At 38.7% G+C, this 52,700-nt stretch overlaps 4 protein-coding genes across 4 annotated transcripts; 1 reads left to right on the forward strand and 3 right to left on the reverse strand.

Moving 5' to 3' along the window:
* The first annotated feature begins 2,630 nt into the window (after positions 1–2,630).
* On the forward strand, positions 2,631–4,795 carry LOC103954108 (protein DETOXIFICATION 49-like). The gene has a single exon (XM_018649122.2). It carries the CDS (start codon positions 3,073–3,075, stop codon positions 4,600–4,602), a length of 1,530 nt encoding a protein of 509 aa, XP_018504638.2. The 5' UTR covers positions 2,631–3,072; the 3' UTR covers positions 4,603–4,795.
* Positions 4,796–6,633: 1,838 nt separating this feature from the next.
* On the reverse strand, positions 6,634–7,251 carry LOC125479624 (probable amidase At4g34880). The gene has a single exon (XM_048589169.1). The coding sequence runs from the start codon at positions 7,249–7,251 to the stop codon at positions 6,634–6,636; it is 618 nt and encodes a 205-aa protein (XP_048445126.1).
* A 21,760-nt stretch (positions 7,252–29,011) lies between these two features.
* On the reverse strand, positions 29,012–31,151 carry LOC103931842 (BAG family molecular chaperone regulator 1). Its single transcript, XM_009341376.3, has 4 exons — positions 30,430–31,151; positions 30,071–30,327; positions 29,793–29,939; positions 29,012–29,708 (listed from the first exon to the last, which is right to left on the reverse strand). Exons 1-4 carry the CDS (start codon positions 30,635–30,637, stop codon positions 29,445–29,447), a joined length of 876 nt encoding a protein of 291 aa, XP_009339651.2. The 5' UTR covers positions 30,638–31,151; the 3' UTR covers positions 29,012–29,444.
* Positions 31,152–33,401: 2,250 nt separating this feature from the next.
* LOC103954094 (lysophospholipid acyltransferase 1-like) lies at positions 33,402–38,489 on the reverse strand. Its single transcript, XM_009365898.3, has 8 exons — positions 38,129–38,489; positions 37,402–37,457; positions 36,901–37,121; positions 36,392–36,800; positions 35,959–36,044; positions 34,205–34,268; positions 33,928–34,046; positions 33,402–33,722 (listed from the first exon to the last, which is right to left on the reverse strand). The coding sequence occupies exons 1-8, from the start codon at positions 38,428–38,430 to the stop codon at positions 33,582–33,584; spliced, it is 1,398 nt and encodes a 465-aa protein (XP_009364173.2). The 5' UTR covers positions 38,431–38,489; the 3' UTR covers positions 33,402–33,581.
* Between the last annotated feature and the right edge of the window lie 14,211 nt (positions 38,490–52,700).

Genomic DNA, 52,700 nt, shown 5'->3' on the forward strand with positions numbered 1-52,700 from the left:
GCCTCTATGTTGTCAAGGTGAACCTGGACTTCCCTCCACATCTTGTCTGCCATGGTGTTAAGGGCGCCAAGGAGCTCATCTCGTAGCCTTTCCACCAAGCCACGCAGTTCATCCTTACCATTGTCCACCATGGTTTGGATTTCCTCCTTGTCGACAACGTCCTCATCAAGTCGAGTATTGAACTCGAGTATGGTTCGTTCCACCTTCTCGAGTCGCTCCTCTATGGTCTCCATTGATGCTTGCAAGTCTTTTAACTTTGGCTTGCTCTTGGCAACGTCTTGGACCTCGGCAGTACGCTCCCTTAGATCGGAGACTCCGGACACCATCTCTCCACTTGCCATATCCTACTTTCCTTCAAGTGATTCACGAACTAGGCTCTGATACCAGTTGTCACGGGATGACTCTTTAAGCCTTCCGCCCGTGCGGCAGTTAGACTTGAATACCTCGATGAACAAGCTAAGTAAGCCTTCGAAGCCTCGCTTCCCCAGATTGAATCACAAAGAAAGCTAAGATAGCTTGGAGAATGCTAAAATCACTTAGAAGATGGGAGAAAAGAAGCTTTGTATTGAAACTTAGGAGAACTTTACAATTGCTTACAATTCTTGGATGCCTTGACCAAATGGCCTTGCCTCCTATTTATAGGCCTAAGTAACCTCCTCAATGGAGGGTTTTAGAATTCCCTACTTACATCCAAAAATATCTAGTATAGTTCTAGATACAACTTGCCTAGTCTAGATTGTTCTAGGTGAGGCTTGAATTTGTACACTTGTGTGGATTGTTCCGGAATGCCCTAGATTATCTTGAACACTCCGCCATGTTCTTGATTTTTCCAGGAGGTTCCAGAAGCTTCTATGAAGACAAGGCTTTATGGGCTTAGATATATGATGTCTTGGGCGTTTTCTTTTGTTTGTAACATATGGCCCGTGACACTGGGAAAAACAAGGAGTTGAGAGAGATGTTGAGCACACGATTTTTTATTTTTTCTGAAACAAAGGAAGAGTTTGTATTGATGTGGATTTAAGTGGACAATGTGAGGTGTTTGTAAAGAGTGTGAAGAGTGAGGGGTAGCATTTGAAAGCATGTGGTGTTTATTAAGATAAATTTTTATTCATTAATAGCAAATAAATAAGCACAAAGAGAAGATAGCATACATATATTTGGGCCTCAATGAAATATTGTCGGGGATTTCAACCCATTCGAAAGAAAATGAGTGTATCAAGCATGCGGGGTCTAGTCAACAAAATATAAAGTGTGAATAAAACAGTCCAAAAAATTAACTATACCTAGTAATTAATATCCCATTTCTAATTTTATTTAATCTAACAACTAACATCCTTATTAAGTTAGGCTACGATTTATAAAAACTAGTCTCTTGCCACTCACGCATGCGTACGCATGTGGCAATTGACTCTTTTTTATTTATTTATTTATTTTTTAAATTTATTTATTTTAGATATTATTTTTTATTAAAATATATTTTGAAAAATAATGAACGTAACGACCCACAGTCCCACTATGTAGTTTATATACTAACAACAACTCTTGATAGGCAACATTCACTACCAAAAAATAAAAAATCACCAAAAAATAAAAAATCACACTAGACGAACAACATCTATTGTCTAAACACTAATTTCCTCTAGGAAGCCTTTAGCCAACGGAGGTTCGTCAAGCAAGATTAGTCAGGCAAAATGTGTCACGCGAACCCTTGAACGATGAAAACACAATTCCTTAGGCAAAAAGTAGCTAACCCGATGAAAATGTTGAAGATAGTTCCTAGAAATAAGCTGAGGAATATTGTAATTGATTGACATTAGTTTCCTTTCTTTTCTGTATGTATAGCAAACGTAATTATAGGGGCACAGATCCTCTCCGGATTTGAGCCTAGGGATCAATAGATTCAGGTCATTGAAATTAGATCCAACGGCTACAAACAGGAGGCCTCCCTAAAAGTTATAATAATTGTAACCGTTGGATCAAATTTCAATGGCCCGGATCTATTGATCCCTAGGCTTAGATCCGGAGAGGATCTGCGTCCTAATTATAGGAGATAGTCTAGGATCCTAATTGATCCTATCCTGTATAAAGATGTAATAGATGATACAGAAATCAATTTCACCAAATATTTTTCCTGTATGGTACAAGAGCAACGATCTTGGTAACCTAGAGAAACCCTAGCCGTCACCATGAGAGACGACAATGACAACTCAAAGAAGCCAACTCAATTGAGCATGGCATCCAAATTTGACGATCCCAATCATCCACTGCATCTTCATCATTCAGATCAGCCTAGGTTGGTACTTGTATCACAACTCCTGAATGAGGATAATTATAACACATGGAGTCATTCTATGACTATGGCCTTGACAGTCAAAAAAAAATATGGTTTTGTTGATGGGTCAATCAAACCAAGTGAAGAAAACGTTGATGAATTGCAGCTGTGGATATTTTAGTAATTATGGTTTTGTGCATGGTGTGCATAGCTGGTTTGTCCTATTTCTATCCCAAAATTAAGATAAAAAGTTGCCTTTGTCTATATCCCAAAAAAAAACAATTTACTATTGGTAAATAATTACACACGTGTTATAATTTGTATCACAACACAACCTGAACTTTGTCTTGACCAAAAGTGACCTAAACTGGAAACGTTCTTCATGCCTCTTAATAAATTGAGCACGAAAAAACGTAAATAGTAAGTTTGACTCGTAGTAATAAGGTAGACAAAAATTGAGCCTTTAATTGAGGTCATCACATTCACTTCTTTTGGTCCATTTGGAATTTGCAACTGAATGGTATCCCTGTTGAGCCTGCAGACGCCCCAACATTGTCATCAAGCTTTGGTCATAAAAAGACGCTTGAAACTCCCAAGAATTTCAGTTGGAACTTGGTCTGTATAATAAGCTCCAAAGTCTTTCTCTATTTCTTTTTCATTTTTTTCTTTTCCAGGATGGCCGTCCAAAAGTCCTGAGTTTTTGTTTTCTTTTCATTCCTATAAACCTCTCTAAACCTCCCCTTTAAATCCCATACATCCTTCCGCACATACCCAATTCAGCAATCCCTCTCTCTCAAACAATGGACAAATTAGCTCCCTTGATCCCAGAAAGCCCAAAACTTGAGCAATACAACCAAAATCACCATAAAACCCACCTCTCTCTGGCTCTCATCGAAGCCAAATGCATAGCCAACATAGCTTTCCCAATGGTATTGACAGGTCTATTACTCTACTCTCGCTCAATGATCTCCATGCTCTTCCTAGGCCGCCTCGGCGAGCTTTCATTGGCGGGTGGCTCGCTTGCTATAGGCTTTGCCAACATCACAGGCTTTTCTGTTCTCTCTGGCCTTGCCATGGGGATGGAACCCATTTGCGGCCAAGCTTACGGGGCCAAAAGATTCAAACTTTTAGGCCAAACCCTGCAGAGAACAGTCATTCTTCTTTTCTTAACTTCAATCCCAATTGCGTTTCTGTGGTTAAACATGAAAAGAATTTTGCTTTCTTGTGGCCAACAAGATGAGATTGCAACTGAGGCTTATTCTTACATTCTGTACTCTCTTCCTGACCTCATTGCTCAAAGCCTTTTGCACCCCTTGCGAATTTATCTCCGAACTCAATCCATAACCGTGCCTCTCACATTCTGTGCAGCTTTGGCTATTCTTCTTCACATTCCCGTCAATTACCTTCTTGTTCATGTTCTCAATCTCGGGATCAAAGGCGTGGCGCTAAGCGGGGTTTGGACTAATGTCAACCTCGTAGGGTCATTGATTGCTTACATTGCAATCTCGGGTGTGTACAAGAAAACTTGGGGTGGTTTTTCCAAAGAGTGCTTCAAAGGGTGGAAGAATCTAATGAATTTGGCCATTCCAAGTTGTATCTCGGTTTGTTTAGAATGGTGGTGGTATGAGATCATGATTTTGCTATGTGGTTTGTTGCTTAACCCTCAAGCAACAGTTGCTTCAATGGGAATTCTGATCCAAACCACAGCTTTGATATACATTTTCCCATCTTCTTTAAGCTTTGGTGTGTCAACAAGGGTGGGAAATGAGCTTGGTGCTAACCGCCCAGAAAGAGCAAGACTTGCAACAATCGTAGGCCTATCTTATAGCTTCATATTGGGATTTTCAGCATTGTTGTTTGCCGTGACTGTGAGGAACATTTGGGCCAGCATGTTCACCCAAGAGTCGGAGATCATTGCATTGACATCAATGGTGTTGCCAATTATCGGCCTATGCGAGCTCGGAAACTGCCCACAAACAACAGGTTGTGGTGTTTTGAGGGGAACTGCTAGGCCTACATTGGGAGCAAACATAAACTTAGGTTGCTTTTATCTTGTGGGAATGCCTGTTGCTGTGTGGTTGAGTTTTTATGCAGGGTTTGATTTTAGAGGACTTTGGCTTGGTCTTCTGGCAGCCCAAGGCTCATGTGTTTTGACCATGTTAATTGTTTTGCTTAGAACCAATTGGGATCTTCAAGGCCAGAGAGCCAAGGAGCTCACAGGAACTTTCACCATTGATGGCGATGATGATTTTCAAGATATTGATGAAGCTAGTGAGTCTTTGAGTCCATCACCAAACACACAAGAATGCAACAAATTATCACTGGTATGACTGTAATCATTGACCGATTGTTGATGTGAGTTTTCTGTTGAGAAACATAGTAGTATCTGCTTTGGGAGTTTTGAGGCAATTTTGTTTCTTTCTTCAAAAAGAAAACCAATTCTATAGTAAATGACATTGAGAATTTTTTATGAAGGGATATTTTGTAGAACCAATGTTTCTTCTTTTGACAGATTCGGAAGTACCATGCTTTTGTTCATAATTGTTTAATTATGTGGTCACATGGGTTTAGTGGGATTAATTTGTTTTATTTAAGGTCTACTAATTAATGGGAAATATAAAAGGATCAATGTTGTTTTTAGTTTCTTATCTTGTGGCGATTTGTTTTGTCTTTTATGAACTTAAATGTTTCAGAAATTTTAAATTTTGGGTTCTAATTTCTAACATAAGTGGGTACGGATGCGTTGCCATATGACTGCCAACTTCATACCCCAACCTCTCATTTGTGCTATACCATTTTCACACTAGCTTTTTCTTTCATTATTTTTGTCTGCCAAATATGTCAAACAAATATGAAGTGATATGTATGCCATGCCACATATGAAGTTTTCTAGTACCTATTTGTTGGAAGTTTGAATGAAAAGTAGAAAGTCTTTTTGTCCCACTTGATGAAAGGTTCAACACCAGTTTATAAGCATATCCAAATATAACTTAGTAAATTCACCAATGTGAAAGCTTCTATCTGTTCATACTGGTATCCAATTCATTACATTACAGTTTAGAAGCATGAAGAAAATTGAGGCTTTGGCCCTACCAACATACACAAATACTAAGTTGCACAGACACGAGCACACAGATACTGTGACACACGACATGGCAAATCTCACAAAATAAGAACAAGGTCACGGCCAGCGATTAAAACAATAAGAAATATTACATATATTAAGATATTATAGGATTGAGTTTGAGAAGATAAACCCTTTGGCACTACTCATTATACGTGAACAAAACTAAACAACATCTAATTTAAATTATGCACACGCAATCAAATTAATCAACAACTATTATCTATGCAATAGACATAGTCAACCAAAAATTCAAAATACACAAAACCCAATCAAAATATGCAATGCCCAATCCAAATGTGCAATGCTTAGTTTTGGAGTCCAGGAGGAGTCATGTCCCGCGCATAGGAATTAGGATGCGTATTGCTAGATCATGTCCTGCGTTGCTGCTCCTTCATTGTTGTGCTACTGCAATGCCCAATCAAAATGTGCAATGTTTAATTTTGGAGTCCAGGAGGAGTCATGTCCCGTGCATAGGAATTAGGATGTGTATAGCTAGATCATGTCATGCGCTGCTACTCCTGCGTTGTTGTGCTGCCGCAATGCCCAATCAACTAGCTAGTTGCCTACTAGTTGCTAGATGATGTGCAAGTGCGCGTAGGATGCGGAACCAAGTGGCCAAAGGGAGTTAAGGAACTGAAGAGAGAGAGAAACCGGAGAGACGAGAGGAGGCGGGGTCGCTTCGAAAGAAAGGAAGAGAACTGAAAAGGGGGACGCCAAATTAGAGAGAGAGAGAGGACTGAAGTTAAGTTGAGGTCAGGGAGCTTTTCAGTCTTAGTTTCTATATTTCCAAAACTGCCCCAAAATGTTTTTGAAATTTACAAAAAAACCCATGTTTTGACCGTGTCCAAATCATGTCCGGGGCGTGTTGGCGTGTCCGAGTCCAACACTCTGACACTTCAAGGTTTCGAAGCCTCCGTGCAAACTTGCACAAATGTACTTAGGGCCTGTTTGGGAGTGAGGTGATTAAAAAAAAAGCTACTATGAAAAAAAGCTATGAAAATTTTTGGTGTTTGGTAAACTTTGAAAAACAGCTTTGTTTCAAAGTTGAGAGTGAAAAAAAGCCCAAAACCAGGAGATGACAAGAAGCTGCAATTTGCAGCTTCCAAAAGCAGCTTATTTTCACCCACACACGGGTGAACAGTGTACATGTTTAATGAAATATGAATAACCCAAAACTGCCCTCCCTTTCCCTTCACCTACGCTCTCACCTTTCCAGAGCTCTCTCGCACGCTCTTCACCTCAGAGCTCTCTTGCATAATCCAAACCAGAGCGATCTCTCTCCTTCTCTCGTTCTCACCACACCCTGGCCGCCTCTGGCACTCCATCTGTACGGCGCGGAAAACGACCGGATATACGACCACTCGCTCAAGCTACCCTTCCCCAGAATCACAGCCCCAGAGCTCCTCAGCTTCGCCACAACCCCGGCATCCCTCAGAACTTTGGAACCCAACAGCGCAAAGGAGCCGACGGTGGTGTTAAGTTTGTCCTTGGTGCCAATGTTGTCCTTGAGCAAAATGGGAATCCTGTGCAGCTTCGGCAGTGCTCTGGTTCTGGCTGATGGGTTCGATTCCCATTTCCAACGTTGTTCGTCGGCGGAATCGGCTTGGGAAAGCGCATCTGGGTTCACCTCCAGGACCCCTCTAAGGTGGCTGTTGAGGGTTTGGATTCTGTCCAGGTAGAACTGAACCAGTTGCCGTGAAGTCAGAGTCTTGAGCTTGAAAGCGATCTGGAGGTCGTCAATGGTGGATTCTTCAATTGGGGTTTCGGACCCAGATGAGATTTTGGATTGAAGAATTAGAATAAGAAACGAGAGGAGAGAGAAAAGTCTCTGCCTTGAATTGGTGGTAGCCATGGAATTGATGAAGGCTAGAAATTGATGGGTTTTTTTGCCATTTAAACAAAGGTTGTTTGAAAATCAATATTTTTGCGATTTCATTTGTTTATTGTTCCGGGATAAACAAAGTAGTTTGTCATACTAATTAATATTTAAGATAAAGTTTATAAATATTTTTCTTCTAAAAATAAAATATATTTAGTAATTCACTTTTATTTGTTAAGAAAATTAAATTAATAGCACATCTAGTAATATACCCTTTTTGGTCATTTCACACAGTCACAGCTGTTTTACAAAAAAGTTTACCAAACACTATGATACTGCTTTTTTTTTCCAAAAGCACTTTTACAAAAAAGTTTACCAGACACTTTGCTGGCTTTATTTCACAGCCGCTTATTCTCACAGCAGCTTTTTTTCAAAGCACAGCAATACCAAACCAAGCCTTAGTAAATTCATCAATATGCAAGCCTCTATCTCTTCATACTGCCAATATTCGATTCATTATACTTCTGTATACAGTTGGTTTCGTTTTTAATATGATTTTGTACATCCTTATATTCATGATCGTTGAATTTGAATTGGATTGATTAAAAATTGACAGACTTTCATATTACTCAATTCTATTTACATCAGTTTTTTATCCCGTTGTTATAGCAGACTGTTCTTGTTAATCATTAAGAAATAAAAGTTGTTATTTTGTTTAAACTGTGATATTGAGTTTGTTGTTGTTATAACACTTATGTTATTGTCTTGTCGATTCATGTTCTGATTGCATTCTTACACTACTAAATTGTCACATGAACCATTGGATAAATGTATTCCCAATTATTCATAAAGAAGAGGGAATAAAAAGTATATAATGTCAGGGGAATGAATGAATTCGGTTTGAAAGTTGAACTAAATGTTTGGATTGGGTGACAAACGCCTAAATGAATATGCAATAGAGCCTCGTCCTGAAATAATTCAAGACAGATGTAGGATACCTTATTCAAAAGTTTTTGAAACTCAGTCATGTATGATGCAATCATCAAACATTTGATTCTTTTGAACCATAACTCATTATAGGCTTGAGAAACAAAGAGAAGATATGTACGAACGAGATATCCAACAATAAGAAGAAGGAAATTGATTGAATTGAGGAACTCCCAAATATATGAAGATCTCATATGTGTCGATATCAATGGTGACTCATTATTTCGATGAATCGTATCTTCCCAAAAAAAGATTATGTAAACACTTACTAGAATTATCACCTATTAGATTCCACTGTGGAAGAAAATTTTTCCTGAAGAATTCTCAATGATATATATGATCTAAGGATTACGGGCTGAGATTAAAACATTAAAATTACGTTCATTATTCTTCACCCTTGATATCAAATGCAAGAATGAGTGATCATGTATCCTTGGTGAGGTGATGACAAGAGATGATATGCAATATTATCAAATATTGCATGTATATGCACGATAAATGAGTACTGCTAGTTTGCATACTATACATGATGTATTAGTTTTGACAAAAAAAAAAAAAAAAAATTGTTTGACACATTCTAACAATATAGGTGTAGGTGCATATTGATATCAATTACATTAAATTAATTTATTACAGTTTCTTATTATTTCTCAGTGGGAATTACTCAATTATTTGGCCTTCTGGCTTTATATATGGATGACGGAGATTCTCTCTCTTTCATTTCCTTGTAATTTTTGTAACTCATGAGAGACTTTGATTTTTTGTATTCACTACCATGTTATTTATATTTATTTTTATTTTTACAAATGACAAGGTTATTTGTAATAAAATCATTAAATTTTATGAAGAGTTTGAACTCAAAACATAATAAGTTAAAAAAGAAGACCCTATTGACTAGGAAAATACGCCACCTAAACTAAGTTAGGGTTGTTGCTAAGAGTACATACAGCACGAACTTCCATCATTTCTCTTATGATCATCCTCTCCATTCCTCTTAAATTCCAGTGTATTCTCATTGGCCAAAACGGGGTGTCCATCGGGGTGGAGTTCTAGTTGTTTTTTCTACGTCACTAAGTTGTTAGGTTGACTTTTTGGCCTAATCCTTTAGGATAGTGTTATTCACATTGCTCTAAAAATTCTCGCCTTACGCCACTAGATGCTAGGCTGTTAGTCACCACTCCAATAAATACTTAAGCGTTTGAAAATTAAGAAATGGCGCATAGACCTCTTAGACACCCACCTAGCCTGCCCAGACCCGCCTAAGTTGTGACTCACTTAGACAGAAAATAGATAACTCTCATTTTGTATTATATTTTTTTTCAATAAATTGTAAGAGACTTGTTGAATACTTAAATGAACACACATTATATGCTTGTTCCCCATATGTTTTCATTATATTCCAATACTTCATAAAAAAAAAAAAAATATATATATATATATATATATATATCGTTCTATTTTGTAGCTTATGATGAAATTATATATTTTTTAAGTATACACAATCACTTATTTACACAAAATATAATAGATTTACTTAAATCCGCCTAATCTGCCTAGTCGCCTGCCTAGGCACTAGGCCCTAGGCCACCGCCCGACTAGCACCTAGTATCTTTTAGAACCTTGGTTATTCACACCCTTTTTCCTACCTTTCACACACCCTTATTAATTTTTGTCAATTGATCTTCTTTAATTCATTTGATCCGAAGGTCGAAAATTGAGAGAACGTAAGAACTACAAATGGGTGTGTATATAGCAACACCTAATCTTTCATTATCCATGTTACTTGAGTTATACATATACAACTAATTCTACACAACAAAACTCTCCTTTTTCTTTTTTTTTTTTGTTAGTGTTGAATAGTAATCAACAATCAATGACAAATTTATATATATATATATATATATATATATATATTTGAATATACTAATAAATAATAAATTGTAAATCAATAAATTAATGGATTATGAACAAACGAAATTAATATCAAACAAGTAAGACAATGATCAAGACTTGAGTATCGCAATGTCCTTAAAACATAATTTTGTCTCTACTCAGTGCTTATAGTTCACTGGATGTCTGCATCACCAAGATTCAACACTCAAAATTAGGATTCTAGCACCAGAAAACTTGGTTTCTAGCAAATGCCTTTGTGGTTCTCTCAGAATGATAAGGTTGTATGAAGAATGATTTTCAGTGTTCTGAATAAGATGCATATGCATGTATTTACAATATGCATATACCTGTTCGCAATAGGTACGAAGATGGGAGGTGACTTTCGAAAAGAAGGGATGTGTGGCTTCATCGGTTTCTAAGAACTTCTCAGACTTGACCCAAAATGATGAGTTTGTTGAAATTAAAACGTTAAAAAAATTAATTCGAAATTGAAATATAATTAATGAATCCAAGGCCCATCTTTTGACAATTAAGTATATTACCCAAACCCCTAAACCCAAAGTTCAAGCCCAATTTTGCTCTCCAGTGTCCATCACTCCAATCACTTTGTAGAAAGACTTGATGTTATAAGGCCTGTGAAATTTTTCCACTTGACCAGTGTGAGACAAATGAGATAGAAGGGAATTTCTCCTCAAAAACTCCAACAATTAAGAGCGGGTTATACAATGTTTCAATTAGGTTGTTATGTACCGAGGGGGACAAGTTAAGAGATATATTGTTTCACCCATTCATCGGCTTTGTAAAACCATACTGGGTTTGAATCTTCTTAAAGAGAGCATGATATTCGTGCATCAACATAAATTTCTACATTCTTCTTGAGAAAGAAAATGTTATTTTTGTATTTTATAATTGTAATTACCCTAATAATAGGCAGTAACTAAATATATACTATGGAGCCCAAAATAATCCCAAAAATTCTAGAGGCGACACGTGGATTTTTGTTCAAGAAAGACAGGATTGCCCTTAATAAATGGGCAGGCTTCTCAAATACTCCCACGCGTAGCTCACATCCCTAAAGGTCCAAGCAGCAGAATATGACTACCCACAGCCAACCTACCCTTGGTAAGAAAAGGTCAAAGCATTCAAGAACTTTTCGAAAAAGCCCTAAACACTTTACTCTTTAAGAGAAACTAACTTAGGCATCGGAGATCCATTGGCCTAACCCCCCCCCACCCCAACCTCGTCGGCGTGTGAGGCTTAGGTCTTTGATCAAAGGTGTTGATTGTTTTGCAGGTGCATTTCCGTCAAGACTGAAGGTGGAAATTTGCATCAACAAATAGGTGCTTTCATTGAGAGCTGATTCAAATACTCGAAGAAGCCTCTTACATATGTTTCTTGAATTTTCTGTTATGTTGAATTTCTCACACGCTGTATCAATTAATTTTTCTTAGAAAAGTTTCTTGATCAATCCCTAGAGAAAGGATACAATGTTTGGAAATTCAGAAACTACGACGAACGGAACCCTGTACGTATAAGGATTTGACCGAAGAGTGGAGATGAGGACGTAGCCCCACGACGACGATCCTTAAGGCTCAACGTGACGGCAGGAGGAGCCCCACCGTCGCGGAGTTGCATCATCACCGCGGCTACCCAGCAACCGCGGTAAAGCAACCAGGCCACGACACCACTTCCATCACCGTTGCCCTTGCAGCATTGCACCCACCCAAACCCTAGGTAGGAGACCCAGGTCCACTTCCAAGCCCATGGGCAGGAGGCCCAAAACCTATCAGGTGCTACAGAAGGCCCGAGGTAGGGGGCCCAGCCCACCACAGCAACAGGCCTTGCTACAAAACAAGCTGAGACCCGAGCACAGAATGCGGTAACTACTGCTAGCCAGGCAGCTCAACAAGCCTAAGCCACCCAGCTAACAAGCAACGATATGGCAGCCCAACAACCAGGAAGGCCCATGGCCATACGGGCCCAAGTCGAGCAGACGCTAATCCAACGTGCCCCGCGACCCACTTTAGCAATATGTCCGGTAACCTAATCCAATCCAAGGCCACCTCTGGCGATCCAGATTTCGACCACCGGTCCTACGATCGACTCAGGGTTACTTTCACCCCACTTTTCTGCATGAATGCCTGCTTTGGGCTCAAGTTTTGTATTTGCAATCCACTATACTTCCACCACACATAGAGATGCCCATTTCTCAAACTCTTCCAATCCAAATGGCGAGCATTACCGGCCATAGCAGGTCGCCAATTTGACGAGCGCCCTCTCGCAGCAAACCACCTTTGTGAACTAGCTCCTCGAGCGCATCGAGATGTAGTGCGCCCCAAATGAGGTGTCTCAAAGCAGGACAAAGGTAGAAGAACATTACTCATTCCAGCGACGTCTCGGCAAAGAGTCGTTTAGCCTGCCACGAACTGTGAGTTCGATTAGTGTACACTATCATTTAGGCCCTTGGGAAATGTCTTCTCCCATCTAGATGCGCAAAGAAGCGTTTATTCCCAACTCGGCTCACAAGTCAATGTGTATTCGAGGTTGGTTCCACACTCCGATAAGCACTCAGGACATTACAGAAGAAACGTCTACATCAGGCTAGGCCTACAAGGAGATCCTCTTGCGAAGCATCGGAGTAAGCAGCTGCATGACGAGCAAAGAACAGCATGAAAATAGTCTAACTCAAGTTCCATTAGCAGCCCCCTCCAAGAGCAACAGCGAGCAACATAAAACGAACCACATATACCATGATCGTGGCATAGACGAGCAGGACATGTCGAAAAGCAACTTAGACCAGCAGGTTAGCACCAGGGGTGGTCGTAGGCTCCACTGCCCCACCAAGCACAAATCCAGAAGGAAGTACAAAGGCTCGTAGCAGAGCAGCTACGTGGATTTCAGCGTATTAACTACCGATGTTACCCTTCGTAGAGACGTGGCCAACCTAAGCAGGTCACCTTTTACAAACGAGATCGATTAAACGAAGCCACCGTGGAAATTCAGCCTTCCACATTTTACCTTGTTCAACGGAGATGAAGACCCAGACATGCACCTGATGCACTACCGAAGCGTCATGACCCTCTACACCAACGACGATGCTCTCATATGCAAAATCTTTGCAATGAAGCTCCAAGGTGAGGTGTAAAACTGGTTCCACACCCCGTCGCCGCACTCAATCCGAAACTTCAATGAATTTTCCTAGTTTTCACCAAGCAATATTTGTCATACCGCTCAATCAAGAAGAAGCTTAGCCACCTCTTCAACATAAATGAGTCACTTCACACATACGTCAAGAGGTTCAAGGCAGAGAATGAGAAGATCTTCGAATGCGATGGCAGCATCGCATACTCAACTTTCCAAAAATGACTCCTAACAGATCACCCACTTTTCGGAGAATTGATCATGGGCGAGAACTTGACCCTAGCAAACTCTTCTGCTTTGGTAGAAAAGCACTCCCTTTGGGATGAGAAGAAGTGCTTCCATAAGCTACCTGAGCAATTGCGCAAAGCTGCAGAACCGACTCAAAATAAGGCGAGTGATAAACCGCTCAATAGCAAAAGCAAGCCAAGAGATAGACACATAGACCAATCCCCAGCAAGGAGAGGCACAACACCCAAGACGTACGCCAAATTCTCAGTCCCAATTAACCAGATCTTTCTCAACCTCAAGGATAAACTGTGGTTCAAGCTGCAGCCACCCATGAAGGAAAACACCTCCAAGATAGACCAAACGAAGTACTGTGCATTCCATAGAGGCCCCGCGTATACAACCAACAACTGCACTATGTGGAAGAGGTGCCTTGAGTCGCTTGTGAAGGAAGGCAAGTGCGAACAGTATGTCGACAGACTAGCTACCCGGCCAAGGCGAGAAGTAGATGCCAATGCCGAACTACCAACCAAGACAATCCGAATCAACGGAATCTTTACCGAATCCGAGCATCTGGGGTCCACCAATAACTCCAAGAAGAGGAAGATCCAACAGGCGAGATTAGTCTATTAGGTTCAAACTATAGATGTTGTACCTGGACCAATCGTCGGCTTCACCGAGTAAGACGCCAAGGGAGTAGACTTTCCCCACGACGACACTTTGGTGATTTCTGTTCAAATGGCCCATGCCATCGTTGACAAAATTATGGTGGACAACGGTAGCTCAGTCAACATCTTACAACTGTCAGTCATCTAGAAGATAGGCCTAGAAAGCACAATCCAACGCAAGTAGAGGTGTCAACCAGATTCAACAAACTCACCTTAAATGCCATTAGCATTATCATACTCGACGTAACTAGCCCATCGATTGTCTTATCGTAAACTTTTATGATCGTCAGTGACCCATCTCCACATAATGGGATATTAGACCGACCCTGGCTAGTGAAGATTAGAGCTGTGACCTCGATTAAGTATTAGAAAATCCGATTTCGCATCCCAAGAGAAGCAGTCGAAGAAATTAAAGGCGACCAAGCCATATCTCATAAATGCACATACAAGTTCTTAAGGAGTCAAAGAAGAAGTTTTCTGCCCCAGCAGTAGCAACTGAAGTGCAGAATGATAACTCTACCTCTGCCAAATAACAATTGTAGCAGGCAGGTCAAGAATATGGCATTAAGGTCAATAGTGCTCTAGAAGATGAATTAGGATGGAAACCTGAGAAAGACGCCAAAGACATCATTCTTGACCCTCACCAGCCAGAAAAGATGGTTAGAATTGGCTCACGTCTGAGCCCAATAGAAAAGCGAGAACTCATGGCTTTTCTTAGGGAAAATCGTGAGGTTTTCGCATGGTCATCCTCTGACATGTCTGGTATTAATCCAACGATAACTTGCCACAAGCTGCACGTCAACCTCGCTACCAAACATGTGATCCAGAAAAGGCGACATTTCACACCCAAGTGAGTAGCAATTATTGAAGGAGAGATCGACATGTTATTGAAGGCCAGATTCATTAAGGAGTGGCTCAGCATGGCTGGCCAATGTCGTGCTAGTGATGAAAAAAAAGAAGGGTAAATGGAGAGTATGCGTGGATTACACCGACCTCAACAAGGCATACCCTAAAAACAACAACCCAGCTCCCCAGATCGACCTGCTCGTTGACTCAACATCTGGGAACCAGCTGCTCAACTTCTTGGACGCGCACTCAAGCTACAATCAGATTACCATACACAAGCTTGACAAGGAGAAAACCACATTCATGATCGAGTGAGGCACATACTATTACAAGGTCATGCCCTTTGGCCTCAAGAACGCAAGAGCAACTTACCAACAACTCGTAAACACGATGTTCAAGAAACAGATTGGAGTCACAATGGAAGTCTACGTCAACAACATCATTATGAAAGGCAAGCAGTGGTTAAACCACATTCACAACTTGGCAAAGACTTTTGACATTCTTCGAGAGTACAAAATAAAGATCAACCCAACCAAGTGCATTTTTGGTGTCTCCTTAGGTCGATTTTTAGGTTACCTTGTAACCCAACGAGGAATCGAGGCTCATCCAAGGTAGATCAGAGCAATCCTGGACATGAAATCGCCCACAACTCTAAAAGAAATCCAAAGTCTGACCGACAAGTAGCTGCACTCAATCGTTTTCTCTCGCGATCCACCGACTGATGCAATCCATTTTTCAAGGCGATCAAAATGGTGAAGAAGGACAAATGGAACAACGAGTGCGAGAAATCATTTCAGGACTTGAAACAGTACCTAACATCACCTCCATTACTATCCAAGCCGGAAGCAGCGAAAAACTTGTACATCTATCTAACGTTATCAGAAGTAGCAGTGAGTTCTACCCTTATACAATAAGAGCTAAGAGCCCAACTGCTTGTATTCTATACATCCAAAGGTCTCATTGATGTAGAAACCAGATACCCAAAGATTGAAAAGCTAATTTTGGCGCTAGTTGTTGCAGCTCATACCCTACTTTCAAGGGCATATGGTCATCATCATGACCTAGCACCCACTGTGATCAATTTTGCATAGTCTATACGCTTCTCAACGATTGATGAAATGGGCATTGGAACTCAGCCAATACGGCCTCGCATACCAACCCTGCACGGTAATAAAGGTCTAAGCATTAGCAGACTTTGTAACGGAATTCACCCCAAGCCTGAAAATGCTGTAACTCAACTCGAAGACGCCTTGGAGGCAACCAAGCACACCGTAGCCGCACCAGCCCCACTTGCAGGAGATTTCTAGTGTTTGCACGTCGATGGATCATCCAACTACCAAGGATTTGGGCAGGCCTAGTTCTTACTACCCCAGACAGTTTGATGCTCGAGCAGGCGATCACTCTGAGCTTTAAGGCATCGAACAATAAAGTAGAGTATGTGATAACTCATCTATTTCATGCATTTATACCATCCATTTGTAGCCTCTTTGTGATGTTTTTAAGTTAAATTGGTTGCATTTTACCTTATTTTGGGTTAGTGTGCAATTACATGTACTTTAGGATCAATTTGAAGGCAAAAGAAGTGAAAACATGCCATTTTTGGGGTTGACCCTTATTCAAACGTGGAAAGAAGTTTAGTGGCCTGTTTTGAAGCCCAAGTAAAGAATCGAAGATGAATCTGGCTTGTTGGAAGACCAGGAGCAGAATAGGAAAGGAATTGGAATATCTAGCCTAATTTGGATGAGCCAAATACGGAAAAACGTTCAAAAATTTGGCTTAATGGTTGGGATCACCTTGCAATCAGCTACAACCCCATTTAGCCTATAAATACTAGGGTTTCAGATCACTTTTTCACAAGCCCCCCTTGGGGGTTGCCCAGAGCTCTCTCTCTTCTCTTTCTTTGGTCGTTCTTCTAGAAACAAAACCCTATTTCCCTTCACCATTCGTTGCCACCGAAGAAATCACACAGCCACGCTGTTCTTTAAGGATTTCAACATCAGAATTACTTCAAAGGGGTTTCTTCTATGAACTTTAATTTCACTCATGTTGTTCTTGATATTTATATATTTTGTAATCATGTTGTGTAATTAAGCTCATAGCTGGGGAATTCGATGTAACCTTGCAAACCTACCCTATGTTATTAAGTTAAAGTATTCTAACTACCAATATGTGTTCTTGTTTCATTCAATGATTTTATAGTTTAATTTGTTTGATAATCTTAATGTTTGATCACCATTAGGGTTGCTCATGAATTATTTAATCAAGGTTATAGTACACATCATGCTTAATCTTGGTAGACAAGTGAATGAATGAAGAAACTGCTATGCATACATCTTGCCATGTGATTTCTTTGGTTCTTTGAAGTTTTCTTGTTCTTAATGGATTCTTACTTACTAATCTAAGTTAAACATCACAACTAGATTACAGATTAGGAGTGCTTGATCACAACCACACATCAAATGGATGATCATAAATGAGTAAAATTAACCCTAGTTGCAAATTGGAGAGTTGAATGCATTTTGACTTAATTTTCATGGAATTGGTTTGTAACAGTGAAATCGGTATCCTTAATTCCATTCCCATTGTTTTTGAATCATTATATTATTCATATTTACATTCTCTTGCATTTTAAGTTACTCTAATTCTCAAATCAAAATTAAAACTCAATTTGTGAGTTTCATTGTTTAGTTAAGATTCACATAAAGCTAGTAATTTGTAGAGGTCTAATCAGTCCCTGTGGTTCGACACCCTTACTTGTGCCACTATACTATCCTTATTTTTGCACTTAAAAGGAACACAATAGTATGAAGTCCTACTAACAAGTTCCACGAGAAGAAAATGCCCACACAAACGCACTAGCAAGCCTAGACTACACACTAGACCATCAACTCAGGCACTTCATCCCAGTCTAGTATTTGGAAATGCCAAGCATAGATGAGGAACCAGCAGTCGAGGTGGTGCAGATCAGCACAACCCCGAGTTGGCAAGATCCCATCATCGACTACATAGTCAATAGAACGTTGTCCGTAGACAAACTATAGTCCAAGAAGCTCTAGATGAAGGCAACAAGCTACTACATTTGGAACGGCATGCTCGTTTGAAGATCCTTTTTAGGACCACATCTCTGTTACCTATCACCTCACGATGACTTAAAGATTTTTAGCTCAATCCACGAAGCATCTATGGAAACCACTCAGGAGGCCGCTCCCTAGCGCAAAAAGCTCTTAACGTTGGCTATTATTGGTTAACCATGTATCAAGATGCCAAAGAGTATGTACAAAGATGTAACAGCTGCCAACACTTCAAACCCGTGCCCACACTACCTGTCAGCGAACTCCACCCGCAAATGAATCATTGGCCATTCATGCGGTGGGTGATTAACTTGGTAGGACCAATGCCACTTACTACTGGGGACAAAGGAATGATGATCGTGGCGACCGACTACTTCAAAAAATGGGTCAAACTCGAACCCATGACTACAACTACCTAGACAGACATAGAGCGCTTCATATGGAAGAATATCATCTGCCGCTTCAACATCCCACACTCTATCGTCACTAATAATGGTTCGCAATTCATAGGCAAAAACTTAGCAAAGTTCTTCAAAAAATATGGCATCAAGCAACACATGTCCACGCCCCAGTATCCGCAGGGCAATAGGCAGGCTAAGGCGTCTGACAAGACCATCCTCCACTACCTTAAGAATACCCTCTCAGAAAAGAAGCACAAGTGGCCAGACGAGCTCCCCGATGTTCTATGGGCATATCGCATCACCAAAAGACAAGCAATCGGTGAAACTCTATTCTCCTTGGCATATGGTTCTGAGGCGATCATTCCTCCCAATGTCGTGGTACTAAGCATTAGCACTGTACTACCGAATTTCAAGTAGAACGAAAAGGAGATGGCCACAAAGTTAGACCTGGCAAAGGAAAAACACGATAAGGTTATCACCCTTATTGCGGCCTATCAGCAGCAGCTCCTCTTCGGCTATAACAAAAGGGCGAAAATCCAGCAATTCCGACCAGGAGGCTTAATCCTTAAAATGGCTTTTATCACCACCCAACAGGAAGGCTTAAAAAAGATGGCTCTCATTTAGGAAGGTTTATACAAAATTAGCCGAGTAGAAAGAAATGGCAGCTACACCTTCACCACCATTAGCGACAAAGAAATCAACAAGCAGTGAAATGCCTACAACCTCACAAAGTACTATGCGTGACCTCCCACCAATCCTTGGACCCTATTTAAGACAAAAAAGGTTCGAAGACTCAAGCTGCTCGATGAACAATACCTCACATGCCGAGGATTATTAGTTGCTATACCATTACTCCCTACAATCAAAGTTAATAAATTTCTCTATTCTCAATGAAGATTGAAGGAATTATTCACAAGCCTGGGCCGAATGCATAAATAAACTGACCAACCTTGTGACAAGCAGAATACGTTATCTGCCCTACAGATCTGGTGTGTGGTCTTCAATAAGGAGAGGGTAAACTAATCCAGAATATCCAAACGTGGATGGGTGGCATGACTAGTCAGTTCCCCTTAAATGCAGGGACTACCTAAGTTGGATGACTCCCAAAATTGGCCAAGATAGTCATACCCTTGGAATAGACTTAGCTAACTGAAGGATTCAATTCTGCAGAATCCCAGGTCTCTAACCAGGAGAGACACTAAGTGCAGCACACCTGCCCATGAAAGAGTTCGTGTGACAAGATGGTTCGTCCTTGACGTGCAAGTCCTTATTAATGTAGCTTGGTTTTAACGTGTTGAAATACTAGTTAAGCGACCTACAGAATCAAGTTACAACTCGAAAGGATGAGGCCTCTAAGGCACGATTTCGCTTACACCTCACCCCAAAAATACCTCTGAGAGCCAGGGATGATGCCTGAAGTGGTCATGCAAGTTATCTGCTTCTGTAAGTAAGATGCCCAGCTGACGACCTAAGGGCTGGCAGCCCAAGGCAAACCATAAGCCAAGATTTACACCTAATATGACTACGCGAACTAGTCTGCTTACTTAAAGCAACGTTTATGGCCGACGATCTACAATTTAAGTTTTGCTGGAACAAGGACGAGGTATGACTATAACAACTATGCCGACCTCCTCTGCTTTCTACGAGAAGCATGAGTCTGGTCGATGACTTTATAAGTCAAAAACCTCGCAACACGCCCCAGGAGGGCCATAGCTCAAGAAGCCATTATAGCTTAAAAAGCCATCGTAGCTCAAGAAGCCACTCAAAGCCGAAATACAACCATAGTGGCTACGCGAACTCCTCTACTTTCTATGAGAAGCACGGGTCCGGTCGTTGACCTTATAGGTTAAAAATTTAGTAATACGCCCTGGGAAGGCTAAAGCTCGTAAAGCCATCCAAAGTTGAGATTCATAACTATAGTAATTACGCAAACTCGTTTGCTTCCTACGGAGGCAACGAGTTCAGCCGTCGGCTCTATAATTTAGAAATCGCACACTTTTTCCTCTTACAGCTAAAGCTCTAGAAGCCTCGAAGATAAAGCTAAAACCTAAGTGACGACATGGGATCGACTGCTTTATTGAGGCAACTCACCCAATCGACCGTTCTAGGATAAAGTTTTGCAAAAAACATGGTGAAACAGAAAGATGAATCAAAACAAGGAAAGATGTTTATTAAATTTCTAGCAAATTGGTAAACCGGCTCAAAGGCTAACAAAGTTCAAATAAAGTAGAACATAAAGGAAAATAAGAACATTCCTAAGTCTAAGCAAAAAGACTACTTATTGGCAGCCTGCGCAACCATTGGTTCCTCGACTCAGCAGCCGCACCACTCTTAGCAGCCAAAGCTTCCATCAGTTTATCCTCAACCGCCACTACCTAGACTGCCTGACCCTCAACTACTCCACCAAAGGCAGCCTTAAACGAGAAATCAAGCAGATGAACTGGGGAAATGGGGAAAGTCTCAAAGTCCTTCTCGGAAAACAAGGAAAACTCATAATCTGACGGCCTACCCTAAAGATGGTTTACATAGCCAACCTTGTAGAAATCAACCTAACAAGAAGCAAACACCATTTTGTGACCAACTTTCTCTTTCTTCAACTGCATATTCTCTTCAACAAGCCCAATATGAGCACCCTGCAGCTCATCCAGTTCATTTTTCAGGTTCTCGCTAGCAAAGAGCGCACCTTGCAAATCCATTTCCTTGGGCTTAAGCTTACTGGCAACCTTCTTGAGATGAGACGCTTCAACATACATAAAGTTAAACTCCTCGTCCTTAGGAAAACAAGTAGATCATAGCTCCGAATTGACACGCTTAAGGTCCTCGACCACCAGAGAAACACGACTGACTTCCTTCTCTGCAACTTCCAACATCGCATGAGTCACACTAAGCGTAGCATTCAAATGGGCGACCTCCTGATGAGCGATCTCCAACTACAAAGAAGTGGGGGTAGAGGCAGTAGACCCCTTCAAAATGGCAAGTTTAGATTTCGAGCTTCTTGATCTTTTCAGTAGCCGAGCGAAGCTGAGCCACCAATGCCATTTCGACTTCCTCAGCACACTTGACAGCATCCTGATCAACGCGTATAGACTTAGCTGCCAGGATCAAAGTCTTTTGCATTATAACAATCAGGGAGGACTTCCTCAAGTAGGCAGGATGCTTCCCAAATAAGTCTAAGTGGATGACAACTTTCCCAACACTGTCAACAAACTTGGTGTATGCATCGACGTCCTTAAGTAGGTCGGCCTTCAGCAGCGCACAAACCTCTGGAAACTTTCCAGCCTCAGACTCAGTGGATCTCTCACAATTGCCCGTGCGAGCAGATTTCCTTTTCTCAGCAAATAAGTCAGTCACAGAAGAATGAGGAATAGGCCCAAACACCACCTTAGCAGCAGAATCGCCCTTCCCATTCTTCGTAGCAGTAAACCTCTTAGAAGTCGAACCAAACGGACGCTTCGATACAAACCTGGACACCAGGGGCACCACCGACCCCTTCCACTGAGCAAGTCTCTCACCAATGGATGTGGTCATTTTCGGAGCAGCAGGTTTTACAAGCTAAGGCTCAACGGACTTTTTCGTCCCCTTTGGAGAAGTTAAGTCAATGACGAGCTTCTCAGCAGTAGACGAGCCCGCGCGAGCAGCAGAAGAAGTTATTAGCTTCTTCTTGGCCAAATGCTCGTAAACAGGTGAGGAAGATCTCTACTTTCCACCCTCATTGGCAGCAGGCTCTACAGCAAAAATTGGATGAGCAAGCGCCACATCCTTTATCCATTTTATCTCTTCCTTCAGAGGCTGCCCATTTTTCTCCCGACGAAGATGACTGAGTAGTCATCGTCACTCGTGGTACTCAGCAGGAATGTCCAAGGCAATGTACACTTTCTTCATATCTACCGAAGTCTTTGGAGTTTAGCCAAACTTCAAATCTACACAAAGTGAGAATGACGATCAATAAATTGAAGTCAGGGAACAACTCAACAAAAATTCAAGTAGGACAAGAATGAAGCAATTCACTTACCACTGATAAAGGTAGTTGGGACACTCAGCTCAGGAAAAGAGTTAGAATCCCACTCTCCGCTCACCTCCAAGGTGTCTCTCGCCCACTCATGATCACATTTGTAAGAAGCATCAAGCAGCCTATGGTGAGACCTCAGTTGCCCCACACCTTCCTTGTGGCCAATCTCAAAGAAGTACTAGAACTCATTTATGGTCAAGCCAAGATCAAAGAACCTGCTCAAGTTTGAGAATCCCACCAGCGCATGAACTACATTTGGGGAGCACTGAGCAGGCATGTATCTCATGGGAAAAGTAAATCCCAACATAAAGTAATACGGGTGGAATTTGATGGCCCTCTTCCTAGTATTAGCGCCCTCGCCGCATGGTTCATGGCCACTGTCATCTTTCACCTGCTTCATGCGAACCCCTGAAGGAATCGCATGCTTGTATGCCTCAAGAAAATCCCTAAACAGCTCTTCGGAATTGATTTGACATGCACAGCCTTGAAATAGCCTACCTTGCCGGAAGAACCATCTTGATGACACAAGGGTGGAGGATATTCGTCACTCTTGCGATCGGAGGAAGACAATGTCAAAATCTCTGCAAAAAAATGCGAGGAAAAATGTTTAGAAGGCATTTCATGAGAAGATAATCAAAAAAAAAAAAAATATATATATATATATATATATAAATGACCGCGAGCCCAACGTCCCTGTGCCAGGCCCCACGGCCTTCACCTCCTCTCTCGACCCAGGTCCCAACCGCAGGAGCCCAGCGACAACCTAAGCCCCATGGCCCAGGACCCGGCTTCCTCTGTCTCTTGCAAGTAGCTCGACCTAACTCAGGGGGAGGCCCACCCCTCCTCTCCCTTTTTCCTTCATGCCCAACGTGCATCACAGAAGGCCTGAAGCCTTTCAACCCCAGCATACTAGCCAGAGATACCATGCTTATGCTGGTCTCTCTCTCCCCCTCGCTATTCACCTGCACGGGCCCCTGCCCAGCAGCCCTAAAGGTCTGGCCTAAGCCTACCTCTCCGCGCCCTAGCGCCTAGCCACCTCGGCCCAAGACGAGGCATCCACCTGGCCCATGCCACACCACCAATAGCATTGTGGCATCTTGCTGCATGTTTCTCACCTCCTTGGCCTCGCTAAGCTAATTTTTCAAGTCCCAATACTCCAAAAAAATTCAAGAAGAGGAAAATTCAAATTTTTCTTACCTTGGTGCGGCACGGAGAAGAAGAACAACAATGAGAGACAACTCTTTGCAAGGGCAAGAGAAGAAGAAAGCTAAGGGAGGGGGAAGAAAATTTTCCTCTGGTTTCTCTTCCTTGTTGGAATCATGATTGCTCTCCAAATTTATTTAATCCCCTGCTAAAGGCAGAATTACATAGGTCTTGGGGGTAATTGGTTTCCTTTTCCGAGAAAAAACCTATCTCCAAAACTAGAAAGGAGATCAAGTTCAAATTGGGAAATAACTCTACAAGCCCAAGCAACTTGGGATTTCTACACCTACTATCCTTTCATGTGTGCAGCCCAGTATGTGTGGAGGCATTTGGAGCCCAAAATAATCCCAAATATTCTAGAGATGACACGTAGATTTTTATTCAAGAAAGACAAGATTGGCCTCAATAAATGGGCAGGATTCTCATATATGCACAAACGCAGCTCACATCCTTGAAGGTCCAAGCAACTGAATACGATTGGCCACAGCTCACCTGCCCTTGGAAAGGAAAAGTCAAAGCATTAAAGATAAGGATTAATTACCCAAATCCTATCTTTAATACATTCCCAATTGAAGATTCTAATCAAGTAAGTAATCCCAATTTAAATAAATTAGGGATAATTACACCATTATCTCAAGATATTATTTCCTATTTAATATCTCGAGAATATTTTGAGAATATTTCTCCATAAACACCTTGGCCAATAGGATGCCACCACGTGTACGGTAAAACCCTAACATTGTGGCCGGCTCTATCCCTCTAAATACCCCATATTCTACCAAATTTTCAAAACTTTTGCTACCCCTAAAAAGCTCTAAACACTTTACTCTCTAAGAGAAACTGACTTAGGCATCGAAGATCCATTGGCCTAGCCCCCCCACCTCGTGGGCCCATGAGGCTTAGGTCTTTGATCAAAGGTGTTGATTGTTTTGCAGGTGCATTTTCGTCAAGACTGAAGATGACGGAAATTTGCATTGACATATACCACATATGTTGGACCAAATTTGGGCGTATCGGAGTTGGTTAGAGTAGTGTGCTTCTGTCTATATACAAGTTTGAGTTCTTCTCTTTATAGTTTAGATTTTGTTCAAATGTACTGCATGTTGGATTATTCATGCATATCAGAGCATCTTCAATGGGGCCTATGAATAAGCTCCAAGCTAGAATTAGAGAAAAGTTGGAAGCATTCATCTCTAATCACACTCCTTAACTTGGTTTTTAGTCTTTTTAGCTAAAATTTAACTTAGCTAGATTTAGTAGACTTTTACTGACTATTATAAACTCAATAAAAATCCGTATATAGACTTTTAATGATATACTTTTGTATAAAATAAACGAGTTAAATGATAGACTTTCGCAGAATATTAGAGTTCAATAGAAAATTTTAGAATAAGTGGATTGTCGTGAATTTTTTAATGACAATTTATTAATAAGCATTATTTTTAGTATTCATTATTGAAATGGTAAAGATGTTGGGGGCGGTGGTGATGGGGTGGTAATAATAGTGGTAAAGGTGGCAATCATGGTGATGGTGGTAAATGTGGCAATCATCGTAGGGTTGGCAATGATGCTCATGGCAATATGGTGGCAGCGGCTACGATGACAATGTTGGCAATGGGAATGAAGGAGATGTTCATGGAAAGGTGGCGGTGACAACATGGTGTTGAAGTGGTGGGAATGATAATTGTTGTATTTTGATGGATGGTGGAGTATATCCTCAGAAAATTGAGAAAAATAAAAGCCATCAAAATCTTAAGGGGAGGTTGGATTTGTTAGGATAAAAGAACTTACCTTAAAAGCACACGAAGTCCATCAAAATCCATGACTTATTAAAATTCTTTAAAATAATTGAAATTATAAATACACCTTATTTTTGTAGATTCACAAAAAAATCATAAATTGAATACCACTAGATTTTCATAGACTTGTTAGAAGTCATAAAAAAGTCTTTTTACAAGACACGTAACTATTGTTGACTCCTTAAAAAGTTTATATTGAATACATTTGAATTTGAGAATCAACCAAAGCCTGTCAATTTTTATATGCAATACACCCTCTTTAGAGGGAGTGAAATTTGCTCTAAGAGCCTGTGTAATGAGCTCTATAAATGAGCTTACAAGTTAAAATATATTAAAGAATTCAGTTAATCACACTCCCTATCTACGTTTTAACCAAAAAAAGTACTGTTTATGATCAGTGCACCTATGGGTGAGAAGATATTCTTTCATGTTCTCAGTACTAGTCCTAGTGATGTCACCTTCAATAATAACTTGTGACGTGTTTAAAAAAGTGTTTTATTGATAAAATAACTGTGCAATTTGCTGAAATGGTCCAACTGATTTGGCATAAGCTTGGTTTTTATAAATCTATTCTCCATTTTAATACCCATGGAGTGGAGTGCATGGCTGCAGCATGCATGCATTTGTTACTCCTTTGAGGTCAGATTCAGACAAACAATGACGATGCATGCATCTTAATTCATGGCACTATATATCAACATCACAAAATATCTCCATAAACTCTACCCGGCCGTCTATTGTTTGGCAGCATATACAATATATTTATCTAGTAGTTAGGCTAATTGAACATCTTATTCTCATGGCAATACAAGTAGCATTTTATTTTTATTAGTACGACAAATCGATAAGTTGGAAAGTGTATCCTGTAGGACCAGTACAGTACAAATGTTATAAGAGAATCTGTATAGGATCCTAAATGGGTTAGGTTTTATAAATTCTTGTGGACTTAGGTTAACTTGTACTCCAAGTCAATTGACTTGTATATATATTTGTAATATTGTGAAAGTCAATTCAATCAAGACAATTACAATTCAATATGGTATCAATCGTTTAGGTTTCCCCTTCCTGTTACACTCCTAGTTTTTCTCTAAATTCCCTAACCCCAGACCGTTCCCCCTATTCCCTTCCTTGCCGTAACCCTTTTTCTCCCATGGCCATTCAACCTTCTTCCTCATCTACCATCACTGGACCTTCTCTCCAGTCCTAATGTTGCTCACTTTCTCAAACTCACTGACTTCAACTACATCCATTGGCTTAGTTAGACGAAGCCGTTTCTTCTGGGTAACAACTTATTTGGTTACGTGGATGGCTCCATTCCGATGTTCTCACCAAAGGTGTTTCCAAGCCTCTCTTTCAGCTCTTACGTTCCAAACTTGTCACTTCGAGACCACCAAGTTTGCAGGGGGCTGTTAATATAGGAGAATCTATATAAGATCCTAAATGAGTTAGGTTTTATAAATTCCTGTGGGCTTATGTTTACTTGTACTCGAAGTTAATTGACTTATATATATATATATATATATATATATATATATATATATATATTATTGTGAATCAATTCAATCAAGATAATTTCAATTCAATAACAAACACGAAACAGGAACTTGTATGGACAATGAGAAATCACGCGAGTAAAACTACACATCAAAGTTCGGTTATCGGCCAAAAAACGTAGAAGCATTTAGAAGATAAAAATTGAGAACCAAACATTTGGGCTTGTTCATCATATGTAGGCAAATAGTAGGGCCATGCATATTTTGGGCTCCAGCTGCGACATTCGTTTGGACTCTCTTTTCTTTTGTTCGTTTGTTTCTGATATAAGTGTTATCGTGAAATAGGATTTCGGATTTCATGTGTGCAAGTAAATACCCTTAGCTATTGTGATAGAAGCCAATTTCAGCATTTTTGCATCCACTGATAAAATCTCACCATGTGTCTCACTCTAATCGGAAAAATCTGAAAAAAAAATTACCTTTCTCATGTCCGCCATAGAAGCATACAATTTTTGGTTCAAAGGTAATCAATACAAATGTTCATCAAGTTCACTAATAATTGTGCCTATGCAGAATGAGAGAATTTTATGAAATAGATTTACTGTCATTGGGACGTCCCGCCACTTATACATGATATAGGAAAATAGTGTTATACATGATCTAGTACTCTTAGCCCTAGATATCATATTAATGATGAACTCATTCAATATAAGTTCTTTCGCAGCACATTTACCCTGCAGTGAAAAGTTTCATTAACCCTCTTGCTGTCTGATACTGCATACGCTTGATATTGAGTCCCACTCATTCATTCAATGTCCTCAAGATTTGGCCAATCGAGTAAATCATAGAGTGACCACTTAGAGTGACCACTTCTTTTTCTTTTTTCCCTTCGGCTTTCACTGCCACTTGGTCTCCAATTATAAAGCCATGGGCCCTGGCCAACATGCCTAGTTTAATTTTGAAATGTTGATGTATTAGGTGTCAATTTTAACCTATAACTTGCTGACGTTTAATTGTACCACAAAATTAACTGGTTATAAAAGACCGATGTGACTAGCAAAAACTGATTGTTCTTTTCGAGAAGAAATCCTCTTTGGTTTTCTTCCACCAAGGTCAACGGATCACGTGATCAGAACTTTTGAAATTTTATCCAACGGTTAAAAATTATCATGGTTTTTAAGAAGTCAAAATAGGTGGACCGTTAGATGAAATTTCAAAGGTCCGAATCATTTGATTTGATGACCTTGGTGGAAAAGATCCGGAGAGGATCTCTTCTCAACTTCGGCTTTCACTATTCCTTCTTCTCTATTTATAAAGCTATGGACCCTGGCTGACATGCCAAGTATAGTCATGAATTGTTGATGCATTTGGTGCCAATTTTAACTTATAATCCGATGATGTTTAGTTGTACCAAAAAACTATTAACATGTTATAAAAGATCGATGCAACGGGCAAATATCGACTTTTTTTTCTATTAAGTATGATACAAATTTTTCAATAATGATCCGATTGAGTTTGGTCAGTAAAGAAAAATCACATGAAATCTTAATTGTATTAACTCACTTTGCCTTGCACTTGTCAACATGTAATTAATTCAAATGAAATTAAGTACTTCAGTGTCTGAGATTTTTGACATTGCTAAATGTTTTACTGAATTTGATTGAGATAGTAAATCTGCAGATAATCTTGTTTAATTTTTTTTTTATCAGAACATGTTGGCAGGAAGCTCCATATCATATTACATCTTCTAAAGTCAAACCTGCTTTTCTATTATTTTTGTATGATTAATCAGAATGGTATCAATTCCACTATGATTTTCTGCAATTCTTTAATTTCCAGCAGCAGCAATGCAGCCATACAGAATACAGAAAAGAAGGATCTTTTCTGGTTCTGCATATTTTAATGCCATATACTTCTCCTTTAATCATAACCACTTGTGAAAAATAAATAGGTTATAAATAATTCAAAAATAAAGATGAGGTGAATGGTCCAATCCATTGGTCCCTATAGACAGACAGATTCCATTTAATTATTTTTGGATGATAGAAATGCTATGAACTGGAACTTGGATTTTTGGCATTATGCCAAATTAACAACAAAACAAACATTGCAGACATGAGCGTAATCACATTGGCTATAGACTAGATATAGATGCTACATGGTTCTCATCCTTCAAAAATTACATGTAATAGGAGCATCCGTCAACAAAAGGATCACCCTAAGATGATTAACTCATGGTTCTATTTCTCAATCGTTACATACTCAAAACATGAATCTCGCTCTTTGCAGAGTAGAATGTCGTTGGTATGAAAAAAATAAAAATAAAAACAATCATAACAACTTCAATGGAAGCAACCATATTACAACTTCCATTTTGAGTTTTGTACTTCTTTTATTCCTCTTCCCTTGTTTAACTCGTCCACCGTAAGTTGCTTACAGATTTACAAAGAGCCAACCCCAAAAGTATAACTGTAATTAGCCCTTTTGGTTTTAATCAAAAGTTTCCCATTTTGTTGTAACCGCAACAGACTCAGAATTCTTCTGTTGTTGCTGCTGCATCACTGGATTTTTTCGTACTGAATTTTCTAGCTTCCAATGCACGCGCTGTTTCTGCGTCGGTTTTGAGTCCTTTGGCATGTGGCCAGTTGGATTTTCTTGTTGCTGCAATTTGATTTTTGCCCCATTGCCGCTTGATTTGGAGCTCTGATGCTTCAACATGTCCAGAATTTCTATGTACTTCTGAACTCTTGTCACCTTCAAGTTCATAAACCAACAATTAGAATAGTACCAACAATGTGCAAGTAAAAGACATTTAAAACGTACATAAGTCTATAATACCTGCACTCTTCTCTGCAATTTTAGATGGCCGGCGGCAACAATTCCATCCAGTTTAATCAACTTCATCATCAGAAGCTCAGTCAAATTCTCCACATCCGTCTCGGAAACTTTCCCACCTGTAGAAGCTGTTGTTTCCAACGCTGTGACCTATTTACAACAGAAACAAAATTAATAAAAACAATTCAGTAGATATCGGTTAGGCCAGTTCGTCATTGCAGCCTTGCGTCCAAGTTCGAATTCCTTTCCCGGCATATTAAAATATGATTCATTTTAATTACCTGGCCTGCAAGCTTGTCCACTTCCAAGTTGATTTCGGCTAAGGATTTCGAAGATTTCTCTGCGTTTGAATTTCTGAGCAACTCTAGGCACCTTTTTTCTCTGCCTAAAATGTCCTCCACCAGCACGATCTTTGATCCTTGTTTAACTCTTGCCACATCAAGATACTCTTTGGAGTCCCTCTCTTTCTTTTTGTATATCAGCTTCTGATCCAGATGGTGCAACTTCGTTCGCTCTGCCAACATTTTCTTCAATTCCCCTGCAAATTCGAAAACCAAATTCAATTAACAAAACAATTTAATTGTTTCTTTCCAATCAAAAAACCAAAACAAAAGTTGGATTTGAAATTTTGGCGTAGTACCAAAGCTTGCTTGGGAGTTGATTTGAATTTCGTGGCACGAAGAGCCATGCTTGACTCTAACTTTGATTGTGGGGATTGAAACAGCACTAGGATTTGTCTCATCGGTTCGTTTTTGCACCAGCATTCCCCCTGGCCTGATTTCCAAGTCTGCGCTATCGGGACCTCCGCTGCCATCGTCAACAGAGCGATTACTTTCCGAAGAAAACATTTTGTTCTTCTTTGAATTCACGGCTCGATCTATAATCTATTTCTTGATCCTCTTAGGCTAAAAGACCAATAAAAAAGAAAACTACTTGAACAAGGAACCTCAAGAGAAGCTGAGAGTTTTCGTTCGATGTTCTTTGCCTGGATTCAAAGTAACCCAATAGAGAAGAAAGAACCTTTCGATCCCTACGGTCGTATCAAAGAAAACCCAATTGTGAGAGAATTAAGAAGAAATGATGCAAAACCAAAACAACAGTTTCAAGTAATACAAACAGCCTTTTTTCTATCAACGAGAATAGCAAAAGGGAATAGAGGATTAGGCGAGAAGAACTACAGACTAAGTGAGACGAGTGACGAAAACATGATCAAAACTTTATCTAAGTGAGAGAGAAGCGGAGTGGAAATTGAGATCTACTCAAAGCTATATAGAAAACAAAGGAAAACGGGAAAGAAAAAGGAGTGAGAACTAATGGCCAGCAGAGAAAGTGAAGCGAGTGAAGGGAATAAATCCATCTGATAAATATACAAAGAAAGAAAAAGAGGGGGGAAAAGGGAAATCCGCATCAGTTTACGTGACGAGAGGGACAAAAGAAAAAGAGGAAAATATTTCGATTTTAAGGTAAAACAAAACCAAAAATGGCAAATAACAATAAGCATTTTACATGCAGTATTCAGACCTTTTAACCCTTTTTTACTTCTTGTTCAAGATTGTCGTTATGTGTGTTGATGTAAACTCACAATCCAACACCAAAACAAAAGAAATTAATGTAAGAAAAGATTATACGATACGGCTATCTATTTCTTTTCTTAAAGCAACTTATATGATACTTGTACATACATTTTGATTTTTGTGCTAATAATAGGGTTATGTACTTTGATCAACTGTGTAAGCACTAGCACGCTAGCATGCGTATTCTTCCTCTATTTGTGGGCAAGACTTTATCCAAATCTATGGATCTCCCCAGCATCAAAGTGAGACCCATCAAAATCTACCACTTGTTGGGCGAGACCTTCTTTTCTATAACCACCCCACCATTGAATGATGAACTTTGTCAGTCTTCGCCTTCGATCCGACCAGGGGAGGACACACGACACACTGTTCAATGATTTCAACACATAATCCAACATACTTGTATCTTCAGTATGTAGCCGAGCACAAAGACATGTGCAAAGTTAGTGATTTCAACACATAATTCAACATGCTTGTATTTCCAATATGTAGCCGAGCACAAAGCTCTGTGCAAAAAAATACACATCTTTACATCATTAATACAGAACGGCACGATAACAATAAATCCATGACATAAAAATTCTTCTCGCCTGTCACATAATTGAAAGAGGAAAGCAACATAGAATTGAAAAGCAGAACACGTCAAGGAAAACTTAGCAGAAAGAAAATTTCAGCCAGTTGGCACCTGTCTGGTTGCCTAAACGTGGTTGGTTCTGAGGGACAATACTGTCATTGTTCAATAGAAAATAATTGGTTTTTATTGTATGAAGCAAAAAATTATTATATTTTATAGAAGGCGAGTTGCAGACGTGCATGGTTGAATTTGATATAATAACAATATTGTCATCTGTCATTTGCGCGGACCTGTCTTTTCTGCTCTCCCAGTTTCCATATACTTTTATCCTTTTTTATTTGTGTGGTTACGGTTAAGGCACGTCAACAGTTTATATTACTATTGTTTATCTTATTATCTCTATTAAAAAAATTAATATAAAATGATAACGTGACTTAACTATGACCGTGCAAAATAAAAAAGGATGGAAGTGTATGGGAACTAGGAGGACGAAGAAGCCGGATCCCATTTGCACACCAAAGCCGTCTCTGCAATCTCATTGGTTAACACATCTATTCTAATTTAAAACCTTCAGGGCCAAAAACAAAGAAAGTGTCTTTAACTAGATGTAAATTCTATTGTTATATCTTGATCATTGAATCTTTAAATAAGGATTTGCCGGCAAAATTCGTCTATAAAATACACGGGAGCATAATAAGAGTTTTAAAAGAAAATCATAGCAATGGTCTCTTAACTTTAACCCAATTAGAGCAATGGTCTCTCTACTTTAACATAATTAGAGCAATAGTCTCTCTACTTTAACCTAATTAGAGTAATGATTCATCAACTAAAAATTCATAACTATTAGTCCTTTAATTGGTCAAAACGTGCATCTATAGTCATTTTCGTCAACTGTTAAAACTTCCGTCAAAATGATTCACCACACACATGAGACTGAATCAAGAAGCAAATATGGGAAACTAAATGAGAAAATTATAGAAATGGTTCCCCAACTTTAACTCAATTGAAGAAGTGATCTCTTAACTTTAACCCAATTGTAGCAATAATTATTCCAACATAACTCGTTTTGACGGAAATTCTAACAAATTTGACAAAAAAAACCATAGTTGCACATTTTGAGAAGTTAAGATACCAATGGTCATAGTTATTTAGTTATAAGACGATTGCTCCAATTAAGTTAAAATTGAAGAATCTTTACTATTATTTAATTGAATGTGGAAAACAAATTTTTTGGTTGTCGATTCGAGTTCTACTCACCATTTTCCGACAAAAATACCCCTCAGGATCAACAAAAGTTCGACTCTAAAACCGACATCGGTGCGTTATGCAATTATACATCAAACCTATGTCCTCCAAATTGTCTCTCAAGTAACATCTGTTTGGACAGCTATTTTCTGAACGACTACAACAGCCTTCTAGTTCGTTATTAGCGTGATTTCGCTTACTGAGTTCGACGCTACAAAAGATGAAACAGATGCTCTACTCAAATAAACATTGATTCAGATGTTAACATAATCAACGTTGCCGGTAGAACAGATGTTACAATCGTTCAAAACAAGGCGAAGTAAACTTGGAAACGAAGCGCCTTCTTATCTCATTCCAAGCACTCCAACGCGTAGCGAATGCTATTGCAGCTGACAAACCTCACTCTTCCTTCCGAGCCTTTGATTTCGCAGGCCTTGGAGGTTTTATTACATAGCTCAGTAGGATCAATGCTATGGGAACAATGGTCCCGATGAAATTCACACTTCCATATGAGGCGAGTGTTTCGTGAAGGCTTAATACCTGTACCATGTGAGACCAACGCATGAGAAACTTTAAAGCATCGGAGGGTGGTATGTGTACATGTACATGTGTGTGTCATGTGTTCATGGTATGTTTGGATGACGTGCTCGTATTAATGTGTCTAAATCACATGTGTTCATGTTCATGTGTGTGTCTAAAAATGGCATGTCTGCATGTGCGAGAGAGAGCGAGAGAGAGCACTAACAATGAAACCAACACAGGAGTAGTTCAGAACCAAGATAGTGTAAGTAAAGTTGATGAACACCAATATCTTCTTAACAACGTCCATAGTTGGAGGTACAGCTTGCTGCCATCTGTAAATCACTGCTTGCGGAAAAGGTAGAAAATGATACAGATTAATTATCTTAAAGAACAAATAATTAGTACATGCTTGCTTATTAAAGCACCTACCCTTCACAGGTAGATAGCAATTTAATGAAACAAAGAAATAACTAGTGAATTAGAAGCAGAAAGACCAATACCTCTTGATCCAGCAATCATCAATGCTGACTGAACAAAGAATATGATGTACCCCGGATAGAGGCCCTGCAGTTTGGAAAATAACCAATACGATACAGATAATTCAAGTTTGAAACGTGCGAAAAATCAAAACATATTCTGGAGATAAGAGAACATAAGGGTTTGAAACAAAAAGTAAGCCGAGTAATTAGTCGAAGAGAAAATGGGCACAAGCATAAATTTTGGGAAATTGGCTTGACGACGCTGAGTGGTGGATGATAAGAAATTATTACGTTAATATTACAAGTACCCTTCCACCCAAAAAAATATCATTTCACTTTAGCAATTTGAACACAAATGAGCACCAAACCAAACATTGGCACAACTAAAAAACTATAGGAACACATGAAATAACACAAAAAGCGTAATTACATTTAAAATAACACAAGTCACAGAGTTCTTTTCGGAGCCAAAAGTGGTGACATGAAAATACAAAACTGGAGGGCATGTTGTTACCCCATCCCCACCCCACCAAATTCTACCCAGCCACCTATTTTTCGCCTTGTATTTGTTAAAGGCACAAAACTTAAACAAAAAATGTAAGCGTAAAATGCATTAAGCAATGTAAGTTACCTAAAGATTGAAATTTGCCACATAATGATTAGATTGAAACCTAAGAATTAAAAGTGACTAAATGCGAAAATATCATTTGTCCAATCTGATAGTATAAATAGTTAATACTTTTTTATGAGAAGAAAATAAAAAGTTAATACTAAGTAAAACTATAAAAATGTGTGGGACGGGGGGGGCTCAAAATCCATCACAATATCACATCCTTTCCCCATCTTGCATCGAGTTTTAATTTTAAATCCAATTGCTACTCAATACTCTACTACAGGCACTATTCTAAAAATTTCTACCTAGGCGCTAGGCGGCTGGCCACTGCCCCGATTAATGCCTAGGCGTTTGAAAATTAAGAAAGGGTGCCTAGACCTGCTGAGGCGCCCGCCTAGACTGCCTAGGCACCCGCGTAGCCCGCCCAGACCCGCCTAGGTTGCAACTCACTTAGATAGAAAATAGATAACTTTCCTTTTGCATTTTATTGTTTCCAATAAATTGTATGAGCTTATTGAACACTTAAATAAACACACACTATATGTTTGCTCCCCATGTTTTCATTATGTTCTAATACTTCATAATATATATAACATTTTATTTTCTAGTTTATGATGAAATTATATATATTTTAAGTACAAACAGACACTTATTTACACGAAATACAATAGATTTACTTAAATCTGCCTAGTCCACCTAGGCGCTAGGCCCCAGCCCGCCGCCCGACTAGCGCCTAGCATCTTTTAGAACCTTGGCTATAGGAAGAGAAAATCATCCTCTTGGTGCCCTATAACATTCAGTCCCAGCATCCCCATTAGAGAAAGAACACTACAGTGTAACAAAGTCCACACATCATAGCTACACGAGGAAATTGTTTATATGACATTTTGAAGAGAACTGTGAACTGGTTAATTATCTGGTAGTAGTTGACCGCTTTTCCTTATTTTTTTTTTTTCTCAGTTTTTTTTTTCAAGTATAAAAGATGGACAGCCAAATCCACTCCGCAGAATGAATGCCAATAGATCCTCTAAGAGAAGCAGAGAACCTATGAAAGCATTTGTAGCAGAGCTATTGTTTGAAGAAACAAAATCTAAAATGGACATAAAATCAGCAAAAGATAAAAACACACATTCAGGATGAGGGTAAGACGGTTTACACTCACATGCCAAACAGCGCTGACGGTCTGTGTAGCCAGCAACTGGAAGAAACCAGCCTTCTTGCTGGGTTTAACAAGCCTTTCATACACATCTACAGAAGAATAATATATTAGATAATTGAACAGTGAATAGTCATCTTTTGTTTCATGTTCATAATATACTAATAATTTAGAAAAATTTCAGCCATTAAATGCAACAGGCACAAAACTGAAGAAACTAGTGACCAGATACCAAACTTCAAATATTGATACCAGGACCAATTACTCATATAGTTCGTTGCATATAGAGATCTTAAAAATGAATACAACTCGGTCCTAACTAGGATTCATTGTTTGGATATGCAAAAGTATTTTCCTGGGAAAATATTTAAACAAAACAAAAATATGGATTGCATGTTACTGACAAAAAGAAAACTTAGGAAGGAAGAGAGATGCTCACAATGACGAAGCCAGGTGCTGACTTGTATGTTCCAAACAAGTGGTAACTGAACTGAACTCTTTGCAAACTCAACACCTATAATATCAACATTTTTTGCATTATCCCACCGAGGTTTTGGTGGTGAGGACTCTGTCCAGCCACTGAAACCGAGACCAGAAAGAATGATAGAAGCCTCTGATATTGACCAAATGAAATAATATTTCCACCTCGCTGTGAATCCGGACATATACTGGTAGCTTAGTCGTTTCCAAAAACCCCATTCTTGGTATATGGGCTCAGTAAATCTTGACAAAGGAAATTGGGGTACCAAATATACATACAAGGCCATACAGAATGCAGCTTGGAGAAGAGCTCGAATTGTTGCTCCATAGGGTGATGGAGATGGTCCATTATCTGAGCAGCTCCATATCTGAAAATGATAATTAATAAAAGCCAACTTATGAGATGGGTCAACCTTAAGAAAACAAAACTAAGAAGAAAGGAAGACACTTGGTACATAATAAGCATACCCCTTTTCCTTCGGTGCAGTCAAGATAATCCTTCATTTCATAAACTGGACCAGCAAAGTGACTACCACAGCAGAGGCAGTAGCCAAGGTACTCGATCAAAGAGGGTAACTTAATCAACCGGTTTTTCTTCTGAGACTCACGCAAACCTTCCTCTTTCAATACCCCATCATTGTAATTGATTGCAGATGAGATGACTTTCAGTGTTAAAACCATTAAGGCCCCTAAGTATGAGAAGGAAATTCAAGCTTAACTGACGCGCATAACAAATAATAGTGCATGAATTTTAGTAATGTTCCAATATATACATTTTTAGTCATGTTAAGAATTCAATAGAAGAGTCCATAAATTCTAGTAAAAAATAAAAAGAAACGGAAGTCATCAAGGACCAAAAACAGAACTTGCCATTTTCTTACAGGAGAACGAGACTCATTGCAACCTACAAAACAGCAGATAATAAAGGAGGAAACGCAAGCCGACTAGAAAGGCTGACATAGTGCTTACCAGTTGCATCGATTCCTCCTTCCTTCCATGCGTCCCCACTCATGTAAAATACATGGCTACACATACAGACAAATGTATATGAATGATCAAGAATTCAGAAACAAAACTTTTATAAATCTCTAGATAGATAAACATTAAAAATTATCGCATATAGATGTTGTTATCACTTCAAGACCGTCAAACATTAACGAAACAATGTTACGTCAATGAAGAACACAAAGATCGGTATACCATTCACATACTGTTAAATATGCAATCATAGTTTCTCCCCAACATCACAAGTGATTGAAACGTAAAAAAAGAGCACCACAATTGATAAAAAGAGTTAAAAGACATAATTTTGGGACAAGTCAGATCTGTAAAACTTAGAACGTAAAGAACCAGAATTTTCAAGAAATTAACAGGTTATAAGGAAAAAAAAACACGAATTAATTTAAATTCATTATGCATTGTCAAATTCGACCATCCATATTTAAAACAAAAAGAAAATTAATAACACTACAGATCATAACATAAACATACCAATAAACCAACACGAACTATCCAGTCAATCACAAGCTTTAGAAAACTAATTAATTTTTTTTTTTATAAACTACGAAACTTACAAAACCACCAATTCAAAATAACACTACCCATCAATTTTTTCTCACAAAATTCGATCACCAATCAAATTGTTCAGAAATTACTCATTGGGTCAAATATTAGTTTTTGTGTTTCGTAAATGTACCAGCCGATGAGGTAGCCGAAGCCCAGGATAAAGGTAATGATTCCGCAATGGTTTCGGGCGAAGACCATGGAAGCATAGCCGAGTAGCATTGGGACTAAGAAATGGAGGTTCGAAGAGAATCCGAATGAAAGATACGAGAGGAGAGCGCCGGAAGCGAAGGCGTAGAGGTGCTTGGCGGGTGGACTGGGGACGAGTCGCCAGATGAAACTGACGGGGATGGTGGCTACAAAACATAGGAGGAAGCGGAGCACCGGAACCGAGACGCCGATCGCGGCGGCCATGGATTCCATCTCAAGGCCCATGGCTTGTATTATCAATCTGCAAATCGAATTGACAAACCTGTCCTGATTTTTATTTAAAAACTCGATTTTTGAGTTGACATACAGAGCCAAATGACTGATAAATGAGTTAAATATAACAATAATTTTACTATAATAATGTAATTTACATTCGTTTTTTACTATAATTAAATTTAATATTTTTCACTTACAATAGAAAAAAAATATCATTATACCATATTAGCAAGCAGACGTTCTTATTGTTTGCGTGGGATGTAGTGATGAATGTTGGTTGGGTGCTGGAGGTTTAATGACAATAGTGTCCTTGGACAATGTCTCTTTCTATTCCATAATTTGTTGAAATCATCGAGAGCATTTATCCATCTCCAGCATTTTCTTGTTGAGTAGCTGAAATCGAAATTAAATTGTAGTTAAATGGTGTTATTTGTCGTTGGCTTTTCCTCTTACTGTTTCTTTGGGACTTGGAAAGCAACATATGATTCAGGAGAGATGGGCGCCATTTGCCCTAGATCCCAACTTGAAACCACCAACCAGATTGAAAGATTGTTGTGTTCGCCTCACTTGACAACGAAATTAGGTGACACATCGTCTAAGTTTGGATAAATCATATTTTGCATCATTAAATTTGGGTGCATTTCAACTTCATACTTCATCTTCAAAAAATTACAATGTCATACACCGAGTTACGATTTAATTGCAATATCATATATTCGTTAGTCAACTCGTCAAACAAGTGTAGGTCTCACATATATGTTGGCATGAATAAAAATTATATTTTAATCACCCCATTGTTGGAAGTATGCCCACAAAGCCACTCATTTGATGTAATAACTTTTGGAATACTTATTGTGTTAAACTATTATATGTTTAATAAAGAGCAAAGCTTATTGTTAATCACTATTTATTGTATTATGTGTGTAAGCAATAAGGGAATCCAAGGAATGTATTTAATCTAAGAGAGAAGTGATTAAGTAAGTTAGATTAACGAGACCTTTCTCTTATGTTCATTCTTAAAACTTTCCTAGCCATAGGATTGCCAATTGGGCATTGAATATCCGCTAAGGTTAGTATGTGTTTTGTTAACTTAAGTGTTGGTATGACTAGTCTCAAGTCATTTAGTGTTGGACACTAAGACAAACACATAGGTGCTCAAAAGGTAACTGAGTACACTGAACTACGATCAAAAGAGAGTTCGAACATACATGTCATGTAAGAACTCATAAGTTGCAATATACAAAGTAATCTTTTGACCTGGGGCATCATAGATGTCTGATGGTTAGGTCCTTGATCTTTGATCATTTCAAAGGCATTCCATCGAGAGTGTACACGACATTGTTGGGGTCAAGTTATCTAGTCATATAAGCATATGAATGCACAACAAGGGATCTCTAACCTTCCATGATGGAGGGAGACTACTCTGAGATATGATTTGGGAGTCTTTGGCCAAAGCGTACGAATATGACTTAAGAAGTTTGTTCTAAATCATATTCAATTGAATCATATAGAGAAGTATCACATTAGATAGTAGACATGAAACAAACTATCACTAAAATAATGTGATTAAGAGTATTGTATTAGAGAATGACCGTATTGCATTGTAATTGTAACTGGATAGGTTCTCCAACCACTTCTACTTAGCTTGGGTAGCCATGACATACTGCTAGGTGTCACTCATGGTTTGTGGAAGCCCTGAAGATTAGCAAACACTAATCTTCATCAAAGGGAGAATTAAAATGTAGTTTCAATTCACAATCAATCGTTAAGAGTAACAATTGCCCACTACCTCGCTAATTGGAACCTAATAGATCGTACACTGAGTAAGGATGAAAGTGAAGAAATATAAATGAGATGGATAGGCAATTAAATGGTTTAATTGGGAATGGTCAAGATTAATTAATTAGTTAATTAATTACACGAAAGATTCGTATTGGGCTTTTAAGTTAGTTTCGGGTCTTGGGGCCCAAAAGGGTTTTGGTCCACAAGGTCCATTGAGTTTAAGTTGTGAGACAACTAAAACTAAATGGAAATTAACCCAAATATAAAGTCAAAACTAGCCATAGGGTGAGTGGTAGCAAACTTGGGTTAAGTGCAAGTTTACCACTCACATGTGAGGTGGTATAAAGGAATCTTTATAGCCATTCTCTCACTATGGTTTTCCTAAGGCAAAGAAGAGAAACTTTTTCTCCTTTTGCTCTATAGAGGCCAGCCTTCCTAGGAGTTCACTAGCATCCAACTTTCTCTAGGTAATCCATTTCATCGTCACATCATCATCCTTGGTGTGGAGACTTAGAGGCACCAAACTTTTGATATTTTTGGAGTTCCTTTCCTTACATCCTCAAGGACCAAAGGAGCATCAAAAGGGAAGAAAATCACATGGAAGATCTAAGGAGCTAGGAGATGACTTGAAGACCCTCCACTTGGGTGAATCCCTTTTGTAAACAAGGATGTGCTTCAAGGGTAATGAATCTCAAAATCCTTTCTTCTCTTTAATGTTGTTAAAAAGTCTTGTGTTTCACCATTCACTAGGCTTTGAAAGTCATGGGCTTTAGAATTGTTTCTTAATGCATGCCTACAGGCGCAGTGCTGCTTTATGCCAAAACATTATCAATAACTAAGATGCTTGATCTAGTGTTTTGAGCTAAGTACAATAAACTGAAAATGCACTTAGATATGGAGCTTTAGTCTTCATAATCTCAACAAAGGTTTCTTTTGACGCTATATGGGTATACTCAGGGGTAACACCTTCTGGGTGTAGTTCGACTGATGAACCAGTATATTGTCAAAACCATGCTCGAAACTTTAGGTCAAGATAGTGTTGAGTTTTTCCAACTTCAGGTGCAAGGCAGTTTTCTCAAGCTTTGTAGGAGTCTGAGATTCATGTCATTGACATGAACTTCAAGTCTAGTAATTTCATATTTGTACACACAGGGTCATATATCCCTAACTGGACAAATATTCACTTAGATTGGTACACCATCCGCCCAGATTGTTCTAAATCCATAAAGTGAAAGCCTCGTCTAAATCCAAAAGGTGTTCAACAGTCCAAAACCATTTGAATGAGTACATGTAAGTCATTCCAAAACTTCCATGTAGTTTTCGAATCATAATCCCAAAGATACATTACAACTCTGTTTATAAGCTGCAATCAATCCAGGTTGTATGAGAGAAGCCTTGCGCCATAAGGCACTGTTATACTAGACTATTTGATTCATCTTATTTGACATGGATTGTGTCTTTCCAGTTAACCCATCCATTCTACTTTGTCACTAATCAACAAAACGCAGTTTGATACTGTTACTTTTCATTTATATCGGTAGCTACCATACAAGTAAAGCGTCATCGATGATAATTTCATTCCAATTTCATATCTCATCCAAACTAGCTGGACCGAGAACTTCAAGTCTCGGGAGTAACCTGGATTAATCTCATGAGATGGAAATGATTGAAACAACAATCGAGGAAGGGATTCGTTTGTGCCATGATTCTCTCATGAGACAGTAATCGAGGAAGGGATTCGTTTGTGCCATATTTCTTCAATTCCGTGGAAGCGAACCTTCGAACTGGTTGATCTGACACGTTTTAGACCAAAGACAAATTGATTGGCTATCCACGGGTGTATCGGGGTTGGCCACTAGGTGCAGCAATACACCCGCGAGTGAATTGCTGATGCACATAGTAGCATGCCTTCTAAGGACAATGACATCCATAGGCTACATTTATCTTTGCAAGCATGTCTGCAACTGGTATATGCAATTTTGTCATTTTTGCTAGAGCAAAGAAAGCACCTAGAAACACTTTGATGGTTTAGAATATGGGATCGAGATGAGATATAGCGAGGGTGTCCACGATAATTCATGTCATTCTTCAAGAACGTTAATGTTTTTATCTCCCCCTAACAACAGGAAGATTGTTTTATGAAAGTGATAGGTCGCTTGCACAGGCTTAAGGAGAATCATAATCAACATTGATTCATATATATTTTTTAGGAACCGTATTGGTATATTGTTGTGGCTCAGTTAACAAACAAAGTGTACACCCATATGCATGAGTACGAAACATTACATTGTACCAAGTTACCAACTATAGCGCCAAAATAAGATTGGGTGGCAATGGGCCTTAGGCGGACCAACATAGCTGCATGCAATATTATATAGCCCTACATAGAAAATTTGAAAGCTTGGTGTGTTCCCTACCAAAGTCTATACGACCACTGAAAGGTGTTTGATGATCGATTTTTGCAAGATTGTTTGGGTGTGAATATAGGGAATTGAAATGTTCAAATTATATCCAAACAAAATGTAATAATCATTGATTTTGTTTAATGTAAACTTTCTGGCATTACCTAGTCTTCTGGACTCTATAGATAATTGAAGTGGTGAGCCCATAACTTAATAATCGATGCCAAGATTCTAGCAAGTAGTGTTGGGTATGGACAAACATGCAACCAATGTATCGATACATCAACCAAAACCCTAAATTAATTAAATGGTCTGCATTTTGATTAGATTAGTTCACAAATATTCCCTTTAATCTGTTGTAGGAAAGATGGAGGATCTGTACGGATCATTATAGTACATAGGCAAGTAATTAGCTTGCCTGGTAAAGATCTTAGTAGCTAGGTTAGTAACTAGCTTGCCTAATAAAGATCAGTGAGCATGTTTGGCAAGGTACGCTTCCAGTACGATGTCCTCACTACTAGTAAGGAATGTCCTATTCAGCGCATCATCAATCAACCTAGATATCCCAAATGTTTGTGCCATAACACCCTTTGGAATCCTGGACTTTCTAGCTGGCCATATAGTGGGCCTTTGCAAAGCGAAGGATTGTGATGTGTAATCCATTCGGGAGGTGTTTCATCTTCTCTAGAATATATTTCTGGCTATATTCGTAAGAAGTTATTCAAAAGGAATTGCACTCCATTTTCTATGGTGGCTTCAATAGGTAATAACTCTCTCGAATATCCTTAAAGCTTAAAAAGCATTCTTCCAGAACAAAGTGAGTATAAGGCTTCCCTTATGGTAAAGTTAATACCTATAGACAACATGATATAGTACTGTCATGCCCCACAATTAGGTTAGATAGGCCTGAAAGTGTTGTTAAAGGGTAATTAGGCATGAATTTAGCAAATGGAACCAGACAACTAACTGCCCCACAAGATATAAGTATGAGTTAATTGAATAAGGTCACGTGTATTATCTTGAGTCAATTAGCTTGTGTTTGGGAACAATAATGTTATCCAAAGCTGAAACAAACACCAAACTTAAATTTGAAAACTAGGAAATTGTTCACAAAGTAAACCAAATTTACTAAGGGGGTTAAAATGGCTTCCCATGTCAAAATTTAACTCTCTAAATGTGTTAGGTGGAGCAAAATTAGTCTCACATATTGACTACGGAAATAGTACACCTTAACAACATTGGTAGAGGCACAAACAAGTGCATAGCTAATGGTCTTTTCCATCAAAACGTAAGTAGATTCTGCAAGGTTAAGGTTCATGAATACTATCCCTTATTCTTGAAGTTTTAAGTCTCAAAGGTTCGGAAATATTGTCCCTTATTTTTTAAGTTTTAGGTCTTAGGTGCCAAGAATCACGTTTCTGTTTGTGATGCCACCCCATAGCAGGCCCTGATTCTATCATTTGTTGTAAAATAAACGCAAAAGTGAGTGAGAGAGAGACAAACAGACAAACAAACAAACAAAGAGACCTAAACTTGGGTTTAGTGTTAGAAATGTGCCCTAAAACCAATCATATGATGATATTTTACGGACATTTCACATGTTAAACTAATATAGTTTAATATAAAGGGCAAAGATTATTATTTTAAGCCGTCTCATATAAATGTTATATGCTTAAACGATAAGTCCAAGGAATATGTAATTGGGAGAATGTGATTTAAAGAAGTTAGATTCATGAGACCATTCTTTTTTGTATACATATCTTAAATGTTCCTGATCATAGGATTGCCAATTGGGCATTGACAGTCTGTTAAGATCAGTACGTACTATGTCTTCTCTTAGGAAGAGTGACTTGTCTCGAGTCATTGGTGTGACTGACACCAAGACAAGCATGTAGGTGCTCAATAGAGAATGGGTCAACTAAACATGATCAATAATGAGTTCTTATATTCATGTCACATGAGAACTCATGGTTAGGATCATGCAAAGTACTACTTTAACCTGAGGCATCATAGTTGTCTTGTGGTTAGGTCCTTGATCTTTGACTATGTCAAAGTCACTCCGTCAGAGGGTGTCCATGACATAGCTAGGGTTAAGCCACTTAGCCATGGAGGCAAGTGAATGCGCAACAAGGGATCTCTAACCTTCAAACTGTTTGAGGGAGAATACTCTATGATATGATTAAGAATCTTTGGCCAGAGTATGAATAAGATTTAGGAAGTTGTTCCAAATCACATTCAAGGTAATCATATAAGTAAGAGCATCACATTGGGCAGTAGACATGAATGAACTATCAAACTAAACAATATAGTCAAGAGTATTGTATTAGAGAAAGACCGTATTGCATTGTAATCCTAAACTGAATAGGTTCTCCACCTCTTCTGATTAGCTTAGGTAGCCATGACATACTGCTAGGTGTCATTCATGGTTTGTGGAAGCCCTAAAGGTGTATAATCACTAAAAGGAGAATTGAAAGTAAGTTTCAATTCACAATCAATTTGAAGAGTTCTAATCGCCCACTACCTCACTAAAAGGAACCTAATGGATCATACACCGAGTAAGGTAGAGATTGAAGAAACAACGGAGATGAGTAAGAATAATTAAATGGTTTAATTATTTATGGCTATGATTAATTAATATGTTAATTAATCAAACAAATATGTTCGTTATAGACCTCGGGTTAGTTTTGGGCCGTAAGGCCCAATGAGATTTGAATGTCAAGCCCATTAACTCAAGTTGTATTGATGCGAACTAAATAAGCACACAAATTAAAACCCTCTTGTGACAATTGTAGTATAAGTATAAGTAGGGATCGTTCTTAACCGGGGATTAGGAGGGATTGCAAAATCACTTGGAAACTGACTCAAAAACGTAAAACAAAGGTTAAAACACTAAACTAGACTCAAAGAATACAAAACTAAACAATAAAAACACTAAAACAAATCAAAAGACTCAAAACAGCACCAAAACACTCAAAACTGCCTTAAAAACACTTTCTGGGCAGTTTTGAGCACTTTGGTGAATTTGGACGAATTTGGGTAATAACTTGAATCAAAACACTTAAAAACACAAACTAAGACACTTTCTAACTAAATTGGACACTAAAGTAAAAGGGGATTGAGGTTTTGACGAAATTAAACTAAATGCACAGATTGTAATTTAAAGGCAGAATGTAAATATGAATGTGATGAAAATATGGATGAATGCTAGCTAGAAGGTTCTTCTCCACACATGTCACACTTGCATACAATTTGATTTTCAGTTGGTCTTTCGATGAATTATGAACCTCAACACTCCAAGTTAATTAGGTCCGCTTAAATTAACCTTCAGATTTCCCTAGAATCATTGAATTGGATGAATATGCATCGCAACCAAATTATTCCTAACAAGTTCTCTATATGAACAGCATGATAAAGATACAAGTTAGAATCATTACGTTCTTTGGAAATCATAAGCATCGACAAGGCATTTGTAACTATGAAAAGCATGATACTCTTGCCAGGAATTCATTTAACGCGATTGTTTATAAGCAACCTCCACTACTTGTGAATATAAGTTCATAACTATTAGGTGAAATTCACTTATATTCTAGCGTCATATTCATGCATGAAAATTAAGCGTGCACTCTCAATAAATATACACAAATAAGTTATCAATCAAGTAGTTAAACAAATTGAATCCACAATACATGAAATTCCAACCAAAAGTAATCAAATCATATTGCAAGCATAAACATGGTTTCGAATCACCCCCTAGCTAAATAGGGGTTTAGCCTCTCATGTTCACAAAAAGAGAAATACAATTGAATTTAAACATAAAGCACCAAGGATTGATTACACCTAGAACACCCAATGAATCCACTTGAATTTCTGCGCGTCTAAGCTCCTCTTTCCTCTTCTCCTTGCTGCGGCAGTGAGGTTAAATGGTGTTTTTGGATGATTTTCTGGTTTAGGGATGGATGTATGGTGATATGGTGGTGCGGCAAGGTGGTGGGATGATGGAGGAAGGTTTGAATGGTGGCTGCAATGGTGGGAAGGTGGCTGGAATGGGTGGAGAAGGCTGCGGCTTAGGGGTTTTTGGGTGATGGTGGCTGCGGCAAAAGGGAGAGAATAGGGTTATGGTGGCTGAATAATATGAAGAATGAATAAAAATGTGAAGGAGAGCTCTAGGGTGCGGCTGAAATTAGTTTATATAGGGTTTTAGAAACATTGAACCCTAGCTTATTTTTATTAACTAAAAATTAAAACAAAGGCTGCTGGAATTAGGGAATTAAATTAGAAATTAAAGGGGATGGCTGCAAGGTGCGGCTAGGGTTTAGGTTAGGAGAGGGAAATAGGGTTTAAGTGCACAACATTGGACAAAAATGCCCCCCCTTGCACGGTAAGGGAAAGGGATTAGGGTTAATGCACGGCAAGGTTGTGTAAGTGGGCTTAGGGCCTTCGTTTTGTGTCCTAAAGTGCCTACAAGGCCTTCAAAGTGGCTAGAAAATACGGACGTTTAAGATTAGGAAAGGTTACCAAAACGGGAAACCTAGGGTTAACTTTCCTACTTCAAGTAGGAATCCTTGTTTGAGTAGGAATCCTCGTTTTGGTAGGAATTCATCGTTGGAGTAGGAATTCATCGTTTCTTCAAGTCTTCAACTCATTCATTCCTCATTTGCTCCAAAAGACTCCAATTTGCATCTTCTTGCACACTTTGGCCTTATAATCTGAAAATGCACAAAAGTGACTTTAAACACTAAAATAACTAAGGAAACACAACATAAATGCACGAGAACAAGCTAATTAAGTCGCGTGAATATGCTCCTATCATGTATGACAACTTGAAACACAAAGGGCCTTAAAGCCCAAAGAACCCAATATGGCCATAGGAGTAAGGGGTAGTAAACTTGGCTCAATTGCAAGTTTGCCACTCCATTATGAGTTGGTATAAAAGCAACTTTATAGCAATTTCATCCTTAGCGTTTCTTTTGAAGAAAAAGGTGAAAACACAAGCTCTCATTTTCTCTCTAGGAGTTCGGCCACATTGGAGAAATTACTAGCATCTATTTCATCCAAGGTCACTCATCTCTTCATCAATTCTCTCCTTAGTGTGGAGACTTAGAGGTTCTCTATTTTGGGAACTTGGAGAATCTATTCTACCATCCTCCTCCAAGAAATCCATGGAGCTAAGAAGAAAGGAATGAAGGCCCTCTCTCTTGGGTGATTAGCCTTTGCTTATGCAAAGAGGAATCAACAAAGGTATAAGATTTCTCAACTCACTTTGTTTTGAGTTGAGTTTTGGTTCATCATAGCTACTAGGCTTTGAATTTCATGGGTTAAGTTTTGTTTTTGAGTGCATACAAGCATGATTCCACCTTTTAATTGTTAATAGCATGCATAGATGTTGCTAAAATGAACTTGTTTTCACAAATATTTCCTTCATTTAGGAGGTTCTAGTCGAAGCTGGAGGGGTATGTTAGGTACTCTTTAGTTGAAGATGGATAAGCAGATTTAGTAAGTGTCTGCTGAATGCAGAGCCTTCTATCCTGTACATCTCTGCTGAAGTATAGCATGTCATTTGATGGGCCCTAGCTGAAAGTTAGTAATACCATTTGATAGGCTCCAACCGAAGCTAAGTTGGTAACCTCCCAGCCAAATTACTAGGATACATTTCTCTCACAATTGTGGTAGTAATCAGATTCGAGAATTCGGTAAACTTCCACTCACATTTCTGCTTTGGGAGCAAGTTAGAAACATGGAATGATAAAAAAAATCTTCTATACTAAAAAAATTCGACCAGATTCTATAAACTTCATAACTTGTCAAGCCCCGGACCCGGGTAGACAATAAAAACTCGAACTTGAATCTAAAACGTGAGTTAAAAACTCAATAAATAAAAGGAAATTAAAACTGGTTGGAAAATAAACTCTTCTTATTAAAATAATTCATGATTCTTAAACAAATCAAGAATTCTTTACAACCTACAGTAAATGAATGAATAAAATTCCATTCTCAGATCTAATCCGATCTCATCCCACCTACCTTCTTGAATATCTAGTTCGTAAACCTGCATAACAATAGAGGGATGAGCTTCAACAGCTCAGTAGAGACATAACCTTATCACAGTAAATTGACAATATTAAATTAAGTGTTATGAAATCATATAGCCAAACATCAAATCACAAATTATAATAATGCATATATGCAATCCAACCTCTTCAACTACACATGTTAATTTATATAATAAAACACGCGGACCTGCACATCTTATACCATGCATTTTACCATTGCAATGGTGGTTCAAATGTTCTATTATAGAAACTAACTCCCATACGATATCCCAAGTTCATAAACCCCTTTTGCTAGTCATTTTATCTAATTCATTGATCTCCAACCCAAATCACCCACATCGACAATTCCCGCTGATATCCTATGCTAATGTGCACATCGGGCTGGCCTGGAACTGGTTTCACAATGATTAGATTCAACTACACAAAAGATCATTTCCAACTATCCTCATTTCCCAAATTCAAATCTCAACATTGAAGTTCCAGCCACATCTCACAACATTAGTGATGCACAAATAATGTCATTTCATCTTTCATATGTATCATAGTATATTCTCAACAAATAGCATTCTAGCAGTAATTCCATAACCAATAACAAGTAAACACTTAACTGAAGCAATTAACCAATTAAAATCCAACCACATTAATCAACCAAAAAGATCAAGAGTATTATAACACTTCACGAAATTTGATAAAATCAATTTCCATAAAGGTTTGCCTTATTTCCCCTACCTCGATTATAAAGCTAAAACGAAGATCCACATAACTACCGGAATAACTAAGCTCCACGTATTTATCTACGTCACGACTGAAATAGCTAAGTTCCACGTACTTAAGCAAGTTCATTGATCACTACAATGCCATGTATTTCTTCCACACTATTTTCTTTTCTAATCTCTCTCTCTCTAGCATGCACATATTTAATACAAAGCAACATACTCTGCATGAAAACTATATGCAATGTACAAGATATAGAGATTTGGAAGAATGGTACGAATAAAAATTAAAGATTGGATGTTATTTATAGTAGGCAAAGCTTGGCTATAAGGGAAGAAATAGATAGAAATGGGCTGAGAATAAACATTGGTACATCCCTTAAAAGGAACACGTAATTGATGACTCATGGAATGCAGGACCACGTGGCACTTCATGATAAGGTGACTGACGCATCACAAAATGATGTGTCGTGCGTTTCATATGGCCAGGTAGGAAACTTGATGAATATGAGATAAAGATGGCTTAATTAGTGACTAAGCTATGCATGCAAACGTGTAGCATGCACGACACGATATCACAAAAATATGTGATGGTTCCATAAGGAATTGGTTATAGCAAACGGGTTGGCTAAGAGAATATGGGTCAAAATACTATATAATATGTAAAATTAAAAATACGAGTTCTCACATAACTGTACCTACAGATTGACGTGAATGTTGAGTAAAAAATAATCACAAGACAACACGTGGATTTCTGGACAGGAGAGGACAAAATACCCTTGAGGTATAACGGGATTCCTATGCGTGAGCAGCGGGCAATCATCCTTCAACCAAGTAAAAAATGCCCAAAAAAGGTAACAATTCAAAATCCATCTCATCAAATCCCTTTTACAAGGTAATTCCCAAAACCTATCTCATTCCATATATTTTTTTACCTCTTTTTCCCTCTTTTAGCTAATCAATTAAGCTGTCATTCCATAACTTACAAAATATTCCACATAAATTACATAACCTCCCAAAAACATTCCTTTTATTATGTTAATTAGCCAATTAATATATTTATTCCTAATCAATATATTAATTGCTAATTAAATCACCAAATAACACCCAAAATAAACATAAAGGGCCGGCCACTCTTTCTCCAAAGAGGACCGGCCATACCCTATAAATATCACCCATTTTTCTCTAAAAACCTAGGTTCACACTCTTACAAAATTCCAAAAACTCTCTAAACACTTTTCTCTCTAAATTCTAACTTTAGCATCGGAGTTTCTTCGGCCAAACCCCCCCCCCCCCCCAATTCATCGTGGGAGCGTGAGGCTCTTGGCCTTGACCCTAAGGTGTTAATTGTTTTGTAGGTGCAATTTTGTCCAAGAAGAAGGACGAAGAAATTTGCATCCACAGTAAAGGTTTCAATCATGTCTTGCTTCAGGCAAAAGATCATCTTCGCATGATTGGAACTGTCCGTAAGAGTGAGTCAAATAGCCATGGAATCCTCTTCAGTGAGGTACTTCCATTTAATAATTCAGGCATAAATCTTTGAATAAAGATCGTGCCGGAGGCTTATTCAGCTCTTCAACACCATTGCTGACTATAATAGTTTCAAGCTTTGCATAGTCAAGTGGAGCTTCACATCTTGTACCCGCATAAGATAGTTCTGAAACTTCCAAATCAGTGAAATCGAACTTCTTACAGTTCTACAATTTGCTGAAAGGAGCAAACAAAATTATGATTGGTGCTATGAGAAATAAAACCTCCATAAGCATCAAAGTTAGAACATTCGGGTTTTAAGACATGGTTTAGTTTCAACCGATTCATCATGAAAAGCTTCGAGTTTCAACATGAATGGTGCGTTTAGGAAACTTCATCGGGAGAGAGGACATGGCATAGCAAGAAAGAGAGAGATGGAGAAATGCTTGAAGAATTATGTGTATTATTCAAGATCTTGTGCCTTTATTTATAGTAAACAAGAAGGATTCCTTACCTTGCAAGTAATATAATCCTGAAAGGAAAAGATCTTCTAGTAGCTTATTTACAAAACCACACGTGGTTAAATTTATGTTTAAACATAATGATTTTTTTCATAATCGAGCACCAATTACATCCCTAATATTATATTCGAAACTACTATATTCAATTTTCCATCAATTCAAGTCACGTTATGTCATGCCCCAAACCCGAGGTCAGCGAAAAAATATGACCCCGCACACAATGCACGAGTAAAAATAAAAATAAAAATAAAAAATCAAACTTCTCTTCTATAAATAACTCCAGAATCCTTACGAGTACAAAAATAAATAAAAAATCTTAAATCTCTCGTCTAGCACAATCTCAACTCGTCTATCTTTCTTTAAACTTGTAGGAACCTGCAAGGTCTAAAATGTATAGGGTGAGCGAAAACGCAACTTAGCAGGGCCATAAGTCTTATCAAGGATTATTTTCATGGCTAAACCAAGTTTCATGCTCACATAAATCAACTATAACATGTTATCAAACATATATTATTTATCATGAATATAGCTTAACTTCAACTACCAGCCCGTTAATTTATATAATAAAACACGTGGACCTGCATATCCCACACCATGCATTTTACCATTGCAGTAGTGGTCCGAATGCTCTATTACATAAAGCAACCCTCGTAACTCAATCAATCCAAATTTCTCATTTTGTTAGTCATCTTGTTCTTCTCTCGATCACCAGAATCCCCACTACTTCATACCATTCCTATAATTTCACTTTTGCCACCCTTGTTGTCCTTACGAGAGTTGAACTCAACCACGCAAACTAATATTTCCATTTCCATATCCCAATCTCGAATAACCAATAAAATCCTTCCACTCCAATATGCTATGACATATGCAATTAATCAGCATTATCACATTATCCACATATCAACAATAAAAGTAATATGAATCATATTCCAATATACATAATTATATCAATTATAGAGATAGATCAAATATAACACATATTTCACATAGCTTAAACAAGACAAATACTCGAATGGTGATAAGTTTTCCAAGAAACCCCTACCTTAATTTCAAAGTTAAAACGAAGATCCATGTCTATGACATCCCAGCCCGGGCCCCCACCACATCCCGGGCTCGATTCCACCATAACACGATATTGTCTGCTTTGGGCCCCTACCACGCCCTCACGGTTTTGTTTCTGGGAACTCACATGAGAACTTCCCAGTGGGTTACCCATCCTGGGATTGCTCCTGCGCGAACTCACTTAACTTCGGAGTTCCTACGGAACCCAAAGCCAGTGAGCTCCCAAAAGGCCTCGTGCTAGGTAAAGATGGGAATATACATATAAGGCTTACATGA

This window comes from the organism of the source record quoted next, unplaced genomic scaffold, assembly GCF_019419815.1.
Source record: "Pyrus x bretschneideri cultivar Hongxiangsu unplaced genomic scaffold, Pyrus_bretschneideri_v1 Contig3, whole genome shotgun sequence".
NCBI classification, from domain to species: domain Eukaryota; kingdom Viridiplantae; phylum Streptophyta; class Magnoliopsida; order Rosales; family Rosaceae; genus Pyrus; species Pyrus x bretschneideri.

Excerpts from the sequence above, each read along its gene's own strand:
- LOC103954108 (XM_018649122.2), top strand. The coding sequence starts at position 3,073 with ATGGACAAATTAGCTCCCTTGATCCCAGAAAGCCCAAAACTTGAGCAA.
- LOC125479624 (XM_048589169.1), bottom strand. The coding sequence starts at position 7,251 with ATGGCTACCACCAATTCAAGGCAGAGACTTTTCTCTCTCCTCTCGTTT.
- LOC103931842 (XM_009341376.3), bottom strand. The coding sequence starts at position 30,637 with ATGTTTTCTTCGGAAAGTAATCGCTCTGTTGACGATGGCAGCGGAGGT. Across the intron at positions 30,328-30,429 it reads CAACTCCCAAGCAAGCTTTG|GGGAATTGAAGAAAATGTTG; the intron begins GTACTACGCCAA and ends TCGAATTTGCAG. Across the intron at positions 29,709-29,792 it reads AATTGCAGAGAAGAGTGCAG|GTGACAAGAGTTCAGAAGTA; the intron begins GTATTATAGACT and ends ATGAACTTGAAG.
- LOC103954094 (XM_009365898.3), bottom strand. The coding sequence starts at position 38,430 with ATGGGCCTTGAGATGGAATCCATGGCCGCCGCGATCGGCGTCTCGGTT. Across the intron at positions 37,122-37,401 it reads AGGAGGAATCGATGCAACTG|GGGCCTTAATGGTTTTAACA; the intron begins GTAAGCACTATG and ends TCTCATACTTAG. Across the intron at positions 33,723-33,927 it reads ACTCCTGTGTTGGTTTCATT|GTATTAAGCCTTCACGAAAC; the intron begins GTTAGTGCTCTC and ends CACATGGTACAG.